The sequence below is a fragment of the Hypomesus transpacificus genome, chromosome 20 (genome assembly GCF_021917145.1).
Source record: "Hypomesus transpacificus isolate Combined female chromosome 20, fHypTra1, whole genome shotgun sequence".
Lineage (NCBI taxonomy): Eukaryota > Metazoa > Chordata > Actinopteri > Osmeriformes > Osmeridae > Hypomesus > Hypomesus transpacificus.
Genome location: NC_061079.1, coordinates 2,954,270 through 3,025,166, shown reverse-complemented (window position 1 = coordinate 3,025,166; position 70,897 = coordinate 2,954,270). Strand labels below are relative to the sequence as shown.

The 70,897-nt window shown below is 46.4% G+C and overlaps 5 protein-coding genes across 7 annotated transcripts in view; 2 read left to right on the top strand and 3 right to left on the bottom strand.

Annotated features, from left to right (window-relative positions):
* Positions 1 to 7,259, bottom strand: part of drd1b (dopamine receptor D1b) — a 25,359-nt gene extending 18,100 nt beyond the window's left edge. For both annotated transcript variants that reach the window (XM_047043070.1, XM_047043068.1), the window contains exon 1: positions 5,799 to 7,259. In XM_047043070.1, coding sequence (XP_046899026.1) covers positions 5,826 to 7,259 — 1,434 coding nt within the window. In that variant the 3' untranslated portion in view covers positions 5,799 to 5,825. The remainder of the gene's footprint in view (positions 1 to 5,798) is intronic.
* An 18,748-nt stretch (positions 7,260 to 26,007) lies between these two features.
* Positions 26,008 to 45,426, top strand: rad50 (RAD50 homolog, double strand break repair protein). The gene is given in 28 exon segments (XM_047043038.1): positions 26,008 to 26,050; positions 26,461 to 26,593; positions 26,964 to 27,047; positions 27,452 to 27,609; positions 28,083 to 28,268; positions 28,382 to 28,586; positions 28,977 to 29,105; positions 30,934 to 31,099; positions 31,382 to 31,440; positions 31,644 to 31,778; positions 31,985 to 32,191; positions 32,508 to 32,690; positions 33,213 to 33,370; positions 33,687 to 33,711; positions 33,713 to 33,863; positions 34,107 to 34,344; positions 35,214 to 35,403; positions 35,533 to 35,659; positions 35,772 to 35,965; positions 37,018 to 37,128; positions 37,260 to 37,352; positions 40,403 to 40,516; positions 40,808 to 40,935; positions 41,176 to 41,400; positions 42,629 to 42,714; positions 43,639 to 43,775; positions 43,892 to 44,025; positions 44,388 to 45,426. Coding segments are annotated over 27 exon segments (3,939 nt in total). The 5' UTR covers positions 26,008 to 26,050; positions 26,461 to 26,464; the 3' UTR covers positions 44,575 to 45,426.
* Positions 45,283 to 47,203, top strand: LOC124482653. The gene is made up of 4 exons (XM_047043098.1): positions 45,283 to 45,426; positions 45,775 to 45,822; positions 46,099 to 46,188; positions 46,750 to 47,203. Exons 1-4 carry the CDS (start codon positions 45,283 to 45,285, stop codon positions 47,104 to 47,106), a joined length of 639 nt encoding a protein of 212 aa, XP_046899054.1. The 3' UTR covers positions 47,107 to 47,203.
* A 5,986-nt stretch (positions 47,204 to 53,189) lies between these two features.
* pou4f3 (POU class 4 homeobox 3) lies at positions 53,190 to 54,569 on the bottom strand. Its single transcript, XM_047043081.1, has 2 exons — positions 54,450 to 54,569; positions 53,190 to 54,083 (listed from the first exon to the last, which is right to left on the bottom strand). Exons 1-2 carry the CDS (start codon positions 54,567 to 54,569, stop codon positions 53,190 to 53,192), a joined length of 1,014 nt encoding a protein of 337 aa, XP_046899037.1.
* A 2,886-nt stretch (positions 54,570 to 57,455) lies between these two features.
* rbm27 (RNA binding motif protein 27) overlaps positions 57,456 to 70,897 on the bottom strand; it is a 22,872-nt gene continuing 9,430 nt past the window's right edge. For both annotated transcript variants that reach the window (XM_047043041.1, XM_047043042.1), the window contains 8 exons: positions 70,766 to 70,882; positions 66,115 to 66,189; positions 65,679 to 65,888; positions 65,192 to 65,296; positions 64,087 to 64,275; positions 63,497 to 63,580; positions 60,188 to 60,307; positions 57,456 to 59,625 (listed from right to left, as the gene is read on the bottom strand). In XM_047043041.1, the coding sequence (XP_046898997.1) occupies positions 59,536 to 59,625; positions 60,188 to 60,307; positions 63,497 to 63,580; positions 64,087 to 64,275; positions 65,192 to 65,296; positions 65,679 to 65,888; positions 66,115 to 66,189; positions 70,766 to 70,882 (990 nt within the window). In that variant the 3' untranslated portion in view covers positions 57,456 to 59,535. The remainder of the gene's footprint in view (positions 59,626 to 60,187; positions 60,308 to 63,496; positions 63,581 to 64,086; positions 64,276 to 65,191; positions 65,297 to 65,678; positions 65,889 to 66,114; positions 66,190 to 70,765; positions 70,883 to 70,897) is intronic.

Genomic DNA, 70,897 nt, shown 5'->3' with positions numbered 1-70,897 from the left:
TCTCTGTCCTTATTTCTCTTTATCCCTCTCTCTTTATAATGAAAATAATTAGGAGTGTGTGTCTGCGTCTGTCACTGTGTGTCTGTCTGTATTTGTGTGTGTGTGTGCGTGTGTGTGTTTTCACACACATCACCACTCCCCCTATTATGTCAATGGTTAAGGATGAAAAAGGGATGAGTTCATCTGAGCTGAAATGAAATGTGCGTCATTGTTAATGAGATCAATACCCATTGATCCTCCAGAGAAGAGAAATGATACCTGCCATAGCCAACCAGAGGCTGCCAAAATACTAACATAACATCAACACACTCATAACTCAAAACACTCATAGCTCAACACACTCATAACTCAACATCTTCTACATGATTAACACACTCAACACACCCAACACCCAACACCTAAACACACTCAGAATACTCAACACACTCAGAATACTCAACACACTCAACACCCTCGACACTTTAAACACACTCAACACCTTTGTCTAAACACAATCATATCTCAACACGCTCAACAAACTCAACACTCAACAACCTCCCTTTAACACACTCAACACCATCAATTCACTCAACACACACTTATCAGTCAACACACTCACCTTTTGTGGTGTTACGCACAAAACACATTTACACCTCAAAAACATGAACAACCTCAACACCCTTGACAAATCAATAGGCACAGATAGAAAAATGAACATTTACCTTTATTTTGCAGTAGTAGTGGTGGTAGTAATAAGGGCACATTTCAGTACAGACTGTAAACAGGAAGTAGTAAAAGAACTGTAGGGTTAACATTACACAGCATCATAGCAACCACAGTTTCCAGAAAAACTGGGTTAAAAAATCTAAAGAATGTTATTGTTTTTTCAAAATACTTTCAAATACTTCCTTTGAACATTTGCTCTTGTCTGTCCAGAGCGTCTTATTGTGTCCACTGTACCAAGCAAGATCGACCGAGCACAGAAAAATATTTGAAATGATTTGAGATTCAGTATTTGGAGCCAGATTTCTCCCTGGCTTGCCCGCCTAGTTAGGGCCAGGTTTTTGAGACCTCTCCCTGGAACGTCTGGCCACACCCTGGAGAACATCCATAAAATCTTCAACACACTACATTAGAAACGCTTTACAATACTCTCCCATCCATCCGTGTGTCTGTTCAATGTTGAGGTAGGGACTCCATTTTTGTTCTCTAGAACTATAACCTTTATAAACACTTTAGACCCTCATCACCGTAGAGAATATTTTTGTTTTACAGGTCCCATCCCAACACAGACTGACTGACATACACTGTCAGAATATTCATGAACACAGTATGACAGATGTCTTGTTGTTTAGCCACTGCACACATGAATGACAGAAACACAAGCATACACCCCTTAACCTTACCATCATTATTTTTCCCACACTCCCAATTTTTGACATATTTTTGATTATGCAATGAATTTCCACTGAACTGATTCAGCTCATGCCAACTTCAACCATGCAGTTTTTATTCCGGAACTCTGTCCACTTATAACCATTTGGTTTACGTAATCCTAGGTTGAATATATCAAGGTTGAGACAACAATGTCATCACTGTTGAAGTTTGGATTTCATGGGACCAGCGGTAACTTACAAACAACAGAACACTAAATGAGCAAAAAGCTAACAGTAGCTAATGGTTGCTCCTTAAAACAAACAAATTATGCAAACGATGGTAAAACCAGGCTATCTAACAACACATAATAAAAATGTATTTAATCTAGTGAAATTCTACTTGATGACAACCAACAATGTTGACATACATCCACTTTGAGGCCAAACTGCAAAAAAATTCACCATCCACCGTAATGCCTTCATTTAGTAAAAGCTGGTCCCATGTCGGTGTCTATGAGCGATTCACTTCTGCAAAATATACAAATGCTTAGGTACAATTAATCGACGTGTCTCAACCTTCAGATATTGGTCCTAGGTAAGTTAGGATCACATAAATAATCTAGCGTGGACATCGGTCCTGTCACCAAACACAACAATCAGTGGCAGTGATGGTCACATGGTTCATTGGTCACCCCTTTACATTATTCACCAGCAATAAAAACCAACATTATCAAAGATGTTAAAAGCGTCTGCTAAATGAATAAATGCTAAATCACATCATGGATACAAACTGTATCCAGGTCACAGAAAGAAGAGGAAGCGTTCATGTCAGTGGGCAGATAAGACTGGATGAATCAATCTGAACAGTCTAGCACGGTTTCCTCAGAGCTCTCTCGCTCACATCCCTCGGGAACCTTAAAAAGTAATTTGATTTTTCTGAGTGGGTCTGAGTGAGTCTGTAGTTTGGCACAAGAGGACAGATACTGTGACGGGCAAGAATGCCCATCAACGTGTCATCATTTGCATATGTACTGTTTTGAGGACGTCCCGGAAGGCTTTCCATCAGCGGAGTCGATGTATGAGTCGATACATTAAACTCCTTGATCAGCATTATCTGTGGTCAATTTCAAAAACTGGGGGCTGGGCGGGAGGTAGGGTAGCTAGCCAGAAAGAGAGACCAGGGATGGCCAGTCATAGAGAGAGAGACCAGTGGTAGCTATGTAGAGAGAGAGAGAAAGAGAGAGAGAGACCAGGTGTAGCTAGGTAGAGAGAGAGAGAGAAAGAGAGAGAGAGAGAGAGAGACCAGGTGTACTTAGGTAGGAAGAGAGACCAGGTGTACCTACGTAGAAAGATTGACCAAGTGTAGCTAAGTAGAGAGAGAGAGAGAAAGAGAGAGACCAGAGGAGAGCTCAGCCATTACTGAGTGCATAGGATCTTAATAGAACAGCCAATGGCTGACTAGCATTGGTGGGCCTTAGTAGAGCAGCCAATGGCTTACTAGCCTTGGGAGGCCTCAGTCGAACAGCCAATGGTTGACTGGCATTGACAGGGTCTCAGTGGAACAGCCTATGACTGAAGGGCGTTGGAGGGGCTGGTTGGTGCGAGGCCAGGACTTATTGAGCCAAAAGCTTTTTCCCTGTTGCGTCTATATTTAAACTACATCGGATTTTCCACAGCCGGAAAGTCAAACGCTTAATTTGAGAACAGCAGCACTGGTTGAATCTCTCTCTCTCCCTTCCTATTTCTATTCCTCTGTCTTATTCTCTGTCTTTCTATTTCTCTCTCCTACTACTGCTTATCTCGCTCTCTCTCTCCCCCTCTGCTCTCCCTCCCACCTCTCTCTTTCTTTCTCTCATGCTTTCTCCCTCTCATTTTTATCTCTCTTCTCCTCCTCTTCCCATTCCCCCTCTCTCTCTCCAGAATAATAATGTTGGTTCAACCTGACACCTGTGTTAAATGTTGAAGCCCGCAGTTAAACTGTCCCTTTTAAACCCACCTCTTCAGCTTATACTCTAACCCTGGGGGGGTCAGAGGTCGCGGTGGGAGGGGGGTGGATACGGAACCAGGCCACTGACACCGCACCATGCTGTGAAATCACACCCACAGTCCAATTACACTAACTCTGTTGTCGATATAAACACTGTCTCCTGTTGAGAATGGAGATGTGTGTGTGTGGAAGCAGGCTCATAGCTAATGAACTCCACTCCCGTCCTCTCAAATCCTAATCTAGGCCAGAGGGAAGACCACAGTGTCCTCTCATCAGCCAACAACACCCAGAGCAACAAAACGTCCCCTCTCTCCTCTCCCCTGTTCTCCACTCCACTCCTCTCATCTCTCCACCTCTTCCGTTCCTCTCCTCTTGTCTCTCTCCTACTTTCTTTTCCTATCTTATCCTCTCCTCCCTTTCCTCTCCTCTTCTATTCCTTCATCTCTTCTCCTCTCCTTTGCTCTCCTCCCTCTTCTTTCCTCTCCCCTCCTCTCCCGTCCTCTCCCCTCCTATCTCTTCCTCCTCCTCTCCCCTCCTTCTCTCTTCTCTCAATCTGCTTTTTTCTTCTGAAAGATGGTCTCAGCAAGTTGGGAAAGGTCAAACAGAGAGCTGTATTCTGGTTGGCTGACCCCGGCGGGCCTGCCTTCACACTTCCTCATCCTCGTGTGATCCGTTACATATGAACATCCCTCGGCTCGGACGGGGTGCAACAATGTCATGGTTGACAACGTTCAGCTGGGCACAGGGAAACCAGCAGACCTGGGGCTGGAGGATGGGAGGAGGGTGGACGAGGGGTGGAAGGGTGGAGAAGGGTTGAATGATAGGTGGAGGAGGCTCGAAGGAGGGGTACAGGATGGTTGGAAGAGTTCTTGCTCTGGCTTGCTTCATCCAGCAGCACCAACAACACTCCCTCAGAGTGTGAAGACACTTTTAGTGTGTTTGTGTGTGTCTGTCTGTCTGTGTGTGTGTGTGCTAAGTGTGTGTGAGTGTATCAGTGCGTGGGTGTGTAAGAATCCAACTCAATGAAGCCTGAGGCTGCCTCATCTGTGAAATGTTGTGTCTAGAGGCCAGGGGAAGAGTGTATGGGGAGGGAGGGGAGAGGGTAACAGCCCCAGTCTGCTCAAAACACTCCTTCCCCAAGAAGACCATTTATGTTCTTCTAAACCAGGCTTGACAATCGCCGTCAGCTTGGTGCTGCGAGGAGCTGTGAGCAGGCAAAGGGACTCCACTGCACAGGAACCAGACTGAAATATTTAGACTTCCTGCCTGGACAGAAACCTCTAAACTCTCAGGCTGGTCTCCACACCTCGCCACTACAGCCAACACAGAGCCCACAGCATCTATACAGGTAGAGCTTTCACTGGATAAACACATCTTTATCATCATCGTCATTACACGGCCTGTCTTAGTAAAGATAGAGGAGCCAAACGGAAGCAGTTTAACTATCTTCATCCTAATTCTTGTCTTCATTCTCCTCACTGGTTACTTGTTTCTTGACACTCTGCCACAGCAAAAATTGTTTTTACCCCCCAAATGAATGACCAGTTAGAGAACCAAAAAGCAATTACACACTTTCGAGGATATTGTCAAAAGATATAAAAACTATTATCCAAATGTTGTGTCCTCTGGGACACAATACACTGTACAAGAAGCATTTTAACAACCAGACATCTAGCTACACATCTACTTCTCTGGTCTACTGGTAACTCTCCAGAACTCTACACACCACTTCAAACCAGAGCCCCATGCAGCAGTCAACACACAGATACATACTTCCCTCCTTAGTTCTCCAGCCTTCCTTCCTTCCTTAATTCCTTCTTTCAAGTTGTAGAACATTGAGGGACAAACCCAGTTTAGCTCATGAACAAACGTTGTTTTGCAGATAGTTATCCAGGATAAAGTGCCTTCTTTTTTTAACATTCTGTAGGTTTCCATAGTGATTAAAGAAGTGAAATAAGTCTTAAGGTCTGCAGTGAAGCTCAGTTCAGTTCTGTATTCCCACCATTAGCCAAGGGTCCTTAGAGACTTTTCCTCTCTCCTGTTACTCTTTCCCTCTCTCATCCCTCCTTCTCTCCCTATCTCTCACCCCTTTCCCTCTCCCATTTCTCTTTCTTTCCTTTCTTCTCTCCCTCCATCACTCTCCATCCCTCCCTCTTTCCCATTACTCCCTCCATTCCTTTCCCTCCCTCCATATCCCCCTCCCCCTTTCTCTACCTCCGGTTCTACCTCTCTCTTTCCCATTCCTCTCTCCATGTTTCCCATTCCTCCATTCCTCCCTCCCTTTCTCCCCCCCTCCATATCCCCCTCCCTTTCCCTCTCCCCTTCTTGCACCTCTACCTCTATCCCTCCCTCCCTCCGTCTCGTCCTCCCTCCCTCTGTCTCTCCCTCACCTCTTCCCTCCTTCAGTCACTTCCACAACCCCTCCCTCCCTCAGTCTCTACCTCCTGTCTACCTACCGTCTGTCTGTCTGTCACTCCAGAGACTCAGCAGGTGACAGCTTTGTGCTGGCCATTCTGGGTGATGGGGTGGATCTTGTCCAAAGAAATGTCGGCGTCACTGTCCAGCGCCACGGATGCAACGGGGGACGGCACAACGCCCTCCCCCCCCTCCTCACCCTCCCTCCTCCCGCCCAGCTCCTCCTCCTCCTCCTCCCCCCTCCTCCTCCCCCCCAGTTCCTCATCAGGACAGGGCACGCGGTGGGGGATGACATAGGCTGCCCCCTCGCCCCCCTCCCTGGGGGTGAGGCCCCGAGCCTGGCACTGGGAGTTGGATTGTGTGAGCGAGGCATGGCCGGGTCCGATGTTGTTGGCACCGTTGTTGTTGGCGCTGAGGATCTCGATGGCGTTGCTGCCGGGGCACAGGCGATGGCAGCCCAGCAGGATGGAGAAGGCGCGTCGGAAGTCGGCATTGAAGGCGTAGATGATGGGGTTGAGCGAGGAGTTGGCCCAGCCAAACCACACGAACACGTCGAAGGTGGTGGAGCTGACACAGGGGAAGTCGGACCGGCCCCCAGACGGATCGGGTTGGTCGCAGAACGGAACCATGCAGTTGAGGATGAAGAACGGCAGCCAGCAGCACACAAACACACCCATGATGACCGACAGGGTCTTCAGGACCTTGGTCTCCCGCTTAAAGGACATCTTGAAGGAGCTCTCCGTCTCCATGGCGGCGTTGGCGCCCATGCTGCAGTGGCGGTTCTTGGCGCTAGCAGCGGCACGCTCCAGGGCCGAGATCCGGCGGATCTGCTTCTGGGCGATGCGGTAGATGCGTGTGTAGGTGACGATCATGATGGCGACGGGGATGTAGAAGGAGATGAGCGAGGAGGAGATGGCGTAGGTGCGGTTCAGGCTCGAGTCGCAGTTATCAGGGGGCGGATCTCCGCCGTACGTGGCATTGAGCTCGGCCAGCGTCTGGGCCTTGTGCCAGTTGAGCTGGACGGGGATGAAGGAGATGAGGATCGACAGTGTCCAAGCCACGCTGATCATCACGAAGGCCACTCGCTGTGTCATCTTCCGCTCGTAGCGGAAAGGCGAGGAGATGGCCCAGTAGCGGTCCACGCTGATCACGCACAGGTTCAAGATGGACGCCGTGGAGCACATGATGTCGCACGCCACCCACACGTTGCAGAAGGCGCCGAACGGCCAGAAACCCACAATCTCTGTGGCAGCCTTCCACGGCATCACCAAGATGGCGACTAGGAGGTCCGAGATGGCCAATGAGATCACAAAGAAATTGGTGACCTTGGAGCGCAGGTGGCGAAACTTGGTGACGGCGGCACACACGAGCGTGTTGCCGAGCAACGTGGTGAGGATGAGGAGGAAGAGGAAACATCCTGTCAGGACTCGCTTGGACGAGCCTCTCTCCCCCGGCGGCAGGCCGTCGCCAGGTTGAGCGGACACAGAGAAGTTCAGATCCATCGTTTCCGTCAAAAAGGGGGTGCAGAGGGGGGTGGGGAGGGGTCACCCCATACTTCCACCACCACCTGGGGGGGGGGGGCTGGGGAGGGACTGGGGGGGTGGGGGTTAGACGGGGGACAGGGTGGAGGAGAGCTGTCTAGGAACAAGCTTGTCCACAGCAACGGTCACCAACCTCATTGCCACGGCGACCATCTTCCAAAACAGATAGCCGGAAGAGTGTATTTTTTTCTTGAAACAAGGAAAAATAATAGAAAAGAGTCAATCAATGACAAATAATGCTCTTCAGAAAATGCGCTCCAGAAAAATATCTCCATATGGCTGTTAAATTCCAGAGGACTTTCGTTTGAAGCAGGCAGAGAGGGAACCCCAGCTGCTGTTAACGCCTATTACCACAACATTTAGACGCGCATGCTAAAGTAACTTTCATTCTTAAACACTCGTAAGTGCTTTATTTCCTCCGACCGCTCCGGTCAGCTGTCAACGGTCATCTGAAACTTTCACCATATTATCCTCGGCATCCAGCGCAAACCGAGGCTGAACCAATCCAATCATTAGCCTTATATACGGACTGGTCGATGCGGGGTATCGATTGTATTTGCTCTGCGTTTATAGGATTTGTTTAATGACTCCCGAGGCGTGTCCGCGTGATTGTGTTCGTGCCTCGCTCGGTGCTCCTTTCAGCACCGCCACGCGCCTCCGGTATAGCCCGTCTCATTCCCTCAACGTGCCGCTGGACACTTTGGACCGACAAGGACACCAATTTAGTCACCACTTCCCCCTCTGTAGTTCTTGAAAAAAAAGAAGTGGAGGTATTATGACAGAATCGAAATAATTGTTTTGGTGTATATTGTCTCTGAGGTCGGTGTGATAACAAAGATAAAGACAACAATATATAACAACATAATATTATGATAATCCTTAATCTCTTTGTTCAGTCCGTTGTGGTCCCACGCCGTGGATCCACCATGGAATACATTTGGACCTGTCACCTTTCAATGAACAACCGTCTGTTACCAATCCATGTAAATCCGTCCGTATAAACTGTCATCACGAGCCCTGCCAAATTCTGTCCACTTCTCGTGTGTGCGTATGTGCGTGTGTGTGTGTGTGTGTGTGTGTGTGTGTGGTCCTTTTGCTTCGGTGCGGGCAAGGAGGCAGCCAACGATGCACGTTATTCCTTCAGATGATTATTTTGGAACGTTTCAAATCCTATATTCTCTTCACCCGCCAGGAAACTAAACAACAACACAGCTACAGATGTAGGAAGTTTAATGTTTATGAGTGTTAATAGTAAGCAGTCCAGCGGTAGCTTCCTAAATCAACTCGTCGTTGCTTTTTGTCAAAACTCCAAATGAGCTCCAGTGAGCTCCCGTTCTGCGCCCTTTCCTTCCGTCACGCTGTCCTATACCGTGGCTGTCTTTTTTTCAATCTCTTGAAGTTTCACCGGAGAGATGTGCCATGCCTCTCCGGCCACACCGAGCACGGCGGGGTTTGAAGAACGTCACTTCTTGGATGGAACGGGCAGAACAATTGCCAAGACACATCCACGCGCACTGTTGTGACTATCCATTCACACTCAGCTGCGCGCAGGGGGTGCGGGACTCCCCCAGCTCATTGTGCTCCGCGCGAGGCAGATGGACCACAGCTAGAACATGGAATGCATGAGGGAGATCGTTCGATCTGGATTTCTTTTTTTCGAATCCTGCTAAATTGAAATCCTATTTGAGCCAGTATTGTTGTTTTTGCGACGCTAAAAGTCGTTGCGCGTGAACAAGTCACACAAATAATGAATTTACATTATGAAAAGACAAGTGCACTGTGCCACAGATACAAGCTTTTAACGTGTACATCTCTTCTAGGTATAGATAAAGGACAGTTATTCTGGTCATCTACTCTTTTCATACAACATAGAGGCTCAATGAGGCCACCTACTGGTCCTCGTTTTCATTAGAGAGCAGGAGGAGAGCATAATGTGTGTCTGTGTATGCGTGTGTCTGTCTGTTTGTGTGTGCGTGCATGTCTGTACATGTGTGTTTATGTTTACCTATGCTTGTGTGTGCATTTGTGTGTGTGTGTGTGTGTTGTGACCAATGCAACATGTTTTTGGCCCAGTGGGATGTCGCGTTATTTTATTGTAACAAACTTCTAAAGCTTTGGGTCTCTGGGACCCTGTTACCACATGAGTCTATGTCTGCGTTTGTGTGTAGGAGTATATGTGTAGGACTGTGTGTAGGACTGTGTACGTGTGTATAAGTGTGTGTCTGTAGGTGTGTGTACTTGTGTGTGTAGGTATGTGTATGTGTGTAGGTGTGTGAGCATAGGTATGGGTAGGTGTATTTAGGTGTCTGCTTCTGTGTGTGTAGGTTTGTCTGTGTGTGTGTGTGTGTGTGTCTGTGTGTCTGTGGGTGTGTGACTAATGCATGTAGACAAGTCAGAGTGTGAGGTCCCTGACAGGTTTTCCGCCCACATCTCCCTGTAGCTCCTCACCAGGGCATACGTGCCGCAAAGTTCAGCCCCAGACCCGACTTCCTGTCACACACACACACACGTTAAACACCACCCCCCCACACACGCATCTACACACACAAAGGCACACGCTCACACATACACCACACACACACACACACCTTGACACCACCAACACACGCACACACGCTTGCGCCACACACACTCAGGCAAACCAACAACCCACACACACCACACACCCTCACACGCGTACACACACACACACACACAGAGCTAACCAACCGTGCTTTAAAGCAGCCCGCTGTGGAAGCTGTCAGAGGAAGCAGACAACACTACAAGACTCCGAGCAGCTGCACTCTGCCTCACAGTACTGGAGGGTGTGTGTGTGTGTGTGTGTGTGTGTGTGTATATGTACGTGTGTGTGTGTGTGTACAGATGTGTGCATGTATGTGTGTAATTATACAGTAATAGGATCATTCTAAACCAATCATCACAGATCTATGTGTGTGGAATGTTTGTTTGGGTGTGTAATATTTACAGGATCACATTTCTGTAAACCAATCATCACACATTTATGCGTGTGTACAGATAGCTGCAAATGTTTCTGTAAGTGTGTTTGTGTGTACAAGTGCGATGTATGTAGGATGCATTTGTGTAGTGGGGGTGTGTGTTGGTGCAACAGTGTGTGCGTGTGTCATGTGTGTGTGTGTTTCTGTGTGTATGGCTGGACTTGTTAGTCTACTGATCTCTACTCATGACATAAGTGTTACCCAACTCAGTGCTAGATATGCAGGTAGACGGAGGTAGACACATTTGTACTGTAGACAGACAGGTAGACAGATATGTAGACATACAGGTAGACAGACATATAGACAGACAGGCAGACAGACAGACAGACAGACAAACAGGTAGAGAAACAGACAGACTAACAGACAGACAGACAGACAGGTAGGCAGATCTGCAGGTATACAGACAGAGAGTCAAACAGGTAAACGGATGTAAAGACAGACAGGTAAACAGACAAACAAACAGTTAGACAGATATGCAGACAGTCTGGGAGACAGACAGAAGGGCATGTGCTCTTCAAAGACAGAGAGTGAAGCGTGAACGTGTGGCTTCATGAAGGCTTTGAATCAAGAACAGTTTAAAGCTGGCCTTTCAAGGCCTCCAGAGAAGGACCATAGAGGAGAGGCACCGATTCATAATTTAACATGTTTCAATGAAGCATCTCAAAGGGGGGTTTTGGGGGTATATAGGGGCATGTCTGTGTGTGTGAATGCCTGTGCGTGCATAACCAAGCAGCATGTTGAGAGGGGGGTCTCAAAGATGTGTGTATGTGTGTTCATGTGTTTTCATGTGTGTGTGTGTGTGTGCGTGTGGTATACCGAGAGTGTGTGCGTGTGTGTTTGTCTGTCACTGAGAGTGTTTATGTGTGTGTGTGTGTGTGTGTTTGTGTCTGTCACTGAGAGTGTGTATGTGTGTGTGTGTGTGTGTGTGTGTGTATGTGTGTGTGTGTGAGTGAGAGAGAGTTGTGCATGTGTGTGCATGCCTACGTGTGCACAACCAAGTAGCATGTTGAGAAGCAGGGGGGGTCTCAAAGATGTGTATGTTTGTATGTATGCATGTCTGTGTGTGCATAAGCACGCAGCATGTTGAGAGGGGGCCTTTCAAAAATGTGCGTGTTTGACAGCATAGCACAGAAGTTACTGACATTGTCACATCACAGCACTAAGGTCCTGAGTTTGATTCCCGCTTGGAGCCCTGTTCGATGCTCAGGTGGGGCTCTCTCCGGGGTCTTTCTGGGTGGAGTTGAGTGGAGGAATGACAATATAAACATGGAGAACAGATCTCTCTCCTGTCCAGGTCCCTGGCCAGGACTTGGACCCCCCAGGCGCTGTTGATGTGTCTGCTCCTGCCTGCCCTGGGAGGAAGGACAGCAGAATGGACAAAGGCAGAGATTGGTTTCTCCATTGGACGCCCTGCATGAGTGTGTTTGTGTTCACATTGTGAGATAAAGGACATTTCTGCTGAAGGTAGAAATATCCTGTGTGTGTTTTGTGAGCTTGTGTGTGTTTATGCATGTGTGTGCGGATGCCTGTGTGTGTGCCTGTGTGTATGTCTCTGTGCCTGTGGGTGAGTGTGTGTGAGTGTGAGCGTGTGTCATAACCGTGGCTCAGGTGTTTACGCATCTCACCTGCACTCAGGCTCATCAATCACTCCTCCACGTGGGCCCTCATCTCCACTCCAACCAGCCTGCTGACCCACTTCAGTCTCATTCTCATCTGACCAAGTCTACCTCTCTTTCTCTCCCCATTCTGTCTCTGTCTTTCCTCCCCCTGTCTCCCTTTCTCTCTCTCTCTCTCTCTCTCTCTCTCTCTCTCTCTCTCTCTCTCTCTCTCTCTCTCTCTCTCTCTCTCTCTCTCTCTCTCTCTCTCCTCTAGTTTGCACTGCATGTCCCTCTCTCTCTCTTTCTCTCTCTCTCTTCATCTATCTCTCTTCCTCCCTTTTTCGCTGCCCACCTCAATCAATTGGCTTAACCACTTGATAATTTCTTTACTTCTCTTTCTACCTCACTACCTCTCTCCCGGCCCCCCAATCTCACTCCCTCTCTCGACCTTTCTCTTTTTTTTTGTTTTTATCCTCCCTCTCTTCCTCCATCTACAGATAAGCAACAATATTAACACCATTTTAATCAACAAGCACAGCATAATCAAAGTGACGTTAAACAGAAAACAATGAACATGTATGATTGATGAGGCCTGCTGTTTGCCTGGGTGTGCTTGTCAGGGGATATTCAACAGCAGCGTCCAAATATAGCTGTAAATGCATCCTCAGTTCAGAACTCGTTCCTCTCTCCTCCTTTTCTCTTTCTCTCCCCTTTCTCTCTCCCGCCACCTCTTTTTTTCTCTCACCCCACACTCTGTCTCTCTCTCCCAGGCTCTCTCTCATTCCCTTCTCTGCCCTGTCAACCTTTCTCTCATTCCTCTCTCTCTCACACTCTTTCTTTCTCTCTCTCTCTCTATCTCTTTCTCGCTTGCTCTCTCGTCATCTGGCCCCCTTCATCATTCTCTTTCTCCATCCCTCTATCCCTGCATCACTCGCCCATCCCTCTCACCATTCATCCCTCTGTCCCTCCATCTCTACATCCTTCTCTTCCTTCATCCCTCTTCCCCTCCATCCCTCTTCCCCTACATAACTCCATCCCTCCATCCTCCCATCCCTACACCCCCATCTGTCATCCTCCTTTTTTTCCAACATTTTACCTTCTATACCTATTTTTTATTTTTTTATTTTACCTTCTATACCTATTTACCTTCAACCTTCTCTATATTCCTCTCCTCCTGTCTCCTCTTCCTCACCTTCATCGGAGGAGTCCTCAAGTTGTCTCTCTGGCTGTTACACAGATATGACCCCTCCCGTGAGGTGAGGAATGGAAGGATGGAGGTAGGGAGAGAGGGAGCGTGTTCTCTCCTGTTCTGGCTAGGTCTGCTCGCCAGCTGTGCCCATGCCCCACCCAACACAGGAAGATATTCTCATTATCACCCATCACATTGTGGATATTTCTGCCATCTGTCACTCTGGCCCCCCAGGCAACCAGTTGTAACGGAGGCCATCTCCTTTATTCCGCCCACAAACACACGGTGCATGCCACACGCCGCCAAAGCAACAATACATTTTACACACACTGAAACACTACTACAAGAGCTGCTCTGTCCTCCTGCAAGGGCAACGTTATTCAGGGAGAGGATGAGAGAGGAGAGGAAGGACGGAGGGGAGAAGAGAGGAGAGGACAAGTGAAGAAAAGGAGAGGATAAAGTGAAGATAAGGACAGAAGAGAGGAAAAGAGAGGAAAAATGAAGAAAGGGAGATAAAAAAGTTAAGGAAAGGATCCCAGACAAACTCACTGGCAATCCCTGGATGTGAGACACACACACACACATACCCGAGGATAGAATGAAGAGGGGAGGAGTTGAGGAGGGAAGTTGAAAAGACAGGAGGAGAGAGGAGGAGAGAGGAGAGGCGATAAGAGGAGAAAAGTTGAGAAAAGAGCAGAGGAGAAGAGAGGAGAGAATAGGAAGAGAGAGGAGAGGAGAAAAGAGGAGAAGAGAGAAGAGGAGTGGAGGAGACAAGAGAAGAGAGGAGTTGAAAAGAGAGGACCAGAAGAGCAGGAAAGGATATAAAAAAGAGGGAAGTGGGAAGGAGACGAAGGAGCAGAGGAGAGGTGGAGCGGAGAGCTCCAATCTGTTGCAGACGTTTGAAGTCTCCAACACAGTACCCTGGGGGGGAAGGTCATTTCCAACATTCTAATTCCCTGCCTGTGATCTGGACTCCCCCGACTCTCTATCCAAACAGAAACCCCTCCCTCCCTGCCCACCCCTCCCTCTCCTCCCCCCTCCCTTACGCTCTTCTCCTCCCCCTCTCTCCCCACCTCTCCTCTCTCTCTTTTTTCTCTCCTTTCCTCCACTCCACGCCCACGTCCTCTCCTTCCTCCAACTCTCCTCACTTCTCCTCCCCCGACTCTCCATCCAAATACAATCCTTTCAGATCACAGTCCCAATCACACACCCACCAGGAGGAGGGAGTTAAAGGGATGGCGGGAGACAGAGAGATGGATGGATGACAGTGAGGGAGAGGATGGTATGAGAATATGGCTGGTGCTCCTGCAAATCATGAGGGCAGTATTAAGCTGTGTGTGTCTATGTATTACACTGAGAGTGTGTGTGTGTCTGTATTTATGTATTACCCGGAAGTGTGTGTGTATGTGTCTGTCACTGAGAGGGTGTGTGTGTGTGTGTGTGTGTGTGTGTGTGTGTGTGTGTGTGTGTGTGTGTGTGTGTGTGTGTGTGTGTGTGTGTGTGTGTGTAGTATACCGAAAGTGTGTGTACACGTATGTGTATGTGTGTGGAGAACAGACACACACACTGTGACAACCAGGCAGCCAGCATGAACGCTAGAAGCTTCCAGCACCCCAGACAGCGACACAGGCAGGCACAAGGATACGCCGTAGAGACACCAGCTTAGCCCTGTTCCCGCCTCCCAGTCAGCTGGTTTGGAGACACATCTGCAGTCCATCAGTTGATTGGGAGAATTATTCAAGTAACTTGTGTAACCTTGTTACCTTTCAACAGACACAACAGGTCCACTCAGATCATCCCTTCAACCGAGGAAGCATTTCAGTTTGTGTTTTTAGACTTTTTGATACTTTGGCTTTTGTAATAAATGTATTTTACAATGTATCATGTATGTATGTATCAGCCCTCTCTGTCACCTCCACTATCTGCAATGAGAGAGGAGATGTGAGGAGAGAAGGGCAGATGAGAGGTGAGGAGGCGAGAAGGGCAGAGAGGAGAGGTGAGGAGGGTAGTGGAGAGGAGATGTGAGGAGGGCAGAGAGGAGAGGTGAGGAAGCTAGTGGAGAGGAGATGTGAGGAGGGCAAAGAGGAGAGGTGAGGAGGCTAGTGGAGAGGAGAGGAAGGCAGTGGAGAAGTGAGGAGAGGAGAAGAGAGATAAGCAGAGGTAAGGAGAGCAGAGGAGAGGTAAGCAGAGGAGGGTCACAGGGGCACAAAAACCCAATAGAAATGGAGTGATGCAGTGTTGGAGCCATATAGATGAAGTTTGGATAAAGATTTAAATTAATTAAGTATTAAATATGCGGCACCATCTTCATCCTCGTTAAATGGGGTAGCGGAACAGCTTTTTACAAAATACCACTTAGCCTTCTTAAGGATCCTGTTAAGCAAATTCCATGATTGCTTCTCAGTACATTATATACGTGTGAAATTAGTTCCTGAAAGCATGTGCAAATCGCGAAAACTTTGTCGCATTGAAATGTAGAATTAGACCGTTGAACAGTTTCTCCTGTTAGGAGCCACAACCCGACCAATCTACGTCACAACAACCTATCTATGTCAGATCACAGATGGTTGCATTCTGTTACTCATCTGGTACACTGCAAAGACAAAGTAATAACATATAAAACACTCAGAGACTGCAGGTAAGTCTCTTCTGATATCTGCAATTGATTTAACTAGTGTTGCTATTGTTGCTAAATTCAATACATTTGAGGGGGCGGAGCTCCAGCTCAAGGAAGACAAGGAAAAAATCCCAGGAAAACTCCTAACAGGAGAAAGAATTGAAGAAACCTTGGGAGGAGCGATTCAGAGAGGGATCCCCTCCTCCAGAGACGGTTGGAGGGAAAGAGGAGCAGAACAAAGGCTAAACATAGTCATACAGTGTCAATGGGTTTTGAAACACCAAAATATAGGTGTAGGACAGGACCGGGAGACTCGCTGTTGGCCGTCATGGAGACTGGTTTCCGGCTAGTATCGGGCTAGTAATCTGAAGGTTGCCAGATCGATTCCCGGCCGTGGGAAATGACGTGTCCTTGGGCAAGGCACTTCACCCTACTTGCCTCGGGGGGAATGTCCCTGTTGTAAGTCGCTCTGGATAAGAGCGTCTGCTAAATGACTAAATGTAAATGTAAACATCTAGATGGGGCAATACGAACATATAAGCTATAATTACAATATAAAAATTACATGTGATACACACATAGGCAAACACGCACCCCAGGTTTATAAATAAGGTACATACACAGATACTTACCTTTAACAATCATAGAATTGACTAAACAAGAACGTTTTTAACCTAATTTAAAAAAAAAAACATAACAAAAAGCTCAATTTTAGTCTCATCTGACCAGAGTACCTTCTTCCATATGTTTGGGGAGTCTCCCACATACCTTTTGGCGAACACCAAACATGTTTGCTTATATCTTTCTTTAAGCAATGGCTTTTTTCTGGCCACTCTTCTGTAAAGCCCAGCTCTGTGGAGTGTACGGCTTAAAGTGGTCCTATGGACAGATACTCCAATCTCAGCAGTGGAGCTTTGCAGCTCCTTCAGGGTTAACTTTGGTCTCTTTGTTGCCTCTCTGATTAATGCCCTCCTTGCTTGGTCTATGAGTTTTGGTGGGCGGCCCTCTCTTGCCAGGTTTGTTGTGGTGCCATATTCTTTCAATTTTTTAATAATGGCTTTAATGGTGCTCCGTGGGATGTTCAAAGTTTTGGATATTTTTTTATAACCCAACCCCGATCTGTACTTCTCCAGAACTTTGTCCCTGACCTGTTTGGAGAGCTCCTTGGTCTTCATGGTGCCCCTTGCTTAGTGGCACCCCTTGCTAGTGGTGTTACAGACTCTGGGGCCTTTCAGAATGGGTGTGTATACACTGAGATCATGTGACACTTAGATTGCACACAGGTGGACTTTATTTAACTAATAATGTGACTTCTGAAGGTAATTGGTGGCACCAGATCTTATTTAGAGGCCTACTGTAATAGCAAAGGGGGTGAATACATATGCACGCACCAATTTTACGTTATGTATTTTTTCAGATTCTTTGAAACAAGTATTTTTTTTCCTTTCACTTCACCAATTTGAACTATTTTGTGTATGTCCATTACATGAAATCCAAATAGAAATCCATTTTAATTCCAGGTTGTAAGACAACAAAATAGGAAAAACGCCATGGGGGTCAATACTTTTGCAAGGAACTGTAGAGCCCGCGTCAGAGGCTGATAATAGATCATAAACTACCTTAGCTAATGCAGTTTCAGTGCTTTGGTGAAGACGAAATCCAGACTGGAGAGGTTCATAAAGCTGATTTGAGGAGAGGGGCTCAGTGAGCTGTTGTGCCACAGCTTTTTCTAAAACTTTGGAGAGAAATGGCAAATTTGAAATCGGCTTGTAGTTGCCAAGATTAGTTTTTTTTAAGAAGGGGCTTAATAATAATAGCTTGTTTAAAATCGTCTGGGACTTGGCTGATACAATAGATTCATTAATAATACTAAGAATGGGTGGTCCAAAAATAGAATGAGAACCACAGAGAAGTTCCCTACAAAGTTTGGCAGGGAGGGGATCGAGAAGGCAGCTAGTGGGTTTTGAGGAATCTATCAGCTCGATGAACATTCCACAGAAATAGGGTTAAAGTGAGTGAGAGCCTCAACATGCAGCATGCTGGGTATAGAGGAGAATTCAGTGTTGATGGCCACTCCTCCAGGACTAGTCTGTAGTTGATCCCTTATTGCATAGATTTTTTGGTCGAAGAAATCTAAGAAATCATTGGGAGAGAGATCTGAACTAACACAGAGTGTACTTTTCTTAGTGAGTTTTGCAACAGTATCAAATAGGAACTTAGTGTTGTGTTTGTTCTTACTAATCAATTTAGAGAAATATTCTGATCTGGACCTGATGAGGACTTGCTTGTACTCCATTTGGCTGTCCTTTCATTTAGTGGTACGCCACTTATGTTCTAGTTTTCTAGTGGACCTCTTGAGAGTGCGGGTTTCCTCTGAATACCATGGAGCCAGTTTCTTGTCTTTTCTTTTCCTTGGTTTGAGTGGGGCAACAGAGACTAGGGATAGCTGAAGAACCAAATTCAGTTCCCTCGTTTTTGCATTTAATGACTTATTTGGGAGGTCAAGTGCTTCTAGTGCAGCGGGTAGAATACTAGCCGGTTCTAGAGCTGTGTTTGGGGTTATGCAGCGGCTAGTATAAATATTCTGGGTGCCCTCCAAGGCTCTGGCAGAGGTCCATTTGAAACGTAACCAGGCAATAGTCTGATAATATAGGATTGTGGGGGTGGACAACGACTTCACTGATCTTGATTCCCTGCTTGAGAACTAAATCCAATGTATGTGAGTGGAGATGGGTAGGTTTGGAAACTGTGTGAGACCTGAGTAAAGACCTGTGGAATACATTAGAGCAGTAAAGGCCTTACGTAAAGGATCTTTTGGGTCCTCCACATGGATGTTAAAATCACCCATAATTAAGATGTTATCAGTATATGTCACAAGATTCCTCAAGGAAGAGGGTTGTAGCTAATTATATACTAGCCTTTGACTCCGTCCTTGTTGTTATGGTTATTTATTTCAGGCACTTTGTAGAGGCTCATACTATGTTGCCAATGCAATAATTTAGAATGGTGAACAAACGGTTTTGCTGGAACTACTTAGTAGGTGTCTACAATCACCTGATAATGGACACCCCTGCAGCCAATCAGAATCGAGTATTCACCCAGACCATATTATTTATTTATTATTTAGTCATTTAGCAGACGCTCTTATCCAGAGCGACCTACAGTAAGTACAGGGACATTCCCCCCAAGGCAAGTAGGGTGAAGTGCCTTGCCCAAGGACACAACGTCATTTGGCACGGCGGGGAATCGATCCGGCAACCTTTTGATTACTTGCCCGACTCCCTCACCGCTCAGCCATCTGACTCCCTGACCATGGTATTATTATACTTATACTATGTTATATTTACTTATACTACTTGCACATTGACAGACACAGACAATGTTTATGTTGGAATTTAAAGCACAATAAATGCAATTTCTGTTGAAATTCTGAAACCTTGATCTCCGTGTTTGCCTTCATTCATCGGATTGCGAGTCATTAACCCCGCTCCAGCTCGGCCAGTGGCTGTACTGGAATTTTCTGGCTACTTTGAAAATAAGCACCACATGCAGATAAGAATACATCTAAATAACCCACCCCTCTATATCTCCCTATTTGTTTCTTTCCCTCTCTTTCCCTCCCTCTCCTCTGGGTTACTGGGAGAAAGAAGGCTAAATTAATTTTGAACGTCAATTTGTTATGTTTCATTTGTCACTAGAGATTGAGTCATGCAGCCCAGCATATTGAAAATCTATATTTAGTCGGATCAAAGAAAGAGTATTCAGATATCTAAACCATGGCTTCCACCCCCATCTACCATAACACAGACCTCCCTTCAGGCCTGCTAAACCGGCTAATGTTCACACTTACACACTTTCACACACACTTTCACACATTCTCTTTCTAACACCAACACCCACAAACACGAACGTGTGTGTTTTCATGAGGTCTGGATATACATAGAAGGTAAAGGTGGAGGTCAGAAGGACAGGTGTCCTAGGGCTTACGCTGAACTGTGGTTCAACCCTAACACGACCACTCACGCTCACGATAACCTTCCTGTCATCACTACAGTTAGCCGTCGTCATCTGCCGCTTGTCCGGGGATCGGGTCGCGGGGGCAGCGACCTAAGCAGGGAGGCCCAGACTTCCCTCCCCCCGGCCACTTCCGCCAGCTCTTCCTGGGGGACCCCAAGGCGTTCCCAGGCCAGCTGAGAGACATAGTCCCTCCAGCGTGTCCTGGGTCTTCCCCGGGGCCTCTTCCCAGTGGGACGTGCCCGGAACACCTCACCAGGGAGGCGTCCAGGAGGCATCCTAATCAGATGCCCGAGCCACCTCAGCTGGCTCCTCTCGACGCGGAGGAGCAGCGGTTCTACTCTGAGCCCCTCCCGGATGACCGAGCTTCTCACCCTATCTCTAAGGGAGAGCCCGGACACCCTACGGAGAAAGCTCATTTCGGCCGCTTGTATTCGCGATCTCGTTCTTTCGGTCACTACCCATAGTTCGTGACCATAGGTGAGGGTAGGAACGTAGATCGACTGGTAAATAGAGAGCTTCGCCTTTCGACTCAGCTCCTTCTTCACCACGACGGACCGATGCAGAGCCCGCATCACTGCGGACGCCGCACCGATCCGCCTGTCGACCTCGCGCTCCATTCTTCCCTCACTCGTGAACAAGACCCCGAGATACTTGAACTCCTCCGCTTGGTTCAGGATCTCCTCCCCGACCCGGAGATGGCACTCCACCCTTTTCCGGTCGATTACCATGGCCTCAGATTTGGAGGTGCTGATTCGCATCCCAGCCGCTTCACATTCGGTTGCGAACCGCTCCAGTGAGAGCTGAAGGTCACGGCCCGATGAAGCCAACAGGACCACATCATCCGCAAAAAGCAGCGACCCGATCCTGAGGTCACCAAACCGGACCCCCTCAACACCCTGGCTGCGCCTAGAAATTCTGTCCATATAGGTAATGAACAGAATCGGTGACATAGGGCAGCCCTGGCGGAGTCCAACCCTCACCGGAAACAAGTTCGACTTACTACCGGCAATGCGGACCAAACTCTGGCACCGGTCGTACAGGGACCGGACAGCCCCGATCAGGAAATCCGGTACCCCGTACTCTCGGAGCACCCCCCACATGAGCCCCCGAGGGACACGGTCGAACGCCTTTTCCAAATCCACAAAACATGTGTAGACTGGTTGGGCGAACTCCCATGTACCCTCCAGGACTCCGCGGAGGGTATAAAGCTGGTCCACTGTTCCACGGCCAGGACGAAAACCACATTGCTCCTCCTGAATCCGAGGTTCGACAATCCGACGGACCCTCCTCTCCAGGACCCCTGAATAGACTTTCCCAGGGAGGCTGAGGAGTGTGATCCCCCTAAAGTTGGAGCACACCCTCCGGTCCCCCTTTTTAAAGAGGGGAACCACCACCCCGGTCTGCCAGTCCAGAGGCACTGTCCCCGATGTCCACGCGATGTTGCAGAGTCGTGTCAACCAAGACAGCCCTACAACATCCAGAGCCTTAAGGAACTCCGGGCGGACCTCATCCACCCCAGGGGCCCTGCCACCGCGGAGCTTTTCAACCACCTCGGCGACCTCAGCCCCAGAGATAGAAGGGCCCCCCCCGATGTCCCCAGACTCTGCCTCCACGTCGGAAAGCGTGTTGGTGGAATTAAGGAGGTCTTCGAAGTATTCCTTCCACCGATCCAGGACGTCCCCCGTCGAGGTCAGCAGCGCACCATCCCCACCGTATACAGTGTTGACAGAGCACTGCTTCCCCCTCCTGAGCCGCCGGATGGTGGTCCAGAACCTTTTTGAAGCCGTTCGGAAGTCATTCTCCATGGCCCCGCCGAACTCCTCCCATGCCCGGGTTTTTGCCTCCGCGACCGCCAAAGCCGCGTTCCGCTTGGCCTGCCGGTACACATCAGCTGCCTCTGGAGTCCTACCAGCCAATAAAGTCCGATAGGCCTCCTTCTTCAGCTTGACGGCATCCCTCACCTCCGGAGTCCACCACCGGGTCCGAGGGTTACCGCCGCGACATGCACCGACCGCCCTGCGGCCGCAGCTCCGGTCAGCCGCTTCAACAATGGAGGCCCGGAACATGGCCCATTCGGACTCAATGTCCCCGGCCCCCCCCGAGACATGATCGAAGCTCTCCCGGAGGTGGGAGTTGAAGCTCCTTCTGACAGAGGGTTCCGCCAGACGTTCCCAGCAGACCCTCACATTACGTTTGGGCCTGCCAGGCCTGACCGGCGTCCTCCCCCACCATCGAAGCCAACTCACCACCAGGTGGTGATCAGTTGACAGCTCCGCCCCTCTCCTCACCCGAGTGTCCAAGACATGCGGCCCCAAGTCCGATGACACGACTACAAAGTCGATCATCGAACTGAGACCTCGGGTGTCCTGGTGCCAGGTGCACATATGGACACCCTTATGCTTGAACATGGTGTTCGTTATGGACAAACCGTGTCTAGCACAGAAGTCCAACAACAAAACACCACTCGGGTTCAGATCGGGGGGGCCGTTCCTCCCAATCACGCCCCTCCAGGTCTCACTGTCATTGCCCACATGAGCATTGAAGTCCCCCAGGAGGACGAGGGAATCCCCAGGAGGAGCGCTTTCCAGCACCCCCCCCAGAGACTCCAAAAAGGGTGGGTACTCTGAGCTGCCGTTTGGTGCATAAGCACAAACGACAGTGAGGACCCGTCCCCCCACCCGAAGGCGGAGGGAGGCTACCCTCTCGTCCACCGGGGTGAACCCCAATGTACAGGCGCCGAACCGAGGGGAAACCAGTATTCCCACCCCAGCTCGACGCCTCTCACCAAGGGCAACTCCAGAGTGGAAGAGAGTCCAGCCCCTCTCAAGGAGACTGGTTCCGGAGCCCACGCTGTGCGTCGAGGCGAGGCCGACTATATCTAGCCGGAAACTCTCTACCTCGCGCACCAGCTCAGGCTCCTTTCCCGCCAGCGAGGTGACGTTCCACGTCCCTAAAGCTAACTTTTGCAGCCGAGGATCGGACCGCCAAGGCCCCCGCCTTCGGCCGCCGCCCGTCTCACACTGCACCCGACCCCCATGACCCCTCCTGCGGATGGTGAGCCCACTGGAAGAGGGTCCCACGTTGTCTCTTCGGGCTGTGCCCGACCGGGCCCCATGGGAAAAGGCCCGGCCACCAGGCGCTCGCCATCGAGCCCCACCCCCGGGCCTGGCTCCAGGGGGGGGCCCCGGTGACCCGCTTCCGGGCAGGGGCAACTGAGAACCATTGTTGTATTTCTTCATGGTTGGTTTTTTGAGCCACGCTTTGTCTGGTCTTTCACCTGGAACCTGTTTGCCTTGGGTGACCCTACCAGGGGCATGAAGCCCCCGACAACATAGCTTCCAGGATCACTAGGACACGCAAACCCCTCCACCGCGGTAAGGTGGTGACTCAAGGGGGGACTACTACAGTTAGCCTTCCTCACAAACTCACAGTTTAGCTCTCAACCTCAATTTTCTCTCTTTCTTCCCGTCTCTGTCTTTATTCTTTTCCTGTCTCAACTCGATTTCCCTAGATTCTCTTACTCAACCCAGTCTATTTTGAAGAATGGAAGGAATGTTTATATATTTTGTGTGTGTGCTTGTGTGTTTGTACCGACATGTCTGCATGTACCCGTGCATGCAAGTGATTTATGTAAATCTTCCTTTGAATAGCGTGTCATTTCTTCTCTTTTATTCCATCTCTCCGTGCCGCCTGCCCTACTTCATCTCATCCTCCTGTTCCTACAGAGCTTAGTTTCCGAGGGGCATAGTCGGCTGAACTCCATCCTCCCCTGAATGGGAATCAGCATGGTTATTGTGTGAGTAAGTCTTGCCTCCTCAGGTGTCTTCCAGCCAGACCACCTCGAGGCAAACACATCCTCTTATTCTTCTACTCTACTGTAAATCTGCGACCAGTTCTCCAGGGACTGACGGTAAAAATCAGTTTGATCTGCCTCCCCTCCTTCGCCTCATCTTCCTCCCTCAGTTTTTTTCCACTCCTCTGCTTCCTTGTCCATACGCTTCTCTCGCCTTCTCTCGCCTTCTCTCTCTCTGTCTCTTTCTCCTCCTCTTCCCTCCCTGTTCCTCTCCCTCCATTTCTGTTCTCCCTCTCTCCACCTCCTCTCTCTCTATTGCCTTCTTCTGTCCTCCCTTCTCTTTCTCTATCTCCTCTACCTCCTCCCTCTCCTCCTCTTCCTACTCCATCTCCTCCTCTTTCTCCTCCATCTTCACCTCCCTCTCCTGTTCTTCCTTCTCCTTTTCCCCCTCTTCCTCCTCCCTCTTCTCCTCTTTCTCTCCCTTAACACATTTTATATCCCATCTTAGACCAGAGAACACTGTGTTGATACCCCAAACCTCCCTTGCTCATTCCACCTTCATTTTCCTATCTCTCTCCCATTCCCTTCCTCTCTCACCCTAACCCTCCACACAATATAGCCCAAATGTGTTGACAGCCCAAATGTGATGTTGCCTCCTCTCTCCACATTTCCTCTTTCCCCCTGCTTCAATCCTCCATTCTCTTTCTACGTCTTTTCCCTACCCCTCCAGCTGGAGATGGTATTTATTGACGCGATAGTGGTTGTAGGGCTGCAGCGCTACAATGATCACTCTATCATAAAACGCCAGACGTGCAAGTTACCGTACTGCAGTGCTATCAATCACCGACATTAACAAAAGCAGGCCCACGAAAAAGTTCACACTCCGTTAACGAATGCATTAACAATCTACCGTCCTAATTGTTGGCATACCGCCCAAAGGCTTTCTTAAACGATCAGATATGTGGATGGTGACATGGCTTGTGATTGTGCACATTGGTATATAATTAGGAACAGTTAAATCACAAGCTGTCTTTGGTCTTAAATCTTGTGGTTATTTGTCGAAGATGCATTAGCATTGCTTTGCTGTCCTCCTTTGTTCAAACAGTGGTACTGCAACGTTTTGGATTGGAAAACAATTTTGGAAACGCTTCTTCAGTTTGGAATATAAAACCTCTCCATGTGTTATCTAATCTTGGTGGTTTACGGTAAACTTTTTTCTTGTTTGTGACTGTGACATTGACAAAATTCCCATAAAAATTATCTGCATATCATCGACAGGCTTTTTTGGCTTGGTCTCGCATACACAAACACAAATTTTCTCCTCACAACTATTTAATCTGGAACGACAAGAACTATTTCATCTGGAACAACAAGAAACACAAATCTCTCTTTTTTGGAAAATTGGGTCTGTAATAATATCTTGCTGGTAGATCAATTATTTAATGATTAATAATAATAATTTAAAGATGTATTTCACTTATGAAGAGTTTCTTGCCAAATACAAGATACCAGTCACACCTGGGGATTATGCAAAAAAGGGCAAAACCCTCTAGAATTTGTATGCTCTTTAAATGTCAGGCAAGGGTTACACTCCAACGTTGGCCCTATATGCATAATCTTGTAACAGACTCCCCCATAGGCAAAACCTGCTTCTCTAATATTGGTAGAAATAATAATACATCTATTCAAACTTTGTTTCAGAGAAATATAAGTACGGTGTTTTATGTTATTCCATACTGGAATCGTTTTGTCAATGATATTGTTTGGAAGAATGTCTGGCTTTTACCTCATTTATATTTTGTCACAAACAAAGTGAAGGACATTTCATTTAAACTCATCCATAAATCTTATCCAGCAAAAAGCTATATCAAGAAAAGATTTAAGAAACATAAAAAATATTGAGAAAGAGACATTGATGTTGTTTGCCGTTTTTGTAATGAATGTGAAGAAACGGTTGTGCATTTATTCTGGCATTGTCCAATTGTAAAATAATTTTGGCAAAATCTTTGTAAGTTTGTTACAGAAAATATTAAGGTTGGTTTTGTTTGTTTTGGAAGGATGTACTGTTTGGGCTATCAGGTTCCAGGAATAACATCTGTGTATATATAATTAATTTTATTATCATTATTATGGCCAAATATCATATTCATATATGCAAATTAATGGGAATATGCTTGCTATATTGCTTTGAATGGAGAGCTCAGACAGCATATTTTTTCCCCCAAAGAAATTCTCTTCAATAAATGCAAGCAATTAAAACATTAACAATCTGTACTACTCTAAGTATATTTATATATACTTTTATATCCCCTAGCGTTAATTTTGGTTAATAAATGTTTTATTGACACGTTTACTCTCAATGTATTTTTTATTTATTTACTTTGTGTATCTTGTAAACTCAATTGTATTTGACATTGTTGAAATTGCTAATACATTTCAAAAAAAAAAAAAAAAAAAATATCTAGTCGCACGATGATGAGAGAGGTGTGTGTTGTTCCTGCCCGGCGCGGGATTGCTGCGTCACATTCTTACTATAGACGCGGTAAGTTTACAAACTTTCACTTCTGAACAACAAAAAATAACGTCATTAGTTTGCCTTGTGTGCGTGTATTGATGATATAGGGAGAAATTGGTTTAAGAGATATATAAACCAATATGTCTACGAGAATTGTGTAGTGAAACACAAAACTGACACTTGCATCCCGTAACTTCAGCTAACCTAGCTAGCTACAGTACTACTAACACATCTAGTTTACACGTTCACGTAACGGTACAATTCAGCAGTCACTAGCTACTAGCCTACTAGCACGTCGTTTGAAGGCAAGCTGGCTAATAATGTGCCTGTATCGGGCTGTTTTGCTATGGCTTGGGTTTTGATGTACTGTATGGTTTGTATTAAGCAGCTGTTTTGTTTCGTGCCAGCTGTCGCTAGCTAAATCTCGCTAAATGCAGCGAGATGTCCAAGATAGAGAAGATGAGTATTTTGGGGGTGCGGAGCTTCGGAGTGGAAGATAAAGATAAGCAGATCATCATCTTCTTCAGTCCTCTGACTGTGTTGGTCGGACCCAACGGGGCTGGGAAGACGGTAGGAGCGGCTGTGTCAGACCAGGGCATGTCTGTAATCACGTCTTGACGCTATTGTAGCATGCTGAGAGTTGTAGTTCATGTGTTTGCTTGATGATGACCTAGGACTGTGTTCATTCATCTCTCCCCATCCTTCCTTGCTCTTTCCCTTTTTCTTCACCCTCATCCTCCCCTCTTTCTTCCTCCACCCTCATCCTCCCCTCTCTCTTCCTCATCTCTCATCCTCCCCTTTCTTCCTCAACCCTCATCCTCCCCTTTCTCCCTCAACTCTCATCCTCCCCTCTTTCTTCCTCCACCCTCATCCTCCCCTCTCTCTTCCTCGACTCTCATCCTCCCCTCTCTCTTCCTCCAACCTCCATCCTCTCTCTCAGACCATTATAGAGTGTTTGAGGTACATCACCACAGGAGACTTCCCTCCAGGAAGTAAGGGATCCACGTTTGTACACGACCCAAAGGTGAGACACACACACATACAGTACACACACTTACAGTACACACACATACACTAGGGATACATACATATACATATTTGTATACATATGTGCACATATAATACACATTCAAACACTCGATGCATTGCCAACGATCTGATACATGTGAAACAACTGCTAATGCGATACAATATGATTTACCCCATTGCTATGGTGTGCGATTCAACACAATTGGCCATGTCAAAGCATGGCCTTGACAGAGCACACTTGAGAAACAGTTCAGAAAGGAAGAATCTTCCTAATCAAAATGATTGCTAAATAGAATATGTGGTCACACCAACCTGTTGATTGGGTCTTTGTGTGTGTGTATATACATGTCTACGTGCATGCGTGTGCCTGCGTAACGTGCATGTGCGTGTGTCTGCCAGGATGCCAACGAGACGGACGTGCGAGCCCAGATCAGGCTGCAATTCAGCGATGTGAACGGGGACAAGGTGGCGGTGCAGAGGTCCATGCTCAGCACACAGAAGGGCAAAAAGAGCGAGCCAGCGTTTAAAACCCTGGAGGGAGTCATCACCAGAATCAAGTACGGCACCCTAGCATGCACTCTCACCCCTCCTTTGCTCTCCCCTCCTCTTCCACCTTCCCTCCCCTTTCCTCTTCCACCTCAGCCTCTCCTCCCTCCCCCGTCCACTCCTTTCGTCTTCCTTCTCTCTTCACCTGTCCGCTCCGCTCTCTGTCATCATCACCAGGACCAAGACTACCTCTCTGTGTCTCTCTCTCTCTCTCTCTCTCTCTCTCTCTCTCTCTCTCTCTCTCTCTCTCTCTCTCTCTCTCTCTCTCTCTCTCTCTCTCTCTCTCCCCCCCCCCTTTCTCTCTCTCTCTCTGTCTCTCCCCCTTCCTCTCTCTCTCTCTCTCTCTCTCTCTCTCTCTCTCTCTCTCTCTCTCTCTCTCTCTCTCTCTCTCTCTCTCTCTCTCTCACACACACACACTCTCTTTCTCTGTCCTATCTGTTTCATTCTCTCTTAACAGTAGATGTGATAACCCCCTCCCCCCCAGGCACGGTGAGAAGGTGAGCCTGAGCTCCAAGTGTGCAGAGCTGGACCGTGAGATGGTGGCGGCGCTGGGCGTGTCCAAGGCCGTGCTCAATCACGTCATCTTCTGCCACCAGGAGGATTCCAACTGGCCGCTCAGCGAGGGCAAGCCCCTCAAGCAGAAGTTCGATGACATCTTCTCGGCCACCAGGTAGCTCCACGGATAGGCGTTGCAGGATGGCTTAACTCAAGCGATCCATTTGGAGTGGATCCCCCCCCCCCCCATATACTGTTTTTGACCCCCTCATCACCTCCCCCCCCCAGGTACATCAAGGCCTTGGAGCACCTGCACCAGCTGCGTCGGACGCAGGCCTCACAGGTGAAGGAGTGCCAGCTGGAGCTGCCCTTCCTCAAGCAGAACAGGGACAAGGCCCAGGAGATCAGGGACCTGCTGGGGGCCAAGGAGGCCCAGCTGGTCGCCTCCAAGGACAGCGTCCGCCAGATAGACGGCCAGATAGAGCCCCTGGAGGTGGGACACACTCCCCCCACACACACACACACACACACCCTCACGCCCCATCGGTCGATGGTTAACTGGTTGGATGAACGGATCGGTCGGTTGGTTGTGGATGAGTTGAATGTCTGAAAATGTGTGAGTGCGTGTGTGATGTTTGTGCTGAGTTGCGTGTGTGTTTCTTATTGCGTTGTGTTGCAGTGTGTGTTCCTAAATGAACTGTGTTGCGTGTGTGCGTTTGTTCCTAAATGCACTATGTGGCAGGTGCATGTGTGTGTGTTCCTAAACCAGTGTTGCACGAGCATGTATGTGTTTCTGTGTTCCTAAATGCGCTTGTGTTCCAGATGTGTGTGTGTGTGTTCCAGATGTGTGTGTGTGTGTGTTCCTAACTACAGTGTGTTGCAGGTGCGTCTGGGGGACATTGAAGAGAACCTGGGGAAGGTGATGAAGCTGGACAATGACATCAAGGCCCTGGACAGCAGGAGGAAACAGATGGAGGAGGACAACCAGGAGCTGGAGGAGAAGATGGAGCAGGTGGGTCTAATGTGTACAGCTGAACCTGTGGGTGTTTTGTCTGATATGTCATATGATGTTTGTGTCTTACCGATGTGTGTGTGTGTGTGTTAGTATAGAATGTTATGTGTATGTGGCTGGTGTTTGACATTTGTGTGTGTGTGTAGTGTTTATTTGTGTTCATGATGTGTGTGTGTGTGTGTATTAGTGTACATGATATGTGTGTATATTGCATGTCTTAGTGTATATGATTTTAGTGTACATGCCGTGTATATCTTAGTGTATATAACATGGGGTGTGTGTTACAGTATATGACGTGTGTATGTTTGTGTTAGAGTATACTAGTGCCCTTGATGCAGTTGGTGATTAAGACATCAGTGAAACACACACACAGTTTCCTGAAATTATAGATAGGGCACAGTGCCTGTGATGATTTCGGTGACACACATATTTCTGGAATTCTAGATAGATCGTGCAGTGCCCGTGATGCAGCTGGTGATGACTTTCTTTTTAGTGGCTTTGGTACCTATATTTCTCAGATCACAACTGCCTCAAGAAAACGACCAAGGAGGCTAAAGTGGTAGGAATAGTGCCCATGTCTGTGATGCAGCTGGTGATTATAATGTTGTAGCACATTTACAATGTGCAGGCAGTTTGGACATCAGTCAACACATGTAACAAAAATTTACTGAAAATTGTCGCTTTTTATTGTCGTTCTGTTGTCTAGCCAGACTAGCCAGCATTTTATCCATAGAGAAAAACCCTGAGAGAAAAGCAGCTGATTCGTATGCCAGCAGTCAGCACTGCTAACCTGGCTTTATCAGTTAAAACAGTAGGCTATAGGGTACCCCGAAACATATTTGTGAATAGCCAATTGAAAGTTTGTCCAGCAAATAATGATGCCTAAAGCAATTAAAATAAAATCTAGTCTTTGTAGGCTAAACCGTGACTGTGTAGTCCAGAGCCACAGAAAAATATTTTGACACATTAACAATTGTAGCTAATAACCTTCCAGCTACACCTACTGCAAAAAACCATCCACTTTAAATACAGTATTTGTTAGTTAGCTAGCCAGTATTTCATCAGTAAAATTGTCTTGGGTTTTCTGTATCGCACTGACATAAATAATACTGATCAAGTCTTATGCCTGTTTTTGGCTTGCTATATCAATATTGTTTTGGCTCACAAGAGCTAGCTTAGTGCAGCTCAGGGGGGGAGGAAAGTAATTAATTTGTTAATAATTAGTTACACGGAACATGACAGAATGTTTATTTGATTCACAGCCGCTACATAAAGTGTTTTGACCTCGACAACCCAACTGCATTTTACCGCAAACTTGTGACTAGTTAACTTTCTAAAGAAGGTGCAATCGCTTGTTTGCTAAGGGTTTGTCGGGACTTCAACATTAACACACTGACAACATTGTATTCAGAATATATATATATATATATATATATGTTTTTTTTTATAGCGCTTTTTAATGTGTGATTGTGTAAAGGTGTTCACGAGAAACCAACCCTTTGTGAACTTGTGAATTTCGCCAGCCGTCTTCTCCGCACCAAATAGGCCGAGCCTCCACGCTTCCAGGGATGATCTCGTTCTCATGGAGACAGACGCAGTGTGCACGGAGGGGAGGGGCTGTGTGTGTGTATTTGAGAAAGACACGTGACTGACAGAGCGAAAATGATAGCGTAATGAAACGCAATATGTGGCGGCCGGTGTTGATTCTGTGGCGCACCGCCACAAATTAGTCTATGTGTGGGAAACACTGGTATTTGTATATCACGTGTTCATGTAAGACGTGTGTGTATTTGACGTGTGCGTACCCCATGTGTGTTTGTTGCCGCAGGTGTTCCAGGGCTCGGACGTGGAGCTCCAGGAGATGTACCAGAACCACCAGCGCACGGTGAGGGAGAAGGAGAGGAGGCTGGGGGACTGCCAGAGGGAGCTGGAGAGAGCCGGCCGCGAGTGTCAGAGACTCAACACCATCAAGTCGGACCTGCTGGTGGAGCAAGGTGGGGGACACTGGGTCGGCAGGAGGAGCCAACGGAGGGCCACATGTTCCATTATTTCGCACATGCTGTGGGGGTGGGGGTAGGACCTCTTGATCTGCAGTCGTATGCTCTACCACTGAGATATACCGTCCTCTAGCTGGTAGGGCTAGGTAGGTAGGGCCTGGTAGGCTTGACTAGGTGGGAGTTGGTAAGATTGGATAGGTAGGTGCTGGTAGGACTGACTGGGTAGGTGCTGGTAGGTTTGTTTAGGTAGGATTGTGAACTATGACCTCTCGTTGTCAGGTGGTCTCCAGCTGGAGTCAGATCGCCACCAGCAGACCCTGAAGAGCCGTGATGCTCAGGTGAGATGGACAGTGCTGTCATACTCTAACAAACACTCGGTTACACACATGCAGCCCTCACTCATATATATACACACAAACAGGAGTTACACACACACATACATACACCAGGCAAACACTGAAATTGCTGGTGTCTCAAACCCAGCATGTAACTCTGTGTGTGTGAATGTGTCTGTGTATGTATGTGTATGTGTTTCTCCCAGGTGCGTTCCTTGGCATCATTCCTGGACATGGAGGGTTACGACCGCGCCCCCTTCAGCCAGCACCAGCTGCAAAGCTTCCAGCGCCAGGTCAAAGAGAGGCTGAGCCAGGAAACAGACGCAGCCAATCAGATCATGGTAAGAAGTCTGGCCTGTCCAATAGCGTGGCAGGGACATTCACAAATACAGAAAACCAAAAAATACACATTCAATACATTATACATGTAAAAAAACAATCTTGGTAGTCTAAGACCTTTGCTCAGTACTCTGTATAATATATATGTGTGTGTACATGTATGTATGTATAATGTTTGTATGTGTGCTCCCCCCCCCCCCCCCCCCAGAGGGACCTGCAGGAGAGGGAGCAGCAGAAGCAGCGCAGCATGGACGAGCTGCGGGACAAGAAGACGGGTCTGGAGAGCAGCGTGGAGCTGAAGACGGGCCTGCTGGAGAAGAGGCAGGAGGAGCTGAGCAACGTGGCCCAGGAGCTGAACGCCCTGCAGGGATCCTCCAGCAGACTGCAGGAGCTGGAGCTGGAGCTGGGGAAGGCGGTGAGGGAGGGAGGGAGGGGGGGGGGGGGGGGGGGGGGGGGGGGAGGGAGGCTAGAGGTTGTATGAGGGGGATGGAAGAAGGGGTTGGAGGGGTCAGCTAATCTAGACTACAGCAGCTGGAAATGGAGCTAGCCAAGGCAAAGAGGGAGAGACAGATGCAGAAGGGAAGATGAGGATGGAGGGAGGGAGGGAAAAAGGGAAGCTGGAGATGGAAATGAACAAGGCACTTTCTCCCTCCCTTTCTCTCCCCCTCCCTCTCTCTTATCCCCTCCTTCACTCCCTCTCTTCCCCCTCCCTCCTTCCTATCTCCATCCAGGAGCGAGAGCTCCAGAGTGTGGTGCAGAGCTCCAGTGTGGAGGCTCTGAAGGCGGAGGTGGTGGAGCTGCAGAAGGAGAAGGCAGACCTGGACCAGACCCAGCGCCGGCTGGACCAGGAGATGGAGACCCTGACCACACACACCAGTGCCCGCACGGAAGTGGACATGCTCCGCAAGCAAAAGGTGGGCCCCCCCTCACACCTAGGGCCAGTGGCTGTCTTGGACCACTACAGAACACAGCGACTACTTTCAGCAACTACTACTGAATACAGCAACTACTTTTAAGTACTAGTAAATACTGTCTAGTACTGGTAACTACTGTCAAGTACTAGAAAATACTGCAAACTACTGTCAAGTGCTAGGAAATACTGCAAACTACTGTCAAGTAGTAGGACATACTGCAAACTACTGTCAAGTACTAGGAAATACTGTCAAATACTGGTAAATACTGTCAAGTACTAGGAAATACTGCAAACTACTGTCAAGTACTAGGAAATACTGCAAACTACTGTCAAGTACTTGGAAATACTGCAAACTACTGTCAAGTACTAGGAAATACTTCAAACTACTGTCAAGTACTGCTAAGTACTGTGAACTTCTGGGGTGCTCAAAAGTGCCATGTGCGACCTCCACCCCAGAAACACCAGTCCCATACCCTACAGGTTTGCCTGATTTGCCCCCCCCCTGTGCCCCTCTCCCCTGCAGGCGGAGAAGGAGGAGCTGGTGAGGAAGATCAAGGCCAGGCACCAGGAGGCGCTGGTGACTCTAATGGGACACTTCCCCAACAAGAAGGAGCTGGAGGACTGGATCCACGCCCACGGCCGCCAGATCCACTCCACCAGAGACAAGCTGGCCTCGCTCAAGTATGACAGCACCCACAGGAGGCTGTCCAGCCAGGCAGCAAGTCAGTCAGGCAGTCCACCAGCTCGTCAGGCAGCCAACCAGTCTACCTGTTAGCCAGCCAGCTAGTCAGCCAGTCTATCAGTCAGTCAGCCAGCCAGTTTAGTGAATCTATCCGTCTTACCATTCATTATTTTGGAGCAATTGGCCAAGCCATTAAGTACCTGTGGTGTGTCTCTGTGTGCATGTGTCTTTATGTATGTATGTGGGTGTGTGTGTGTGTGTGGGGGGGGGGGGGGGGGGGGGGGGGGGGATTTGTGTGTGTGTGCATGCGTGCAGTAAGGAGTTGGCGTCGGGGGAGCAGAAACAGGACCCACAGCGCTGCCGAGCTGAGGAGTAAGGAGCAGCAGCTGGCCAGCTGTGAGGAGCAGCTATCTGCCATGTGCAGCAGCCAGGGTCTGGAGCAAGATCTGGTCAGGCTAAAGGACGACCTGGACAAGACCTCCAAACAGAGGGGTGTGTGGGGGGGAGGATCTGTGTGTGGGTGTGCATCCATTGGCAGTGGTCACAGTAGTGTGTTTGCGTAGCGACCCGACGTGTGTGTGTGTACCCATGTTTTTTTGGGGCCATGCCGTCGGGTGTGTTTGTAACACGTTAACGTGCGTGTTACGTGTGCGCCTCCGTGTCACACGTTGACGTGCGCGCGTAACACGTTGGCAGGTGTGTTAACCCGCTCACGGGCTTTTCTGCGTGTCACAGCCATGTTGGCAGGGGCCACTGCGGTGTACAGCCAGTTCATCAGCCAGCTGACGGAGGAGGGCGAGCCGTGCTGCCCCGTGTGCCAGCGCACCTTCCCCTCGGAGGGGGAGCTGCAGGAGGTGGTGGGGGACATGCAGGCCAAGCTGCGCCTCGTCCCGGACAAGCTGAAGAGTGCCGAGCAGGACCTCCGCAAGAAGGAGAGGAAGAGGGACGACATCATGGCGCTCAAACCTGTCAGGTCAGAGTCGGGGTGGGGGTGGGGGGGTGTGGGGTGACCCTGGCTCCTTAGATCCTGGTTTCTACTCCTTAGTGCCTTAGGTACTGGTTCCTACTCCCTAGTTTCCTAGGTCCTTGTTCCGAGTCTCTTGGTTCCGACATCCTGTTTCCTATACCCTAGCACTCGGCTGGATGAAAGGCTGTGTGTAGTTCCAGTTTTCTGCCACCGGGGGGAAACAGATGCCCATATCTGTATCTGAACAGGAGCTATCTCTCTGCTGTTACTCAACTCATCCGTTTATACCTTCAACAGACACGTTTGATAAATGGACTGCATTTATATGGCGCTTTTCTACCTTAGCGGCACTCAAAGCGCTTTACGTTCTTTGCCTCTCATGTACCCATTCACACGGCGGCGGAGCCGCCATGCAAGGCACTAGCCTGCCCATCGGGAGCAACTTGGGGTTCAGTGTCAGAACACTTCAGCACATGACCTGGAGGAGTCTGGGATCGAATCTCCAATCCTACGATAACCGACGACCCTCTCTACCTCCTAAACATCAGCCGCCCAACCCCCGTTTGATGTTTCAGCGTTCAGATGTGCAGTGTACAACCCAGGTTTTAACTCCCTCTCCCTGCCCCCACCCCCACTTTCTCCTACCTCTCTCTGCCTTTTCCCCTCCCGCACCCCATCCCTCCCTGCCCCCCCCCCCCCCCCCACCCCCCCCCCCCCCCCCCCCCCCTTCTCTCCCCATCCCCCTCCATCTTTACTCTCCTCCCTTTCTCCCTCCCTGGCCCCACCCCCACGTCCTCCTCCCTCTGCCCACCCCCCTCCCCTCCTTCTATCCTCCCTCTCTCCATCTCCAAACACTCCCCCTGCCCCCACTCCAGACAGTCCCTGGTGTCCCTGCAGGAGCGGGAGCTCCCGGAGCTGCGCGGCCGGCTGCAGGCGCTGGGCCGGGAGCTGGAGAGGCTGCGGGTGGAAGCGGAAGAGCAGGAGGAGAGCCTCTCCTCTCTATGCTCCGAGGAGGACAGCGCCAAGGCTTGCCTGCAGGATGTCTCCTTGATGGACCGCTACCTGGTACTGACACACACACACAGAAAACTTCATGCCCAGGCCGGACTAGAGATCTTTCCTTCTCTAGTAACCCTTCTATATCTCTTTTCTGACTGTGTGTGTGTGTTTGCATGTCTGTGTGTCTACCTCCAGCTGGAGCTGAGGGAGGTAGAGAGGAGGCTGGCGCAGCAGAGTGCTAAGTTGCAGGGAGTGGACCTGAGCAGAACCATGCAGCAGGTCAACCTGGAGAAACAGGACACACAGCACCGCCTAGACACCAGTACGACACTTTCTCACTAACACACACACACCACTGCCTGGACACCTGTATGACACTCTTTAACACCCTTGTGTGTCCATCCCTGCGTGTGCGTGTATGTGTGTCCGTCCAGTTAGCAGCCGTATCGAGTTGAAGAGGAAGCAGATCTCTGACCAGCAGGAGCAGATTCAGAGCTTGAAGAGCAGCGTGAACGAGACACGGGCCCAGAAGCTGCTGCTCTCCGCTCACATGCAGAAGCGACGCCAGCTGGAGGAGGCCAGCGTGGAGCACACTACTGAGATCCAGGCTCTCCAGAGAGAGATAAAGGTTAATACACTACCAAGATACCACCAGATACAGACTCTAGAGAGAGCTACAGGTTAGCACACTACTGAGATCCAGGCTCTCCAGAGAGAGATAAAGGTTAATACTCTACCAAGATAACACCAGATACAGACTCTCTAGAGAGAGCTACAGGTTAGCACACTACTGAGATCCAGGCTCTCCAGAGAGAGATAAAGGTTAATACACTACCAAGATACCACCAGATACAGACTCTAGAGAGAGCTACAGGTTAGCACACTACTGAGATCCAGGCTCTCCAGAGAGAGATAAAGGTTAATACTCTACCAAGATAACACCAGATACAGACTCTCTAGAGAGAGCTACAGGTTAGCACACTACTGAGATCCAGGCTCTCCAGAGAGAGATAAAGGTTAATACACTACCAAGATACCACCAGATACAGACTCTAGAGAGAGCTACAGGTTAGCACACTACTGAGATCCAGGCTCTCCAGAGAGAGATAAAGGTTAATACACTACCAAGATACCACCAGATACAGACTCTAGAGAGAGCTACAGGTTATCACACTGCTGAGATCCAGGCTCTCCAGAGAGAGATAAAGGTTAATACACTACCAAGATAACACCAGATACAGACTCTCTAGAGAGAGCTACAGGTTAGCACACTACTGAGATCCAGGCTCTCCAGAGAGAGATAAAGGTTAATACACTACCAAGATACCACCAGATACAGACTCTAGAGAGAGCTACAGGTTATCACACTGCTGAGATCCAGGCTCTCCAGAGAGAGATAAAGGTTAATACACTACCAAGATAACACCAGATACAGACTCTCTAGAGAGAGCTACAGGTTAGCACACTGCTGAGATACAGGCTCTCCAGAGAGAGATACAAGTTAATACACTACCAAGATACCACCAGATACAGACTCTAGAGAGAGCAACAGGTTAGCACACTGCTGAGATACAGGTTGGTACACTATCGAGATTCATGCACTGCAGAGAGATATAGGTTAGGAAACGTGGAGGGTATTATTATTGTTAACGTATGTTTAATATGTGTGTGTGTGTGTAGGAGGCCAGGGAGCAATTGACTCCTTTAGCCTCAGCTCTGGAGAAACTGCAGCAGGAGAAACAGGATCTGGTGGAGAGGAGACGACAGAGACGAGAGCAGGACCAGGAGAAGGTACGCTGGCCTCTCTCACGCTCTCCCTTTCTCCCTCCCTGACCGTCTCTACGTCGATCTCTGTCCCTCTCCCTCTTTCCCCTTGTCCCTGCTGTCTGGTGTAACCCTGGTGTTCTCCCTGTCTGTCCCAGATCAACGGCATCAGAGAGAAAGTGAAGAACATCACTCTGCAGGAGAGAGATATCACCAGATACACACAGGAGGGGAAAGATAAATATAAAGAGGTTGTACCTACGTCCCTCGATCTCAACTCTCATCCTCGATCGAACATACAGTGCATCCGGAAAGTATTCACATCGCTTCCACATTGTTATACCAAAATGGATTCAATTCATTTTTTCCTCAATTTTACACACAATAACCCATAATGACTAAGTGAAAAAAGTTGTATATTTTTTATAGATTTGCACAAATTAAGAATGAAAATATAACATATACATAAGTATTCACTTAGCTTAAAGATCCCATGACATGCTGTTTTTGGATGCTTTTATATAGGCCTTAGTGGTCCCCTAATACTGTATCTGAAGTTTCTTTCCTGAAATTCAGCCTTGGTGCAGAATTACAGCCACTACGGGCAGTCCCACAATGAGCTTTCATCAGGACGTGCTGTTTCTGTGTCTGTAGCTTTAAATGCTATGAGAAAGAGGCGGGGCTAACTGCCATGCTTCTGTCGTTTGCAAGCCATGATATCTTGAGGGAAGACCAATATCGCGCTCGCACGGTCGTAGCGCATTTTCTGATTGGTGGGCCAAATTCTCTGTGCGGTAAAGCAGAGAATGGGGAGGTAACCTTCGCTCTAATGACGTCATAAAACCAGCATTTTCAAAACCGAGCGTTTCAGCTTTAATTTTCTCAAAGGCAGAGAAGAATACCCAGGGCTTGATTTACACCTATCAAAATTTCTAGCCACTGGGGGACCAAAGGCAGGCTAGGGGAAAGCATATTAATGTTAAATAACCTGTTAAGTGAAAATGTCATGTCATGGGACCTTTAATACTTAGTTGAAGCACCTTTGTCAGCAATTACAGCCCCAAGTCTTTTTGAGTATGAAGCTACAAGCTTGGCCCACAAATATTTGGCCAGTTTCTCCCATTTATCTTTGCAGGACCTCTCAAGCTCCCATCAGGTTGGATGGGGAGCGTCGGTGTACAGCCATTTTCAGATCTCTCCAGAGATACTCAATCGGGTTCAAGTCTGGGCTTTGGCTGGGCCACTCAAGGACATTCACAGAGCTGTCCAGAAGCCACTCCTTTATCATCGTGGCTGTGTGCTTAGGGTCGTAGTCCTGTTGGAAGATGATCCTTAGCCCCAGTCTGAGGTCCAGAGCGCTCTGGACTGCTCTGGAGTGCTTCATCAAGGATGTCTCTGTACATTTCTGCATTCATCTTTCCCTCAACCCAGATTAGTCTCCCAGCTATGTCGCTGAAAAACAACCCCACAGCATGACACTGCCACTGCCATGCTTCACTCTAGGGATGTTATTGGCCAGGTGATGAGTGGTGCCTAGTTTCCTCAAGACATGACGCTTGGCATTCAGGCCAACGAGTTCAATCTTTGTTTCATCAGACCAGAGAATTTTGTTTCTCATGGTCTGAGAGTCCTTTAGATGCCTTTTGGCAAATTCAAGGCAGGCTGTCATGTGCCTTTGTTTGGCTTCCGTCTGGCCACTCTACCACACAGGCCTGATTAGTGGAGTGCTGCGGAGATGGTTGCCCTTCTGGAAGTTTCTCCTCTCAGCAACGCTAATAATAATAATACATTTTATTGGTATTGCACTTTACATTAAAGCAATCTCAAGTGCTACAGAGCATATCATAATGCAAATGAAAAGAAATCAAAGAATAATAAAAAGGTCAAGGTCAATAAATAGTTAAAAGCAAAACCTATAAAATATATTTAGTCAAAAGCTTTTATTTTTTAAGATGTAAAAACATCCGTAGTAAAGGCGTGCACAAGCTTTTCTGCATCTGCCAGGGTGAAGATTTAAACACCCAGATTGGTGACAGAAGCAAAAAGCGATATGTTGGCTTCGGTTTTGTAAGGACCTAGACTGAAGGGCAGGGCTTTTACCATGAGGCCATACTCAACCTGACTTTCCATGTCAATAATGCCATCAGAACCTACAAATAAATGTTGTTTATAAAACAACAACATATTTGACACTTGCACATCAAAACATTTGTCACATAACCTTTATCAAATTGATGACTATTGTGGGACTAACGTCCAAGGACTTGACGTCACTCGATTCCTTCCATCTCTCAATACAGTAGCCATACCATGAACTGACCAGTTGGTGTCCCTATGTAGAAGCTGTATCAAACGCTTCGAAAAAGCGATACTTTTTTGACACAATTGTTTCAAATAGCTTGTTGCTTCGGAAAGCTTTGTTTCCCCCATCACTAGGTGACCGTGCGGCTAACTCTAGGAAGAGTCCTGGTGGTTCCAAACTTCTTCCATTTATGGATGATGGAGGCCACTGTGCTCATTGGGACCTTCAATGCTGCATACATTTACCTGTATCCTTCCCCAGATCTGTGCCTCCATACAATCCTGTCTCAGAGGTCTACAGACTTCATGGCTTGGTTTGTGCTCTGACATGCACTGTCAACTGTGGGACCTTATATAGACAAGTGTGTGCCATTCCAAATCATGTCCAATCAACAGAATTTACCAAAGGTGTTCTCTAATCAAGTTGTAGACACATCTCAAGTATGATCAGTGGAAACAGGATGCACCTGAGCTCAATTTTGAGTGTCATGGCAAAGGCTGTGAATACTTGTTTACATGTGATTTTTTTAAAGTTTATTATAGACTTAATAGATTAGCAAAAATTGCAACAAAATGTTATTCATGTTATCATTATGGGGAATTCTGTGTAGAATTTTGAGGGGATTAAAAACAAAAAAATAAATTTAAAATACGGCTGTAACGTGGAAAAAGTGAAGCACTGTGAATGCTTTCCGGATGTTCTGTAAATGGATATGAATTCACCCATCCATCAATTGGGCGTATTGGGGGTCAGTTGTGTGTGCTTGTTTGTGGTACAATGGTTTTATTGTAAAAGCTCCCGTTCTCCGTTCCTTGACTCATACAGTTAGAACTACACACTTCTATTGTCATGGTTTTCTGCTGTACTTTCTATGTATATGCACTGTTTGTATGTCACTTTTGGTAAAAGTGCCGTGTAGTAAATGACGGCAATTCAATGTAAATGTATTCAACGTTTTTGATCATGCACTGACTGATGTTGTTGTTGTTGTTGTTGCAGCAAAAAGAGACTGAGCTCCGGGAGACCAGTAGCAATCTGCATGAAGCAGAGAAGCAGAAAGACAAGATCAGCAAGGAGATGGGCAACATCAGACAGGACATTGACACACAGAGGGTAGCTAACTACCCCATCAGCATCGCTAAGTAGTTAGCTTGTCTAGCAACATCATAGTTTAGCTACCCTAGCATCAATACAATCTAGTTATCTTAGCATTATCACAGTCTTGCACCTTAGCACTAGTCTTAGTACCTTCACAATCCAGCAAGCCTAACACCATTGTAATCTAGCTAACTAGCCTAACGTCATCGCTATCTTGATAGCTAGCTTTGACCATTACTGTTTTGCAAACTAGCCAAACACCTTCATTATTTGTGAGCTTATGGTTGGGTGCGCTTGCATTGGCAGGTCCAGGAGCGGAGTCTGCAGGACAACCTGACCCTGCGGAAGCGCGTGGAGGAGCTGAAGGAGGTGACAGTGAAGCGGCAGACGCTGTTGCAGGAGATGGGCAACATGCAGGTCCTCAAGCTGCGCACGTGAGGATAACTACACCCAGGGATGCCCCCTGATTTTGCTGCACACACATACTCCATGACCTGGAAAATCCTGCACACGTTTTTCAATTCGTCTTCAAGTTCAGATGCTAAGGCATTCCACCCCTCCTCTTCCCCCCGTCCTCTCCTCCTATTTTACCTCCTCCCCTCCTACCCTTGTCCCTCTCACCTCCTACCCCACTCCTTTTCTCCCCCTCCTCCTCTCCTCTCTTCAACCTCCAGGGAGCGCCGGGAGTCGGAGCGCCGTGTGGAGGAGCTGAAGCGTAGCCGCAGCGTGGCTCTGGGGCGGCAGAAGGGCTTCGAAGAGGAGATCCTCCGTTTCCGGAAGGAGCTGCGAGAGGAGCAGTACGGCCAGGCCGACGAGCGCTACCGAGACAAGCTCATTGTCATGAGAACCACGGAGCTGGCCAACAAAGACCTGGGAGTGTACTACAAGGCCCTGGACCAGTGAGTGGGGGAGAGGACCGGAGGGGTGGATGGTGGGATGGAGGGAAGACAAGGGGTAGAGGGGGAAGCGAGGAGAAGTGGAGGAGTTTAGAAGAGAGGTCAGGGGAGGAGTTGGGAGGAGAGATCAGAGGAGGAGTTAGGAGAGGTTAGGGGAGGAGTTAGGAAAGGTCGCGGAGAAGTTAGGAGTAGATGAGGGGTTAGGAGAGGAGTTAAGAGGAGAGGAGACATTGAAGAGGAGTTAGGAGGAGAGGAGAGGTTAGGGGAACTTTTGACAGGACAGCAGCAGTAAAAACTACTGCTGAGTCAACTATCTGTGTGACATGCTTGGGTTTTACAGATACAGTTATGTCCATCAGACAAGAAATGGATTTCGCAGTACAAACTGATGGAGAGATAGGCCTTGGAGCTTTGCATAGAGAACATAGTGAAGGGGCGGCATGATAGAGATGACGTTAATGAGTAGGAGGAGGTAGAAGATTAGGAGGATGTGGAACTACATATAAGGTCACACCAAATGAGATGGGCGCCTGTATTAGGGAAAGGGGCGAAGCCTCCAGAGAAGAACAGTGTGATGCCTTATCAGCCAATCAGAGAGTTCAGAAATGACTCAGGCTCCAGTGATGGCGGTTAGCATTGCTGATCATCGTGAGAAAGGAAACCAGCTTCTGTCAACATTCTCAGTGTCATTTTCTAGGCTTCTGTGAAAGCTTGTGGTGATTTGTTTGAATGTACGTCTTATGACTGTGTTATTAGTGATGCAAGGGGGCTGTTTCTGTCCTGGGACTTGTGCAGGTCTGGGACTAGTGCAGGTCCTGGTGTGAGCATGTGGGGTGATAATATCTGCTGGCTGGTAGCTGCCTCACCAGCTCCTTGTAACTGCTGATACAGCTCTTCTAGGTACTCTGGCCTCAGATAAACATCTTCCTCTCTCTCTGTCTCTCTCTCTCTTTTCTCTGTCTCTCGCTCCCTTGCTCTGTCTCTCTCACTAGATAAAGAATTAGTGGAATTATCATGAATGCTGACTGAGGTCTTATCCCCTTAAGACCCAGCAATTCATTTATAGCCAGTTTAGGGGACGTTTTAGGGTAGTAACTTTGCAACCATACTGCCCTTTGTATTGTTAAATTGATTACCAAATCAGTTCAACTTTAATTTTGTACTGCTCTCGTCTGTCCTTTCTCGTCCACCTCTCTCCTCTTTTTCTCCTCCTCTTCCCTCATCTGTTCAGGTCTATAATGAAGTTCCACAGTATGAAGATGGATGAGATCAACAAGATCATCAGGGATCTCTGGAGGAGCACCTATAGGGGACAAGGTGATCTTGTTACAGCTCTAAAACAGATCCCTACTAAACCAGATCCTAATGGAATATGTGGACAGGTTTAACCCATACCTCCCTCCAGATATAGATTATGTAGATCAAGTTTAACCTTACCTCCTCTCTAGATATAGAGTATCTATATCAGGTTTAACCCCTCACCTCCTCCAGATATAGAGTATCTAAACCCCTCAAAAAAGGTTCGGAAACGTTATTTTGGTTGATTATTTCTCCCCATTAAATAATACCAATTGGTATAGTATTTTATATTGTTGGAAAGCCTGATTAGTCACCTTTACAATGAGGTACAACTTGTATGGATCGTGCATTCATGTAATGAGCAACACAACTAACCGTGTGGATAGCCCCAAAATTGTTATGCCAGAATCCCCTGCAATATTCCTATGTTATTAGTCACTCTCGTTTTGAGTTGCTCGGTGGATTGGATGACACTGTCAGTGACCTAAGTAGCGTGTGGAAGATCCATACGCAGCCACAACAGCTTGGCACCTCCTCCTCATGCTGGTCACCAGCCTGGTCACACACTGCTGTGGGATGGCATCCCATTCCTCAACCAGGATTTGTCGCAAGTCAGCCAACATGTTTGCGTTGGCACGTACAGCACGCCCAAGCAGATCCCACTTTAAGTTCAAAACGAAAGTGAAGTCCAACAGAAGAATATTGCAGGGGATTTTGGCCCAAAAAATTGGGCCGCTACCCACACGGTTAGCTGTGTTGCTCATTCCGCGAATGCACGATCCATACAAGTTGTACCTCGTTGTAAAGGTTATTGATGGGGGAGGAATAATCGACCGAAAAAAACGTTACCAAACTTTTTTTGAGGGGTTTGTATCAGGTTTAGCCCCTCCTCTCCAAATATAGAGTATCTATATCAGGTTTAACGCCTCACCTCCTCTCCAGATATAGAGTATGTGGAGATCAGGTCTGATGTGGACGACAACGCCGGGTCGAAGAGGAGAACCTACAACTACCGCGTTGTCATGGTGAAGGGTGACACCGCCCTGGACATGAGGGGGCGCTGCAGCGCCGGACAGAAGGTACGCACGCCTTTCCTGTTACAAATGCCTACTTCCTGTGGGTAACACAACTGTGTCTTCCTCTGATAGGAATGTTATATCTGAATGTTCAATTCCATCCTTGTGGATTTGTGTAGGTGCTGGCCTCCCTCATCATCCGCCTGGCCCTGGCTGAAACCTTCTGTCTGAACTGTGGTATTCTGGCTCTGGATGAGCCCACCACCAACTTGGACCGCGAGAACATTGAGTCCCTGGCCCACGCTCTCATAGAGTAAGTCGAATCTAACGCACCCTCACTCAGCGCTAGTAGTTTCTAACGTACCCTTACTTAGTCCCCAAAGTGGTTCAAATCGAATGCACCCTAACTCAAATCTCAAATGTAATACCCCCTGGGAACACATGCAGTAGGCCAACTCCCACTCATGGCAGGGGAGGGTGGCAGAATCGAATCCAATGCACCCCCAGCTACACACATTACTAAAGGGGTTAGGGTTCCTAAAGGCCCCACCCCCCACCCCCCATCCAGGATCGACACGGCAAATCAAAAACATCCCCCACCCCTGACGGTTAAAGTGTCCCTAAACTGTCATTCCTCTCTCTCTCTCTCCCCCCCCCCCCCCCCCCCCCCTCCAGGATCATCAAGTCCCGTTCCCGCCAGCGTAACTTCCAGTTGCTGATCATCACCCACGACGAGGACTTTGTGGAGCTCCTGGGACGCTCCAACTACGTGGAGCACTTCTACCGCATCAAGAAGACCCCGGAGCAGCACTCGGAGATCACCAAGTGCAGCGTGGCCTCGCTGTCCTCCTACCTGCACTGACACATGCACGCAGGCACACGCACGCAGGCAGACACACACAGACAGATGCTCCCACGTGCAGACACGCACACATAGATGGGCATAAATGCACACAAACAGACCAATAGACACGCATCACAAATGTACATACGCCTAATCATACACACTCTCCCATTAAGCTGAAATGTTTACTTTGAAAGTCCAGACTGTTTTCTGTTGGAACTAAAAGTCTGCTTTTCAACGCTGACGCTTCTGTCCTCTTCCTGGTTCCTGTTGTCTGTTAAGTTCATATCTGTACTGTAATTCTGTTTAAGTTTAAATCGGTACCCTAATTGTGATTTTGTATGCTTTTTGAAGTGTATGTGTGCGTGCGCATTTCGAGCGAGCAGTTGTTTGCTGCCTGATAATTCAGTCACTAACCACACACTGGTCCGGTCTTCAAAGAATTTTCACAAAACAAAATATCGTTTCTTCTACATCAACCACATCATCAAGATTATATCGACTGCTTATCCTCTCCAAATGTGGTTATTTACTGACGCTGCAGTAAAAATTATTAAGAGGTGGGGAGAACAATCACCGGCACGACATCCTGGGTGTTATGCATATAAACCCGCGTGTTGGTCTTCAGAGTTCAAACGTTCTCGTATCAGCCCAGACACTTGACTTCCCATCGCCACGACGACGCTCAGAGTCTCCAAACTCGCCCTGACATACCCCAGCGCTAGGATGAAAATACCTGCCCTTTTCCTTGTCCTCGTCACCGTGGAGTTGGCGGTGGCCCGGTCAGTGAAGTCGTTGCCTGAGGTCATCCACAGGATTGCCCTGGAAGAGCTGATCAAGGAGGCCAACGGCACGCTCGGCACAAACGAGGTAACGGTCCAAGGTCACTGAGGTGATTGTGGTCATTCACTGAATGACCGAAACATCTTAGCGCTCTTCTTGGCTCAGGGTCTGGCGTCCCTGGAGAGATCTCTGGGCTCTCTCTCTAACCCTGTCACCTGACTCAACCAGCTCATTAATATAATGACTTGATGGTGATCATCAGAGGTTCTAAGTTGGTTGTATTGTTGATCTGCAGGCATCTGTGGAAGGACAAGAAATAAGATGTGATTTGATTTTACCTAAACACACACGCTCATTTACAAAGACACCCACATACTCCCGTATTAACACAATGTACACAGTGTTATTGAAGATCCTCTGTTGTGTGTGTGACAGACAAAACTGGACAACTGGGTTTCTGACATCACACACCTGAACTGTGAGGTAACCACCCCACATTACTCTCCCCCCGTATTTCCTCTCTCCCCTCCTGTCTTCCTCTCCTTTTCTCTCTCCTCATTTCCCCTGATTTCCTCTCCTCCTTCTCTCATCTCTTCAACTCTCCTTTTCTCCTCTCTTTTCATCTCCCCTTATTAACTCTCTTGGTATAACTAGTCATCTAAATGGTGGGGATTGCACAAGTACGATTCGGTGCTTTCTCTAAACTCACACTGACTTCAGCTGTAGTAACTGAACCAGAGGGTTGCTTCCTGTGTTCAGCGAGAGTTCTTCAGCCAAGCCAGCACCTTCCTGCTCCACCTGGAAGGGGGAAAACTGTCGCGCCGGCTGAATTACATCCTCAACAACACGGTACCGAGATACGCACACATGCATACGACTGCACCAAACACACTCAGCACACACCTACACTTAACACACTCGGCACACTCACAATACACAACCTCTGAAACAAACACTTCTCCCCTCACATATTCCCTTCTCTCACACCCACACACTCTCATGCACTCTTTCCCTGACAAACAACTTTCTCAATCGATGGATTCATTGATATATGGTTAATTGATTCACAAAGGAGAAATGGGTGCATATGTGTGTATGTTACAGTGGAGTGTTGTGTGGCGTACGTTAGTGTCTGTTAGAACAGTCATGTGATGTGTGTTATGTGGTTTGTGTTATTTGTATGATGTGTGTTAGTTATGTTGTGTGTTAGTTATGAGATGTATGATGTGTGTTAGTTATGTGGCGTGTTAGTTATGAAATGTATGATGTGTGTGTTTTGTGGTGTGGTGTGTGTGTGTGTTCATGATATGGTGTGTTTGGTTATGAGATGCATGGTGTGTGTTGGTATGTGATGTCTGGTGTGTGTTTTGTGGTGTATTCTGGGTCTGACCCTGGCTCTTTCTTCTACAGAGCTATTTCACAGCAAAGCCTGAGAACTCGAAGAACCCCAGGAAGGTTCAAGGACATCAGGAGAACGTTCCAAAAGGACAGGGGAATGTTCCAGAACATCAGAAGAAGGTTCCAAAAGGACAGGGGAATGTTCCAGAACATCAGAGGAAGGTTCCAAAAGGACAGGTTAATGTTCCAGAACATCAGAAGAAGGTTACAAAAGGTCAAGGGAATGTTCCTGAACACCAGGGAAAGGTTCCAAAAGGTCAGGGAAAGGTTCCAGAACGTCAGAACTCAGGGAATGAGATAAGGCTGAGTGAGCTTCTGAATAAACTGGTGCTCTGTGGCCAGAAGGTTTTCTCCAGTAAAGTCAATTAGCATTGAAACACAAACTGGCAAACGCATACATTTACATTTATTCATTTAGCAGACGCTTTTATCCAAAGGGACTTCCAAGAGAGAGCTTTACAAAGTGCATAGGTCACTGATAATAACAACATGATAGCCCCAAAGCATTGCGGGTAGCCAAAACAAGAAGCACACATTGTGAACAACCAAAAAATAAGTGCCAAAGGGAGGAACCATAAGAGCATGTAGTTAAGCAAGTTACAATTAAACAACATGAATCTCTAAGTGCAAGTGTACCTGTAGAAAAAGCAAGCAACAGTAAAAATAAAAAATAAGATGAACTAAATAGGATATTTTGCAGAGAATATAACAGTTTAAATCAATTACCACTAACCAACAAGAGCAACAAGTCTCTAAGCAAGAGTCATTGTGATCCTTGAGGAAACTAGCATTGGGTTCAGCAAACCATACCTAAGTACCGTTGTACTCCCGTAACAAGTGCGACTTGAGCCTTCTCTTGAAGGTGGAGAGACAGAGACAGCATACACACACATACATGTAAATGTAATACACCTACACACTCTAGCCAACACACACTGTGTTTTTAATCTCTATTTAATTTATATTAATTACCTTGATATTTCAATTTCATACATACTGTATATTTATTCTCACACACATGACGCATTCAGTCAACTTTGATTGTGTTTTTTGTATGTGTGTTTGGTAAAAACTGGAAAAATATTAAAGTTATTTTGCATATGACTTCAGAGGGTGTGTAGTTCTTTGTTTGTGTTTCTCTACCTTTGTTAATCATACAGACAAATCATCTTACACACACGCACACACACACTCACACATCCTCACCCACCCCCTGGCTTCTCTCTGTGTGATGCCCTGGGCTATTTAGCTCCTGGGCTATCCCCAAGGAGGACGTGTAGGGGGGCGGGAGGAGAGAGGGGTGAGGGGGGAGGGGAGAAGGGTGTGGAGTGTTGTGTGGGGGTGAGGAGGAGTCAGGTGAGGGGTGTGGATAGGAGAAGTGTGAGGTGCTGAGGAGAGGAGTGAGGAGGCAATCTTCTTTGAGCTCTACCCCCCCCTCCCTACGCCTTGGGAGGGGGTTTGCAATCATCCTCTCTTTTCCCTGTCCTCTCCCCTCCTTTCTGATCCCCTCCTCTTCTCTCCTCCACTCAGTCCTCCATTTGCTGTTTATACGCCCCACCACTCGAGCTATGTTGCCTACCTGCCTACCTATCCCCCCCCCCCACAAGTGTTGAGGAGGAGATGACACGTCGCCCAGGATTCTAAGTGCTGCTCCTGACGAGCCCCACCAGGGTGGGTTATCTCTGAGTCACTTCCTCTGGTATCTCTGGCCGCCTAGATAATGGAGCGCTGCTAAATTATACACAGCTGTATTATACTGTTACAGTGTGTGTGTGTGTGTGTGTGTGTGTGTGTGTGTGTGTGTGTGTGTGTGTGTGTGTGTGTGTGTGTGTGTGTGCAGAACCAGGGTGGTGGGGGGGGGGGGGGGGGTAAATTAAGATTTGTGGAGACAAGAACAGTCCAATTTCATCAGCAATATAACCTGTAATGCAGAGGGCAGTGAGGTCTCTCTCACTCCCTCAGCCCACACCCCTCAGCATCCTCAAAATGTAACTCTGAGGAAACATCTTGACAGTGACAATGCTCACGACAGCGCCACCTATAGGCTGAATCCTTGCAGCACACCCTCAAGCAGCTTAATTTATGTTTATGTGCGATTTATTGTGCAAGTGCGACTTTGTCCAAAGCTACATGCAAATACCTTTAGTATTATTATCTAGTTCCTGCTTGTCACCATGGTGAACCTGTTGCGTGCTGTGTGTGCTAGCTCAGTGTATTGGTCCCGCTTTGCGTGTTGTATGTGCATGTGAGTGTGTGTGTTAGCTCAGTGTACTGGTCCCAGTTTGCATGTTGTGTATATGTATTGGTCCTTGAGGGGCAGCTTGCTGGGTGACTTGGGAGACCCAGGCACAAACTGCTTACTATACATTATGTAAAAATGCTCTTCACACACTCATGCACATTGTACAGGGTGTGAGGTAGAGAGAGAGAAACCGATAGGTAAAGAGAAAGGTAGAGAGACAGATACAGACTTACATAGGCAGACAGACAGACAGACAGACAGACAGACAGACAGACAGACAGACAGACAGACAGACAGACAGACAGACAGACAGACAGACAGACAGATAGATAGACATACAGACAGACACAAAGAGAGGACAGACAGACAAAGAGAGGACAGACAGAGAGAGAACGACAGATAGTGACCCCAGAGTTCACCCCTGAAGGGCACCCTGTCCTCAATTGTCTCACACTCCCAGTAACCTTAGCAATCGACCACGGGCATGACAGTGGGTGGTGAGGGGAGGGGTGGGTGGGTGGGTGAGTTAGGTCCCTGGGCAGAGTTGGCTTGGGCCCTCGTCTGGGTCTCCTGGTCCTGGGGCCCTGGATCCTGGTCCTGGGGCCCTGGATCCTGGTCTGGGGCCCTGGATCCTGGTCTGGGGCCCTGGATCCTGGTCTGGGGCCCTGGATCTTGAGTTGGGTCCCTGGCTGGGTCCCTGCATCTCAGGCTGGGTCCCGGAGAGTGTAACAATAACAGGAACTGACGAGTGAAGCTCAGAGGCAGCAGGCTTCTCCTCGGCTCATCCATTCCACGCACTGTCAGCTCCACACGGGTCACATTCTCCTGCTGTTGGCGTTCTATCAATAATAGAGGGGCTGGAGTCTCTTGCCTCTACTGCCATTGGCTCCAAGCTGCCTCCTTCCCTCTCAGGGACTCTGTGTGTGTGTGTGTGTTTGTGTGTGCGTGTGTGTGTGTGTGTGTGTGTGTGTGTGTGTGTGTGTGTGTGTGTGTGTGTGTGTGTGTGTGTGTGTGTGTGTGAGAGAGAGAGAAAGAGAGAGAGAGAGAGAGAGAGAGAGAGAGAGAGAGAGAGAGAGAGAGAGAGAGAGAGAGAGAGAGAGAGAGAGAGAGAAAGTATGTGTGTGTGGGGGGCGGGGGGGGTGTGAGTGTGAGAGAGAAAGTGTGAGAGAGTCTGTGTGTGTGTGTGTGTGTGTCAGCTCGGTCTCCCCAGCAATTTAACATTGCTCTCATCCCCATTCTGTCAGGGACTGTCTTCTCTGCATGAGAAAATCTCAGGCAAACTTAACTTTCTTTGTGTCTCTATTTGTCTCTCACTTTTTCTCTCACTTTTTCTCTCTCTGTTTCCCTTTTTTTTATTTTTCTATTCAATTTCTATTAAGTTTTAATGTCAATGCTTTATTGGTAGGACACAAATACATTGGACATTGTCAAAGCAAACCGAGATAATTGATAATTGATAACGGAACACATACACCCCTCCCCCCAAAAAAAATGTACATCCCTCTGTATCTCTTCCTGACACTCACACTCTCTTTTTCTCTCCCTCTAACCCTTTCAGTCAGAACAATACGAAAACAATAACATATTTTTTTTATAATCTGTGTTTGTTTCCATCAGATGTTGGCCTGTATGGGTCAAATTAAAACCATACCTACACGTTTATTAACCAACACAGCACATTTGTTTGGAAAAACTAAAACAACGAGTTAAATTGTAGATATTATGCAAAAGCATCCTTCAGACACACACTCGCTTTCCTGCGTGATAAATAGCCTCAGCTGTCAACAGGCGCTGAATAATACATAGGTCGTCATTCGCCACATGCTACCGGATTGTCTTCGACTCGGTTTACGACATAGCAGCCGTATTAATGCGCCACATTGGGTCACACCGTCCTTGGTCAGATTCCAGGTGCTTCTCTCTAGACTCTCCACAACCGGACGGGACAAGCAAACTCCAAAAGCGTCCAGTACTCACTGATGTCTGGCAGTTTCGGGGAGATCAAAGAAGGTGACGGCGTAACATGGGGGATGTCGGCTGACCTAAAGCTTTGATAAAAAATAACAAGATTGAAACAAAGTGGGAATACAGAAAACATATCCACACACAAAACACGATAACAAGGCTGTTCCTATGTAATTTAAATTTTTATATTGAGACTAGCCTGATGCACAGGCCTAACTAATCGTAATTGCTTTACAGCCCTCTTTAGACAAGCCTCTTAGCATCAGTAATAACGCATAGCCTAAGCTATTCATCCAATCTTAAAATCAAAGAGAATATTCATATAGGCCTATCACACAATTTCATGTTAACGGCAGAATGTTGCTCCTCCCGGCTATACCGGATCCCGGGGGGAGCTGCAGCACAAGGCAACACTGATTCAACCCTCCTGTTCATATAACCAATGTGGTTAGATAAATAAATATTTTTTAATTTTCCTTTTATATTAGCTTTTTTTAAATGTGACCAAATGTTTCCAGTCAACGACATTTTTTCATAGTAAGAACAGGCATGTTAATAGTCTCAACAAGTTGCCTCCTGTAACGCTTTAGTAAAATGGCTATAGGCCTGTATGAACAAAATATATGCAGGAAATAAAGGATTTCGATTACCCAGGAATATTTGACTGCAGTTATAGCCTTACTTTGAACGTATTGAAATGTAGGCCTACAGCCTTGTTTAAATATACTTTTTTTAATAATTGAAAAATAGGTCTACTAATAAAACACAAATAGAAACTAAATATCGATTGTCTACACGAAAATACATTTAGGCTACATGTCATGTATTAGCCTATCTTAGGCTTAAACGAATTAAAGTTTTCAGTCTCTTACCTTGAGCTGCAGAATTATCTTTAGCCCGCGAATCGCGTTCTCCCGAACAGGCTCCGCTTGTTGCCATACTATCAACCTCGGGGATCCTTGCTTCGTTTTATACCAATATATAATTAATATTGCATCGTCATTACTTAATAATTTCAAACCCCACGTTATAACCCCGGTGACATGAAGCCATTCATAATTAAACCAGCTGTAGCACTAATTAGCTGGCGGTGTGAATCACTCCTTATCCTCAAGGCCTATCTCGCTTTAAACGTCTGCATCAACATTTTGCACTATGGAGACAAATATTTATGCTCTGACTGTATGTTTCATTTTTAATCTCTACAGTGATTTGGGAATTTATGGTTTGAGAAACATCCGGTTTTACAAGGATTCCATCACCTGCTTATGTCTCGCGGCATGATTTAGGCCTATGCAAAATACTTGGAAAGAATTATCATGTCCACTGGCCTGAAATATGTTTTACACATTAACCAATTAAATTAAGTAACTTTATTTTCGTTTTCAAATTAAAAATATTCTGGGTTTAATTTAAAACAAAGAAAGTGTTCATGCAGAAAATGTGCGAAAAAAACAATTGTTGATTCAGTCAGATTTTATAAAATATCAATGATTTATTAAGTTTGAACTGCACACATTTTATTAAGTGAATTCCAAGAGTGAAGAAAAAATACTCCTAGTACTTTTGTATCCCTGCATTTTATCCTACTCCTAAACCGTTCACATCAAAATACACAAAATATAGCAGCTTTTTAATAATGCCCCTTAGACGTGCCCCTGTTTGAATAGTGACACTTTGTAAATAATTAAAGAAAATTAAGTAGGCTATGTGACAATGTGATTTTGCTCATTTGCACAGTGAGGTGAAGAGAGCACATTCATGTGTTTGTATTAAGGTGGTGAGTCAGGGACCCTGCCTTATTATGATCGAATACATAGGCTCCCGACATTTGAGTTAGACTGAAACGCAAAAACGAAAACATTATATTATTTTTGACAATAGTGAGAGAATGAGAATATATAATTTCAGCATTCATAATTCAGACCATGATATGATGGTAATTTCCTTTCGTGTCTTAATTCCTTGAATAGGACTACTTCCGTTTTTGTCTATGACACAATCCAGTGATTTAAAAAAATAATTAAACGAAAAACATCTCCTCAAAATAGACCTTTAGCACAACATGTTAACACCATGAACAACTTGGACTGTGCAAAGTGTTACAGGACAGCGAACCAGACACACAAAATAACAAAGCAGTCTAAATTCTGAGACATCCTAAAGTCGTGATAGTCAATCCAATTGTTTGTTAGTTCCCTGTTCACCTATCCGTCAAAATGTCGTGTTTTATTCATGGAGGCAATTAATGCACTGCCGAATATTTCATCCGTTTCTGTTTCTGGCGTTGATTGCAAAACCACACACGAACCACGTTCTTTTTCAAATCCAGTTTCTCGGCGATCGCTGCAATCTTTTCGGAGGACGGACGCGGCTGGATGGCAAAGTATGCCTCCAGAGAACGCTTCTCCGGTGCGGCTATAGAAGTGCGTTTCCGTTTCCTCTCGTTGCTGCTGAAAAGGTCCGGCTTGTTATTCTTCTCCCGGTAAGCTGCCTCCGCCTCCTCGAGCCAAGCTTGCAGAACCGGTTTGAGCGCGATCATGTTATTGTGAGAGAGGGTTAGAGATTCGAACCTACAGATGGTACTCTGACTCAGGGAGCCCACACCGGGTATCTTCAGGTTGGCCAGCGCCGACCCAACGTCCGCTTGGGTCACCCCCAGCTTTATTCGCCGCTGCTTGAACCGCTCTGCGAAGGCTTCCAGCTCACGCGGATCGGACTCCACGTCGTTGACGCACGCCATGCCGTTGTGCACAGAAAGAGAGTGGGGGTGGCCCATGGCCATCGCCTGGTGGAGGTGACCCATGGTCTGGAGGTGGTGTTGATGGGCCTGCGTGCTCATGCCGGACGTGTCCGGAGCCCCCATGCCGCTAACGGAGAGGCCGGAGGACAGGTGATCCAGTAGGTCGTTCTCCAGGACCTGGCTGAGGTGATGGTGATGGTGCGAAGTGAGGGTAGACGAGTGGGAGATTGGCACCGTGGAGGACGTGGAGGTGCAAGGGACACTGCTCATGGTATGGTAAGTAACGTCTGGCTTGAAAGGGTGGCTCTTGCCGTGAGAGACAATGTCAGCAGCCGCCAGAGCTTCCGCGCGCGCCAGTAGGCTCTCATCAAAGCCACCGAATATATTGCCCTGGAGCTGCAAGCAAGAGTGCGCAGACTGGAGTCAGTGGGGAATTCTGTCAACTCAGGATTAAAAAACATTTTCCAAGCACAGAGGAGAACCCTCCTCAAAGCACAGGTCATAAAAATTAATATGGAAGCTGCAGCTTTGCTTGAATAGACATGTGGATGAGAGAGAAAGAGAAAGGGGGGAGAGGGGGAGGAAGGGAGGGGGGATTCAGAGGTAGAGTAAAAAAGAGACAGCTAGTTAGGGAGCCATACAGAGTGAAAGAAAGAAAAGGGAGGGGAGGAGAAGAACAGTCCTCTCAGGTATATTTTAAAACATTTTCCAATTGATATCCTTCTTTTAACTCAAGTCTGAAGAATTTACCCAGAAACGTACCTGCGGGGCAGGCAGACACACTCTGCGCATGCCTTCCGAGCTGGCATGCAGGCCAGGGTACTTGGGCTCGTGCAGCGCGGGGTGCATAGTGAAATGCTGCTTGCCGTTCATGGTCATCATCTTCCTCGCGCGCCTAGCAGGTAAGTGGCCCTGGCATGCAGGCAGGCTCGTTCCTCTGGCTCGCGGATGCCAGACTGAGATGTTTCCATTGGCGGCAACCCCCCCCCCCCCCCCTTCCCCCCCCTCATTGCTCATTCCTCAATTTACAAGTTACGAGTCAGGGAGCGGACTGCCTGCTCTGCGCAGGCGTGGAGGTTGTATGATAGCGAGTGCAGTGCAAGAACGGCCCGTGTGAATATGCTATATACTATGAAGATACAGACAAGAAACAAAAATCCGGTGTTAACAACATCTTCAAAAAACACAAAACGTGTTTTTTGAAGACTAAATTAAAGATGAAATATTTCCATAACTTTAAACTTGCTGTCTTAGAATACATTTTCTGTACTTTTGTTAATTATATGAGAATAGTAAGAAATACTTTACGGACCTGTTTTTGTGAATATAATTAAGTTAAGGAAGTTACTGCTGCCAATGCTCAATGATGCCCTTGACAAGCTGTTCTGAGAAAGGCGCGTGACACTTTCAGCACCATGGAGAGCACGCGTCTGGCCCCAGCGGGCCTCGAAGACAGGTGATTCCCAGGCAGCTCGAGGAGGGAACTCGACGCCAAAACCGCTCTTCGACATCACAGGGAGTGGCACTTGCAACAGCAGACAGGTGAAAGATGATATTCAGACACTTTACACCATCTGTGACATAGGACAGACATTTACGATATCCCTCTAAGAACCTACACAACTCACAATCAAATTTAGAATCCTCAAGGTATTGAACGATAGTACCGTTTCGACGGGGAAGTTTATTTGGCTGGTATATTAAAGTCTAGGTCTGGTCAGAAGGAAGTTTTTCCTCATGTATTATATATTTACAAAAGTTAATTTTACAGTTAGTTTATGGAGTCGATGGGTGACCTTTATCTGTCAGACACATAGTTAAATCCAACAATGCTAGGTGGCTAACTGTTTGTATAGCCTATGAACCAAACCATGGTTCAGGTCAGTATAACCCATAACCTACTCTTCACCCAGGCAAAAACCTAGTCTCGTTGCGTTTCAAGCGGCTGCCCTGTGCATGCTGCAGCCGAAAGAGGAGCCAGGTCGGCCAGTGACACAGCGCTTCCACACGATCCCGGTGGACCCATCTCCGGTTCCCCAGACACTGAATAATTCAGCGGCGCGGTGGCAGGCATCCATTACCGCGCCGCCATGTTCTTATTCATTAGAGATTGAAACAGGCAAGGTCTTTTCTCACCTGTCGACCTGTGGTGGGTCGCCGAGCCAACCAGGTAGGCCTATAGCATTCACCTCCGTTTAGGATGAACACAAGCCTTCTACATTTAGGCAAGGCTGAGTGACGACCCTTGAAAAGTAATTCTCCAAGTTCCATATACCAGCCTGCACACAATAAGATTTATTACAGCATGTTTTATTCCGTTCAAGATGTTACTTTGAATTAACTAGGCCTATTGCCTCGTCCATTTCTCAGTCACTCCAACAGCACCCCATTCTCTTCGCGATAGCAGTATGTATTATTCAGGCGTTCCTGTGGAATGTTGTCGGAGTTGTCATCCGTGTTCATTCGTCCTGTCTAAGATTGCATCTGACATGTTTTATAGATTTGTTTGTAGCGAGATGTGACAGTTCGCTTTTCTCCTTGACCGCTGCGTACAGTTTTAAAGGCCTTTAACTCAAGAATGACCCATCCGATTGTTGTTTGAGCCCCTGTCCGTCGTGCACGTGTCCCCGCCCCCTACCTTCCTTCTTTTTTTCCGTGGCCGCGCGCTCGTAGGTGAAGTGCTCATCTCTCGGGCGACAGGGGATTCGCGGATGACGAGCCGGTGAAACCGGTGGTTGACGTCCTCTCCCACAGGGAAGACAACAGCGCTTGCATTAAACCGAATAGACTCTGAGTGTTTTTCACTTGACTTCCTAAAGTAAGGAATGTGCATGTTTTATTCAACAACATTTGAATATGTCAAAGTCAATGTAACCACATTAAACTTAGCCTGGGTATCCACTGTGTTAAATTAGCGTTTGGTTCAGGCCCACTTTTAAAGCCTGGGCTGAGAGGGGCACTGCCCCCCAGATGTTCCTTGTGCCTCCCCTTCCAAAATTAAGTTTCCTTCATTTAGTTTTTTTCCCCCACTATATTTTGTCTATTTTGGCTCTACCAATCATACAAATGTATTATTACAAATTGTAATTTGTACTAAATGCTGGTTAGTTTGGTGGAATAAAAGTCAAGGATACCAGCAAGAGAGGTGTGCAGCAAAGTTTCAGCAACAGCCTCTTTTTACATCTGGTGGTAAGCTACCTAAATGGTGTTTTGAGACTTTAAGCGAAACAACTAGAAAAGAGTTATTGCAATTTAATGAATTTGCATTCCTACATTTGTTTTCGTTTTTTTCAGATTGCACCAAATTGAAGCTTTAAACTGCTAAAATAAACAGGGGGGGGGGATGCCCCCGCACCCTCTTCTATCATTTATTTCCCCCCGCAAAATGTCTCATTGCCCCCCCTACTAAAGTGGGCTAGAACCGGTCCTGGTATGGTTTGGGCTGGATAAAAACTGTTATGGTCGAGGAGACAACAGTTTTTAGGGCCTGTGCGTGCTTCAATACCCGACACCACACGGGCATACTAATAGGCCGGTACCAAGCCAACACTACTTTGGCAAATAATGTAAAATGAACTCATAAACTTGAAGTGTTCACCTCTTGTGTTAAGTGTTTTAAGCATCACACACTGGTCTTACATTCGGTTTATCATTCCCAGAAAGGAATAGGAATCAAAATATTAATTACAAGTAATAGTGCTAGAAACCCCAGGCAAGTAACAAAAAAAAAGACGACACAGGTTTGTAAGGTCATATCTTTTGGAATGGTTTCTCTTTTTCTTCCCCAAAGTTTGAAATTCAAATACTTTTTTCTTTTGGTCAAATGTAATATTTTTTAAATAGTTTTTTTTTCCTTTTTTGCCAAATTAAAATAGTTGAATATCATTTGTTTGTTTTTCTCTTTTACTCCTGTAAACAACCCCATTCCTCTGTCTTTATTGATAAAAGCAGACATGCTAGTGAGTTAGAAATCCATTTTACAAACAGAATAAATCAAAAAATACATCCACATCCTGCAAATATAAACAGTAACAAATCCAAAAATGTCTATCCAATAAATCTTTTACATTTTACTACCATGGTGTCACAGTAGTAGTTACACAAGGTTTAATATGTTAGAGGGAAATTCCTGTGACCATTGGTCAGTTGAGTACCGAAGCCATCCAATAACAGAGAAGCTCTCGAGTTCTGTGAGACATGAGGGACAACCAGAAGAGATCATGACAGGCAAGGGGTGGGGGGGTTCTTTACCACCAATTTGGGGAAATTCTCAATCCAGACTACAGTAGACTGCTCTAATCTTGAGATGTTACCAACTGTGTGTGAGACTCTTATAATAATAATAACAGCAGGGGTGTCAGTGTTGGCATGAAGGCCATTCCCTTCCTCCCTCACTGTCAAAGTTCAAATACAGTATTTTACAGACTAATAATACAAAATAAGACCCCCCCACTCTTGTCAAGTATACACGTTCACCAATTGATGATACTCTGGAGGACATTCCTACCTACATCTCACAAGGTCTCTCTCTGTTACGTGAACCTGTTGTACCCACAGAAGCAGTTGAGACCACAGCCCAAGTGAGAATCTCCCAAGGTGAAACTGTGCGGTTGGACTCAGGGTTGGTTAGTGAGAGCACAGCTGCTCTACTGGGACGGAGCAGCGTGGAAACGTGCTGCTTGCACTGAGAAACGACGTCTTAAGGGTTGGTTAAACACACCTACTTTGAAAATAAGCAGATTACAAAACACTAATTTGAAAGCTATAGGGTACCTCTCTCTCTTCGCCTGACAGTTTTAACATGCACTCCAATGAGTTCAAATTAAACAAAATAAAAAGTGATGTATCCACATAGTAATTTTCTATATCAAACATTTACAAAATTTACAAATGAAAATCACAAACCTTTTGTAAAAATACAACCTTCTGCTGATTATGTAAGGCAAAAAAACAAAATGACATCAAACAAAACTGTTTACATTCAAACAGCGTTGTCCAGTCTCCCAAGTTCCCAACATGACAACTACTGATGACCTCCAAATCCTTGTCCCAAAGATGTCTTGGGTCTCAGATGTCCTCGTGGTGGGGGGGCTTGACTTGCGTAAAAAAATCCAATAAACTGATACACACTCCCCTAAAACTGCTCCATCATCAAGTACATAACCTGGCACCACACCTTTAGTTGACAAACAAAATACTGCCAAGAATGAGAAGTATGGTAGGTCCAAACACGTCTGAATTCAACATGAGTTTCTATCTCATTACTTTAGTGAGAGGCAGGCCAACAGCGACTGCTGAAGCAGCCATTTTGTAAATGTTGTTCTCTGGAGCAAGCCTATGGATCAGAACCCACATGCGAAAATTCCGTACAAGAATCACAAACCCCCCAATTATACAGACCAAATTCACCAAACCAATAGGGGATGGGGAAAGAAATCTTTTTAAATATGTATAAAAATACCTATTCACAGTAGTCACAAATGTTGTGCATTACTGATAAAGTCTAGTGACCTCAATGACACCCACCATACAAACACGACTGCCCGGGATAGCACTCTGGAGAAAGATCTCAGCAAAAGTGAGATTTGAATAATTATTCTGATTTTTAAAGAGATACAAAACAGTCTTCTAGTCTCATGCGTGTTCACACACACATTATAATAATAATTATTATTAATAATAATAAAAGTATAGACTTTGCATTCTCATATTAGAGTCCTTAATTCCTCAGTCTCAAAATACTGAAAACTGATCTTGGGAGACAAATGAAAAGTTAATTAATCAAAATAAATCTGCCTCGTAGAAAACCAACTGTCCTTCACAGGAGGGAGAGGGAGACAATGCGTCTTCATCGTCTCCAGGAGCGACTCTCGTACTCGTCATCCTCATCCTCGTCTTCCTCCTCCTCTTCCACCAACAGGTAGGGGCTCACTTCCTCCTGTGGGGCAAGGAACAGGAAGTAATGTGAGATGCAGTCTACCAGGTGAATCGTTAGGTGTGTTCAACATCAACTGCGTCTGCATGAAATGACCGGCGAGAGTTGCCGCTTGCAGTCGGGGAGGAGTTAAAAACAGCTCCGTAAAGACATTCCAGCTTCTCGTGGTTGGCTTTGTTGACGTCAGTCATGGCCAATCAAGCGCTGTTTGTTTACTTTATCGTTGACAAACTGCATAGTCACAAATTTAATGGTTTTCGCATTAGAACTTGTACGAACCACTGCACTGAAATGTGTCATTTTATGTATTGGGCTATGTAAACTCTTAAATCTGCAGATTGACAATACGACTAGAACTCAATTAAACTTCCGTTAGTGAAGAGGCAGACTAAAACCCTTTCTTCAACAATAGTAGGCTATCGCAGTCTGTCAATAAAGGCAAATATTTAATTAAATTGAACAGTTTGGTCCAGATTTGAGCATTGGCGAAACTGAAGGTGTCAGAATAAATACAAAACACGCGTCAAAGTTGTCGTGAGTCTGTCAGTTATATGGGATGGGCTACCGTGTTGACTTCCTCCTTAGACTCCTCCTCCTCTGGCTCAGTGGATGCGGAGGGCGTCTTGGGCTTGAACCAGGAAATCTGTAGCACGCGACCTTTGAACTTTGCCCCCTGGTTTGCCGCCTGAGACCCCAGGAGACAAGATAAATCATGATTATGAAAGATTCTCCCTCTCTCTCTACCATTACTTCTCATCTCTCCAATGTTTTACAACAAACACCAGATCAACCTTTAATACTGTCAGATGAATCCGTCTGGACAAGAGGTGTCTGGGTGCACAGTTAATGTGTGTGGGGGTGTTAGTGAGTGTGTGTGCATGCTTGGTAGTGTTATCACAATACCAACATTTTTGAAAAAGCTCCAAAATTAGGCCCCCTAATAACTGTAGAATAGATTTGTTTTGTAACACACTTTTTCAAATATGCTTGCTTGTCATGCTCTTCATGATACAGTAGGGTAGTCCTGACAAAGGCTACGTATTTCACTATCCTGCCAGCTATCTTATTCGCTAAACAGTGTTTTTTTGTACTCTGTGTTTACAGAAAAGGAAACAAATATTTGCTCTCCTGCTGATTTTGTACGTTTTTCTATCATTTTAATGGTAGGTTTATTTGAACAAAGATAGACAGAATAACAACAACAAAACAACAAAACAGAACAACAACAACAAAACATTTTATCAATTGATTTTTAATGAGTGAATTAAAAATAAGTGGGTCAAATAAGTATTTGACCCCCTGCAAAACATGACTCAGTACTTGGTGGCAAAACCCTTGTTGGTAATCACGTTTCTTGAAGTTGGCAACCAGGTTTGCACACATCTCAGGAGGGATTTTGTCCCACTCCTCTTAGCAGATCTTCTCCAAGTCATTAAGATTTCGAGGCTGACAACTCAAACCTTCAGTTTCCTCCACAGATCTTCTATGGGATTAAGGTCTGGAGACTGGCTAGGCCACTCCAGAACCTTAATGTGCTTCTTCTTGAGCCACTCCTTTGTTGCCTTGGCCGTGTGGTTTGGGTCATTGTCATGCTGGAATACCCATCCACGACCCATTCTCAAAGCCCTGGCTGAGGGAAGGAGGTTCTCACCCAAGATTTGACGGTACATGGCCATTGTCCCTTTGATGCTACGAAGTTGTCCTGTGTCCTTAGAATAAAAACACCCCCAAAGCATAATGTTTCCACCTTCGTGTTTGACGGTGGGAATGGCGTTCTTGGGGTCATATGCAGAATTCCTCCTCTTCCAAACACGGCGATTTGAGTTGATGCCAGAGAGCTAAATTTTGGTCCCATCTGACCACAACACTTTGACCCAGTTCTCCTCTGAATCATTCAGATGTTCAATGGCAAACTTCAGACGGGCCTGCACATGTGGTTTCTTGAGCAGTGGACCCTTGCGGGCGCTGCAGGATTTCAGTCCTTCACGGCGTAGTGTGTCACCAATTGTTTTCTTGATGACCATGGTCCCAGCTGCCTTGAAATCATTGACAAGATCCTCCCATGTAGTTCCGGGCTGATTTGTCTCTAGGGCTGAACGATTAATTGCATATGCGATAATATCGCGATGTGACAAAACAAGATTTTGTAACCACAAAGGCTGCGATTTCCCTTTGGTCACGTGACATGCAAGCCTAAAGCAGTTTGCAGACAAAAGATCAACTTGGCACGGTGCACTTTACCTTGACCTGTACGATGGCCTCAGGCTATTATGTACGATAGTTACATGGCTAAAATGCTGAACACCAGTGTGTCAAATAAGCCAAATACCACCCGACAGGATCACTGATCGAAATGTTTCAAAGCCTAACTCCATATTCACATACTTCAAAATGGCACGCGGAAATTACTCAAGCAGTAACAGCGTTCATCACGAAAGATATGACGCCCCTTAGTGATCCTACTGTATGTGTATCACCGTACTATGGCTGTCAGTGCCGTACTGTTTCTGTTAGGCTACTGACTGGATCAGATATGTTCATACAGTGTTTTTTTTCTTTTAAGATTTAATAAGACAGTACAACGCACGTCATTAGTCTACGTTTTGATTGACTAAAATATTTTCAAAGAGGTACAGGCGGTATGTTCTCCTGAACTTTTCAGAACTTTGTGTTATGTTGCTGACCGGAGATCAATAGAATACATATTTGTATTAATAATAAATCATATAATAAACGCATATTAAATCGCAATATATTAGTCAAATTAATTGCAATTAGCTTATTTTCCTAAATCGTTCAGCCCTATTCCTCACCGTTCTCATGATCATTGCAACTCTACAAGAACAGTTCTTGCATGGAGCCCCAGACCGGGGGAGATGACAGTTCTTTTGCGTTTCTTCCATTTGCAAATAATCTCACCAACTGTTGTCACCTTCTCACCAGCTGCTTGGCGATGGTCTTGTAGCCCATTCCAGACTTGTGCAGGTCTACAATCTTGTCCCTGACATCCTTGGACAGCTCTTTGGTCTTGGCCATGGTGGCGAGTTTGGAATCTGATTGATTGATTGCTTCTGTGGACAGGTGTCTTTTATACAGGTAACAAACTGAGAATAGGAAAGTGTTCCTAATCTCAGCTCGTCACCTGTATAAAAGACACCTGGGAGCCAGAAATCTTTCTGATTGAGAGTCAAATACTTATCAATTTATACAAATTTAGACATGCATTTTCAGGATTTTTTGTTGTTATTCTGTCTCTCACTGTTCAAATAAACCTACCATTAAAATTATAGACTTGTCATTTCTTTGTCAGTGGGATAACGTACAAAATCAGCGGGGGATCCAAAAACAATTTCCCTCACTATCTTATTGTCTGTCACTGAGGTGCGTGGCGAGCAGGGCCCTCAAGTCTCACGCAATCGGCGTGAGACACGCATTTCAGATATTTGTCATGCTGAGAAGTAAGGGATAACTTTTTCCGCTAAATACAATTAATGGACGAGTGCGCAAAGATTTCTGCCAAGATGATGGTTGTCTCACAGAGTTAAATGCCCCAAAAAAATCACCAGCACCCCCTCCCAACCCCTATCTCCCTCTTCAAATAGGCTTCGTAATGTCCGTGGGTTAGCCATCAGCATCAGCTCTGTAAGTAAAGTAGTTCCACAGTAGACTTTGGAAGCCTGTTTGACCTAAATACCGAACATTGGAAAATTCTTATATCGAACCCTTTTGAACAATCGGAAATTACCGAAATGTTGGTATACCGTGCAACACTAATGCATAGTCTAATGCTTAGTCTAATGCTTGATTATATTTGTCCAATAGGGTTCTTCAGGTGGTTGAACGTAGTGTGTGTGTGTATACATCTAGAACATACATTCTCTGCTTCGCTCCTGGTCTTGAACGTCATGACAACACTGGTGGTGTCGTGGTCTCTCAGATCCTCCACCTCGCCAAATTTCTAGGACAGGAAAGAGAATCAGAGCAGGTTATGTTCCTGTGTCAAGGCTTCAACACCTCCAGCAGTCTGTTTCCTGGGCCGCACCAGGAAGTGGGTCTTCCCTAGGATCAAAACACCTCTGGCTTTGCTCATGGGGACCAGTTTTGGTCAAAACTGGTCAAATTTGGACCAGTTTTGTCTCACTGAAGCCATTAAGGGTGGATGGAAAGATCTCCTGAATTTGGGCTTTAAGTGGATTTTTGTCAACATAGCTGGTTGTCATCACATAAAATACTACGAGACTTTTTTTTTATGAATTGTGTGATAACTTGGTTTCACAATTATTCCTATACTTTGTTTTGAAAAGCGACAGTTATCTGCTGTTAGCTTTGAAGTAATTGAGGGTTATCTTTCTACAGGTGACGAGTTGCTGCTGTTTCCCATGCAATCTAAACTTTCACATTGCAATGAAGACATTGTTTCTTCCATTTGTTGATACTAGAATTGTACCAGGAAGTGGATCTTACCAGGAAGTGGGCTTTGACTTCCTCCTTTTCCTCCTGTGTCAGCCCCAGGATAGCCAGGGCCCTGGGACGATGGTCCACCACCATGTGGTTGGCCCCGCCCCTTCCCCGGCCCCGCCCACGACCTCTACCACGCCCCCGAGGCACAAGCCCCTTGCCCCGCCCTGGCGGAATTAGACCCAACCTTGTGGCCTGAGAGAAAGAAGTAGAAAGAGAGAATATGCATCAAGAAAGTCAAACAGGAAGTGAAGATAATAAATCAAGTTTGTGGGTTAAAAGCAGGATCGGTACATTTTGGCAACCTAGCAATTTTTGCTTGAGTTCAAAAGGATTAAAAACAAAATATCCCATCCCTTCAAAGCAATTCCCCCAATACACACAAACGCGCTGCCTGACTACTGCTGTAGACAGACAGACAAGTAGCCCATCCAATCATTGCATTTGGTCCGAATGCTGTCCAATTATTGAGGTTGGTCTGAACTTAATGATTGGTCATGTTTATTACAGTCCTGCAACGCCCACATATTTCATTTTACTCTCAGACCTCTCGATTGGTTGCTATCAGGATGTGAAGCTCATTTCATTAAATATGACAAAAAGTGTATTTCAACAACATTACTGCCTTTAATGTCCCAAACCTAAACCGGAAGGAGGAGTGATCTACCATATCACTCTGCGCCTCTCTTTCTCCCTTTCTTCTTCTCTCTCTCTACCCGCCTTCCTTCTCTCTCTCCTCTCGTGTGCTCCCCTTCGATAGCCTCCCTTCACCCCCCCCTACTTTATCCCACCCTCACACTAATCGTCATCTCTTTGTTTTCTTACAAGAAACACCAGATCAATCTTTAATACTCTCTGATGCATCAGTCTGGTCGGTGTGTGTCGGTGCATGTGCGCTCGGTGTGTTGATTAGTGGGATCTCCTCAGGGCTTGACTAAGTGGCTGCAGTGTTATGTGGTGTGTGTGAAGTGGTCTGTGTGTGTGTTGGGTTAGTGTGGTGTGTGGCAGACAGGGCTGGGGTCACTGCATATTTTATAGCAGATAATTCAGGGTCCTTTAGAGTAGGGGTTGATAAGGATGGTGTCAACAACACACTCACTCACTCACTTACCTCCACCTGCAGCAGCCCCAGCCTCCTTTTCAGGTCGCTTGTGTCCTCTCCTGAGCTCAGCTTCTTATGGAAGTCCAGCTCTGCATCCAGCAGCTCCTTCTGGGCCTAGACACACACACGCACGTATAAACACACACACGCACATATTTATGTATACACACATGCACGCACACATATATGTATACACACAGGCACGCACACAAACACACAAATATATAAACACACGCACACACAAACAAATAAAAACAACAGGTTTTGGGTTACTATGGAGACTCTTTAGGGTGTGGGTAACTATGGAGACACTAGGAACACTGCAGGGTATGGGTTAATATGAAGACAATATGGGGTGTGGGTTATCATGGAGACACTATGGGGTGTGTGTTACAATGGAGACAATGTGGGGTATGGGTTACTATGGAGACACTATGGGGTGTAGGTTACTATGGACATGTTATGGGCATGGGTGGGTTCTGGTCTGGGGACTCACATCAGTCTTGGTCTTGGGCTGTCCAGGCGGAACAGTAACAACAGAGGCGGGGGTGGGGGTGGGGGCAGAGGAGGACGAGGGCTGGGAGGCTGGGGTCATCTCGTTCTGCAGCTGAGAGATCTTCTCCGTCAAATCTTTTAAAGTCTTCATGATGTTAGCTCTCTCCTCGGGCTTCATCCTCCTGTTCCTCTCCAGTCGACTGATCAGAGCCTGGGGCAGGAGAGGAAATGAGGAGATAGCAAGAGAGAGGAGGGGTGAGGAAAGTAGAGGAGGGTAGGAAAGGCAGAGAGGAGTGAGGAGAGAAGACGGCAGGAAAAGAGGGAGGGATGAAAAGAGAAACAACAGTGTTTCTGTTATTCCGAGTAGAGAGAGCTGTTAAGAGAGCTAGAGAGATACACAGATTAACCCTGTGTGCATGTGTGTGAGTCTCTCTCACCTTCTGCCACTCTATCTGTTTCTCCAGCATCTCCTGCTTCTTCTTCCTCATGTCCTGCTGCAGCTTCAGAGTCTCCTGGAACATACACAAACACACACATTAACACCCATCCAGGGCTTGAAATTAACTTTTTTACTTAAGTGGCACTGGGGCACCCACCGAATATTAAGGAGCACCACAACTACATTTGTTAATGTTATAGATTCATATATTTTGGGTGCGCAAGTTAGCTCCTTGTCAAGTGACAATGGAGAGCAGTGACAAGGATTGACTGATGGCTAGGGCTGAACGATTAAATGCATTTGCGATAATATCGCAATGTGACAAAAGTAAAGCAGTTTGCAGACAAAGGATCAATTTGGCACGCTACACAGTACCTTGCCCTATACGATGGCCTCGGGCTCGACAGAACCTGACACTACAGACACTTTTGTGTCAAAGAGGCACAGTAAGTCAGCTGTGTGGGAATGTTTTGGCTTAAAAAAAATAAGATGCTGCGCAGTGTCAAGTGTTGTGCAAAACCTGCCAGGCTAACATTGTTACCTCACAGGGCAACGCTACCAACCCAATTCAGCACAAAGCCATGTACGATAGTTGCATGGCTAAAATGCCAAACCCCAGTGTGTCAAATATGCCAAATACCACCCGACAGGACAGAAATGTTTCAAAGCCTAACTCCATATTCACGTACTTCAAAACAGCACATGTAAATTACTCAAGCAGTAACGAAAGATATTATGCCCCTCAGTACGGACTGGTGATACACATACAGTGAGATCACTATGGCTGTCAGTGCCATATTGTTTCTGTTAGGCTACTGACTGGATCAGACATGTTCAGACACTTTCTTTTTCTTTTAAGATTTATTAAGACAGTACAATACACATGTTATTAGCCTACGTTTAACTTTGACCCCAAATATTTTCAAAAGGAGATAAGCGGTATGTTCTCCTTTATTTTTCTGAACTTTGTGTGTTATTTTGCTGACTGGAGATCAATAGTATATATATATTTTATTAATTTCTTTTTTATTTAAAGCAGTGTTTGGGTTTACTTATATATTTTTTATTTTAACATGTGCATTTTTACAGGGTTCATACAGATACTTTATAATGAAATTCCATGACTTTCAAGGACTTTTCAAGCACTATTTTGTGGGTTTTCAAGGACTACAATCAGAGATGTAATTGATCAGAGATGTAATTGATCAAACTATCATATACTATAATTTACTTTAAATGAATCCTTACTAAATCAAAAAATGTTATTCAATCAAAAGCAGCAAGTGGTTCTATCTTTTTCTTTGATTAACATTAATGAGACAGACAGCAGTGGGTTTATTAAACGGCTGTCTGTTTAAGACCTGAAGCACATGTCGCAGATCTGACACAAATCCGGTTTTCTTCCACCTGTTCACCTTCATTTAAGACTTTGAAACTCATTTAAAGGTCCCATGGCATGCTGTTTTTGGATGCTTTTATATAGGCCTTAGTGGTCCCCCAATACTGTATCTGAAGTCTCTTTGCCGAAATTCAGCCTTGGTGCAGAATTACAGCCACTACGAGCAGTCCCAAAGCAAGAAAAGCGGGGCTAACTGCCATGCTTCGGTCGTTTGCAAGCCATGTCTCTCGAGGAAAAAACAATATCGCGCTTGCATGGTCAGAGCTCATTTCTCATTGGCGGGCCAAATTGTCTGGGCAGGCAAAGCAGAGAAAGGAGAGGTAACCTTTCCCCTTATGACGACATAAGGGGAAAGGTTCCAGATCGGACCTTTTGAGCTTTCATTTTCTCAAAGGTGGAGAAGAATACCCAGGGCTTGGTTTATACATATCAACATTTCTAGCCACTGAGGGACCAAAGGCAGGCTAAGGGAACTAATATTAATGTTAAATAACATCAAAGTGAAATGTTCATGCCATGGGACCTTTAAGACTGTGCTTACAAGGAAACTGGCCAACATTTTTAATTTTGAATATTTTCAGTTTCGTCCTCAAGTAGGCCAAATCAATACAGTACTGGCGCGCAATGTCTGAAAAGAAGCGACTTTTCTCTCGGTGTGTGTGAGTCGGGTGTGTGTGCAAAGAATGCTGCTTCAGACAAAGCTTCTTCAGGACCTAATTAATTTCTTCTTTGACTCTTATTGTGCGTGAAAAAACACTTGAATAGAGAGCATGATCATATGCTATAACGCAAACCAAAGAATGCCAGAAAAAACAGATGGTGCTTTAATTAAATTAGCAGGAGGGGGGGGATGGGCTATGGAGGTGTTCCTTTTGGCGAAAAGACTATTTATTTTCGCTCTGGATAAGAGTGTCTGCTAAAAATGACTAAATGTAAACTACAAATAACTAATGTTAGGGAAATCACTGTTTTGTTACGACGTACTGGATTTAAAATCAACAAATATTCGTATCAGTATTGGCCTTAAAAATCCTTCATCGGTCGGGCTCTATTTTATAGCAAAAAAATTAACACTTCAAAATTACATTGTAAATTCATACTTTTCATGTACTTCGTCATTAATATGACTGTTCAAGTGTTTTCCGGGACTTAAATTTCAACAACAACAAAAAATCAAGTACTTCAAGCACTTTAAGCACCTTGTACGAACCCTGTTTTTATGTATACTAGTTATAAGCTGTTGCTGAGAATCAAGTAAAGCTGAACCCTTTTGAGTGAAATACTGCCACACTTAAGACCGTTTAGCCAAAGGCATTTTAATCATGTTTCTATAATCATAGCTTCTAGCTAGCTGCCGCTATCAGAGCAGGTGGACGGTGAAAGGGGAGATTGACTGGGTTTTTGCTAGATTTTTGCTAGAAAACGCTAGGTTTTCTACTTTTACGGTATGATCATGAATATATAGATGAGCTGCGCGCTGATTGGTTGGTTTACAACTAGTGAAGCTGCGGAGCAAAGACGCAACACGGCCACAGCACTCACTGAAAATACGAAGGTGGAGACTTGAAATAAAAAAGTACAAATAAATCTATTGTGTCTACACAACACTGTTTTCAACAGATTGACTATATATCATTTCAAATGATTACGTTAATTGTTTCCACTTCTGTTGTCGAAGCAAACGTGATCGCCTTAGGTGGGTAAAGCTTTTCAGCAACAGCGGAAAAGCACTTTTCACAGATGGTGAAAAGTGTAAGGATTACCGGTGCAGCCTGGAACCGGTGCAGCCTGGAACACTGCATTTACGGCGCTCCATCCAATATCTTGAAAACGTATGAACTTTCTTATTTGTAATTCCTGTGGAAGTACAGAGCAGCGCGCAGCTAGCTAAAAAAGTGTCAGAGATCTACGCGACCTCCGTTTATGTTCCTGGACCAGAAAACCACAGGGCGGGTAAATGTACATTTTGAGGCAACAAGTTGATGCTGCTTGTGACGTTACAAGTTGCACTGTTTCAAAAGCTAGCACTTGCAAGTTGCAGTTTCAAAATAGTATTGAGAAGTGACATTTTGATAGGAAAGAAGTTTCAATGGACTTTGAGGTTCACTGTATGTCTATTTTACACACCAAACTGCCATTTTTCAATCAATCACCCCTATAACTAGCCAAGGTACACAAGGAGATGCTTCTGCTGCCTGTAGCATCTTTTGGAAGCACCAGAGGGCGCAGCCAGGGCATTAACAGAGACAATACTGACCCCAGATTTCAGCAGCTAATCCTAAATAACACTCAAACACACACATCAATACTAGTATACTAGTGCTGTCAGTTTAACGCGTTATTAACGGCGTTAACGCAAACCCAAATTAACGGCGTCAATTTTTTTATCGCGCGATTAACGCTCTTTTTGGCCTAGCAAACTTTGTAGTTTTTTTCACATGCTGTTGCAACAATTACCGACGTTAGAAAAGACTACAACACCACACCGGATGTAGCTAGACCGGAAATAAAACAACAGGCACGCCACACCCACACTTGTTTGGCTTGCGAGCCGGCTAAAGAGTAGTAGCAGAGCCCGTTTACGGATATTAGACATTCTCTGGTAGTAGGCTAACGTTACGTTTTGAGTGGATGGCGAGCGCGAGACGCCGAAATGGATGCCAATAAGATTCTGAATGGAAAGTTTACTTTTAAAAAGTTGCCAAATGGTTCCATTGACAAGACCAAAGTGATCTGTGTGTTTTGTCGTTGTAAACTGAGTTATCATCGCAGCACGTCCAGTCTGAAATACCACTTGATGGCCAAGCACACAGCTGATGCGATTCATGCGAATTCTCCGCCCCCTCGTCAAAGCCAGGCGATTGCAATGTTGTTTTCAATAAAAAAATATTTGCACGAAGCAATCCGAACCACTTTTCCATGTTGATAAGAGCTTTAAAATTGAAAAAAGAATGGGACAAAAAGAAATCAAGGGACAAGGGACATTTAGAATAGATAAAAATGTGCGATTAATTGATTAATCGCGAGTTAACTATGACATTAATGCGATTAATCGCGATTAAATATTTTAATCGTTTGACAGCACTAATATATACATATACACACAGAGAAATTGATATATTCAAACATACACATTAACACCCACAAACATTTATACACACACACACACACACATCAACACCAAACCCCCCCCCACACACACACCCCCCTAATAACACACACATTCACAGTGATGCACACACTCTCTCACCTGCTTCTTCTTGAGGACCTCCTGGGCCTCCAGAGCCTTGGCAGTCTTGCCCAGGGTCTTAGAGCTGGTCTTGTGCAGGGACGCCACATACAGACCCTTCTGGCTCACAGACACAGCCTGGACACACATACA

Coding starts and splice junctions, on each gene's coding strand:
- LOC124482653 (XM_047043098.1), top strand. CDS start 45,283: ATGAAAATACCTGCCCTTTTCCTTGTCCTCGTCACCGTGGAGTTGGCG. Junction 45,823..46,098: donor TCACACACCTGAACTGTGAG/GTAACCACCCCA, acceptor TCCTGTGTTCAG/CGAGAGTTCTTCAGCCAAGC. Junction 46,189..46,749: donor ATTACATCCTCAACAACACG/GTACCGAGATAC, acceptor TTTCTTCTACAG/AGCTATTTCACAGCAAAGCC.
- pou4f3 (XM_047043081.1), bottom strand. CDS start 54,569: ATGATGACCATGAACGGCAAGCAGCATTTCACTATGCACCCCGCGCTG. Junction 54,084..54,449: donor TGTGTCTGCCTGCCCCGCAG/GTACGTTTCTGG, acceptor TCTTGCTTGCAG/CTCCAGGGCAATATATTCGG.